Source organism: Corylus avellana, chromosome 4, assembly GCF_965113065.1.
Source record: "Corylus avellana chromosome 4, dhCorAvel1.hap1.2, whole genome shotgun sequence".
Classification (NCBI taxonomy): Eukaryota; Viridiplantae; Streptophyta; class Magnoliopsida; order Fagales; family Betulaceae; genus Corylus; species Corylus avellana.
Genome location: NC_142493.1, coordinates 21,306,809 through 21,367,756, shown reverse-complemented (window position 1 = coordinate 21,367,756; position 60,948 = coordinate 21,306,809). Strand labels below are relative to the sequence as shown.

Sequence of the window (60,948 nt, the reverse complement as noted above, 5' to 3'; positions counted from 1 at the left end):
AGATTTCTCAATAAGACAAAAGTACCCCTATAAATTTTTTTAAAATTTTATTTTAAAAATAATAATTTTAATTTTATTATATTTATAAACGAAATTTTTAATTTTTTTTTTAAAAAAATTCCATATTTTTAAATTTTGTTTTAAAAAACCAAAAAAATTATTTTTTTAAACGAAATTTTTATTTTTTTAAAAAAATTATTAAACAAAAATTTCAATTTTTATAAAAAAAAAAATAAAAAAAAAATCTTTTTAATTTCTTTCTTATAAAAAGGATTTTTTTTTTTTAAAAAAAAAATTTTGGCCACGGCTTGGATCTTTATTTTTGTTAGTTTTAGAATTTTGTTAGAAGTTTTAATATTTTTGTTTTTATTTTACTAAGGGTAATTTCTTCATTCGGAAGTATACAAACAAAATTTATGTTTAACAATGCCAATTTCAACGTTTGGGTATGCTTTCTATTTATAGGAAAAATTACAAAGATAAGATAGATACAATTTGAATTTGAAACAATTTAAATGAAACAACTTCTTTATATTTAAAATTTAAGCTAAGCGGAATAGTATCACAACAAATACAGTTGTTGAGAGAATCACGGTGTTTCAAACTAGTTGAAAATATCATGGTGGATTTAAAACTCTTTGATAATCCTTATCAGAAATCTTATCCACCTCCTTATCTTCTGCTTCAATACCGGGAATATTGACAATTTTTTTGTAGTTTGGAAGGGGTCATTGTCACAATTAAAAGTTTGAAAGAAACATTGTCAAATTGGATAATAATTTGAGGGGTATATATATATATATTTTTTTTTTGAGAAAAAAAAAAAAACTTATATACTTTTTAGCGAAATGCTACTTGCACTTATAAATGCTTATTCCTAAGTACTTGCTCCGTGACGATGGAAATCACGTCGAATTTTAAATTTAATGGTAATTTTATAGAGTGGGTAACATTTAACTATTTTTTATCTCCCAAAACTAATTTCTTTAATAAAGTTAGTATTTTTATATTAAATGCCTCCTAAGTCCTAACAACTCCTTTCAAGTTTTAACACCTACACAAAATCTTAAAATATGTTTGGTTCACATTCTCTTGGTTCTTTCAAGACCCATTTAAGACACTTATATCAGCTCCAACCTTCCCCATCAACCTGTTCAAACCTATTTATCCAAAAAATAAAATAAATAAATAAATCCTGTTCAAACCAACCCAATCAAATCAGACCCTTAATTTCGTAGGGTTCATATATATATATATATATATATATATATATATAATAATTTTTTTTTAAAATTTTTAATTTTTATTATTATTATTTGGTTCGATCTAATTGGAAGGCGACTTGTGTCTCTAAAATATAGTCGCGACTGGAGGAGGCAGCCAGCCGCGTGGCGTCAAACTAGAAGATCATCAATATGTCATGTGAGAAAGCGGAAATATATGATGGCGAGGGGAAAGTCAATATCCTTTATTGTTGAATAAACCAAAATAAATAAAAAATAAATAAATAAATAAAAGGGAGAAGAAGGCAAACGCAATGCTGACGTGTGATGGATGTCATTTGGATAGGCACCATGGGTTCCCACTATAAAATCCAAAATAGATCTCTCACCTGCGTATTAATAATATTCACTAACGAAAGCAAACAAAATAGCTGCCCACGAGCATACAGTTGGCAATGCCATGGCCCACTCAATCGGCAATTGTCCAAACTCATAAAATCTTAAGAAGGACCAAATCAAATAAATCTAAAAATATTTTTCTCATTGATGATGCGGAAAATGGCACAATATCCGTAAATAAAAAAAGAGTTTGAATATGACAGACGTCAGCTGACAATAGGATAGAACCCTAATTTGGTGTGGCATTGAGTACTGTCCTCTAGTAAGGTATGATCCTTTGTTAGGTGTCACCCTTTAATGCGGTACAACCTTAACAAAGTAATGATATTAAATTATTTTGTCTTCTATGATTGTTATTGGGTGTCGGATTGTGCTATGTATCTATGCCTGATTCTTTGTCGCAAATATGATGTGGCAGAAAGGTCGATTTCCTACTTTGTGCCCTACCTTGTGCCCCAACTAGCCAAATGGCCCTAACTTGCCCGTCCCATGAGGGTTATGATTTTAGGCCGAGTAACCGAGTTGTCCGGCCCCAATAAACTTCATTGATTTGGGTTAATAACATGCTAAATTAAGTTTGTGTGATATCTCAAAAATATAAAATGAAATAATTATGTTATAATATTTTTTTTTTTATTTTATTTTTTTAGAAAAAAAGGAAATAATAATGGGGAAGGGGGAAACCAAAGCTAAAGGTGTGGATGACGAGGAGAGGATGTAGTCCCATATATGTAGATTGACCAGAGAGATTTTTAGAACAAGGGGCGAGGCCTAATCATGATGACAGGAGCTTGACGTCATCAGCATGATTGGTCCAAGGATGGAAAAGTGGGGCCCCGGCCGATGTTTTCCCACGCCTCCAACTTCCCTGTGTCTGAACCCAACTAACCCAAGCCCGTTCCATTTTCCGTCTTCTGCTTCTTCTCTCCCACATTCTACATATTCGTTAGATATAAATACATGAGCAAAGCTCAAGTTTTAGAAAGGCATAGAATCGAAAGGCAAGCACAAAGGTGTTTATGAGAGCTATAAAACACAAGCTACTTTTCAATCCAAAGCCAGCAACAATCAGAGCCAACGATATCAGAGCCCCTGCCTTCATCAGAAATATCATGTCTGAATCAGATCAAGCCCCTGCTTTTAACAGACCAAGATTGGTGACCAAGAAGGTTCCAGCCAAACTTCAACATGAAGGTGATGGTGCTGTTGTTAGGAGAGGCATTGGGAGGTATTCTTGCATTTATTAATCAATTTTGATTCATGGGTTCTTTCTTTCTTGAATTTTTCACTTCTGGGTATTCATTATTGGGAGCATATTTTCAATCTTGCTTCATTTTTATCATCTGGGTATTGATTCTTTTTTGTTGGGCCATTTGATTCTCAGGAGTGAATTGAAGTCTTTGGATCCTTTTCTGATGTTAGATGATTTTTCAGGTATATGTGATTCCAATCGTAGATTTTATCTTTGATTGATGATTTTGGTATTGAGATTGTGGGCTTTTTTGATCTTGCAGTGGCTCCTCCTGCTGGATTTCCTGATCATCCACACAGAGGTTCTGCATTCATCGTTGCTGGTTTTATTGTATATCTCCTATGTGTGTGCTTATTTCCTTATATTCTGATGTAAATTCTCTTTTACAGGTTTTGAGACTGTCACATACATGTTACAGGTATACTTTGACTCAAAGCTATTCAATAACTTGACTATTAGGAGGTTGAATAGTTAAGAAACTGAAGTTTCTCTTTTTGGATTGTAGGGAGGCATGACTCATCAAGATTTTGCAGGCCATAAGGGTACAATTCGCCCGGGTGATGTGCAGGTAAAGGCATATCAGTTGCTGTCAATTATCTTTTGAATAATTTGATCAATAGAAACATGAAAATATATGGCTGAACTTTTATAGTATGACATTCTTGATTGATCTTTGTTTCATGTGATTCTTGTGCAGTGGATGACAGCAGGCAGAGGAATAATCCACTCTGAAATGCCTGCAGGAGATGGAACAACTTCAAAGGGTTTACAGCTTTGGATCAATTTATCCTCCAAAGACAAAATGTAAGGTTTTCTTCTTTCTACCTCATTAGCCTCACTGCCTCCCCTGCTTCTTCACAGTTGTCTGTAAAATACTACACACCCATGAGTCCATGACCCTATTTTCTGAAGTCTTTGAATTTCTGAATTAAGAAAAGGATTTCCATCACTTCATGCTACTCAAAGTAAAGCAGAAATTACTCTTTTATTCCGCCTTACTCATGATCAGCAAAGTGAGATAAAAGTATGGTGTATAGTATTTCTCGTTGAGAAAATATCGCCAGTTTATCTTTAGATTCTTTCTAGGCATCCCACAATTTTGATTATAAATTCCCATGTTTTGAATTGTTCTTGGCGCCAATAGCAAGTTAATACTACTGACTATTTCCTTAAACAAAATTCAAAAACATCATTTTCAGGATTGAACCAAGGTACCAAGAGCTTTTAAAGGAGGACATAAAAAGGGCAGAGAGTGATGGGGTGGAGGTCCGAGTTATAGCAGGAGAATCAATGGGAGTCCGATCCCCAGTTTTCACCAGAACTCCAGCAATGTATCTAGACTTCACTCTAAAACCCAGAGCTCAACTGCACCAGAATATCCCAGAAGCATGGAATTCCTTTGTGTATGTAATTGAAGGGGAAGGGGTGTTTGGCTCCCCCAACTCATCATCTGCAGCAGCCCACCATGTCCTGGTTCTGAGTCCTGGAGATGGTCTGAGTGTGTGGAACAGGTCCTCGAAGACTTTGAGGTTTGTGCTGGCTGCAGGGCAGCCGATTAATGAGCCAGTGGTTCAGTATGGGCCTTTTGTGATGAACACCCAAGCTGAAATCGATAGAACTATTGAGGACTACCAACATTGCAGAAATGGGTTTGAAATGGCCAAGAATTGGAGATCTCAATGAGTTCAAAAGAGTTAAGAGGGGGGAAAAAAATAAATAAAAAAGGTGGTGTCTTTATCACTTGTCTCTATCTCCATACAATCAAGCAGGGGAAAGAAAGATTTTTCCTGCTTTTATTGGAGCTAGAGGTTCTAGAAACATGAATATGGTTGTGACTCAGACTGAAGTCATGATGATGGGTCAGCTTATCCTTGTTAATCTCTCTTCCGAGAACATATATTTGTATTATTTTTATTTATTAAACATTGGTGGCTGTTGATGATTTGGATTTGATTTTTCTTTCTTATGAGATTGTTTGGATGAGATCTTTTGTATTGGGTGTTGGTGAAAATGGTGGTGAGGTTGGCTTTTCTTGTGAGTTGGGGTCTCAATCATGTCAACACCCACAGGTGACCCTCCCACCTACAATTTAATTGTGGAAACCACTTGGAGAGGTTTAAATAATCTTCCAAAAATTGATTTGGTTGAGTGAGGATCTCAGACTCATGCCACTATCGGTATCATGGGATTTGGCTTAGATGCGGTAAAAAATTAGAAAGAACTTCAAAAAATTCCTTTGAACTTTCAAGCGTTTTAAAATGACTCTTTCGAAGTTTAAAAATTCTTGATTAAAGATATTGAACTTTAAATTTTTCCTATTCGGTTAGGATTTTCATTAAATCTTGTTAAAATTCTCAAAATAATCATGTTTTTTATTATAAAAAATAGTAAAGATTCAGGCATTTATTTTTTTTATTAAAAAAAAAATTTACAATATTTTTTTATTTTTTATATAAAAACATGGGTATTTTTGAGAATTTTGGCGAGATATAACGAAAAGTCCTAAAGAAATGAGATAATTGAAAAAAAAAAAAAAAAAAAAAAAATTGAAAGTTCGATACTCTCAATCGAAAGTTTTTAAACTTTAGGGGTAGTATCAAGTGAAAGTTTATAAGAGTTTCGTGAAATTTTTCTAAAAAACTATAGTACATAAACATGTAATATAGTTTTTTCAACTGTTAGGATATAATTTCCAGTTTATTTTTTTATTTTTAGAAATAAGAGAATAAAGTCAAATATGAACCATTTCAAAAATTACACTTCATACTGTGCTTTTTTTTGTTTTTTTTTGTTTTTTTTTTTAATAGTTCTTAAAGTCAAATTCATATGCACGTGGTCACATCATATGGGAGAGTGATAGGTTGGTTGGCTGGTGTATAGGAAAGCAACAAATGGAGTGCCTCGTTGATATTTTGTGGTCTATCACAATCCCTCATCGCAAAACCACAGCCTGTATTTTAATTTCTAGAACCTACCAAAGAGGAAAATAATTAATTGGACTTCATGAACCATGGTTTTCATTGGGGTGTGACCCTCTCCTTATTTTGGTTTTGTTCATGTTGAGTGTACTACTTGGGTCCAAATTTGTTGCCAGCTCGGTCCGAAAATTTAAAAGATTAATGGTATATACTAAATTTTCATTGTAATAGGCTGATTTGGTAATGTCCATCAATCTTGAGTTGCTGAGCGTATTTGGGTAATGCTATATAGTACACTCCTGCCACATCAGTTTAGTGAAATAGGGGTGTAGTATGTAGTATTACTCAAATACGCAAAATCACAAGGCATGAGATGGTTCTTTTTAGGCAAGATACTTCAAAGATGTAAGCCTAGTTTGATAACCTTTTTTTGGATAAGACTTGTTTTTTAACAAAATGGTAAAAGCATTAACAAATAATTTCAAACAGGCCCTTAAGACACATATGCTATAATAGGTGTTGTAAAACAAACTACAGCACATATGCTGTAATAGGTTATTCTATAATGTTTTCAATGGTCTTACAGATATAGCAATCATAGTAGCCACTCGAAAACCTAGTCCATGACACCAAGTGTTACAACTAAAACACCCATTAAAGGAAGCCACACAAGGCACAAACTTACTGTCCTTCCATAAAATCAGCAGATAACCGCAGTCAAATATGGAAAATGTTGGCAAATCTAGCAGCTAAATTAACATTCCCACGATGAATAACACAATCTTACAGAGGATAAAAGAATATGGCTGTCCACTTTATTTTGTGCAGTTACATTCTCCTTGTATTCAAAAGATATATATGAAAGAAAAGAAAAGAAAAGGCCTTCTTGTTTTACTTGGACTAAAGATGACAATTTCATTTCTATAATGCACTCTTATTTGATGAACAAAAAAGAAACAAACAAGCAATACAACCAACCAACCAACCAACCAAAATGAATTAAGAAACCAACCAAAAGCCCTCAACTAACACACTTTATGGAGACGATAACAGCGATCACCTGGAACAGCAGTTTGGGTTTTGCTTTGATCCATCAGTCCCATTATCGACGAGGCTTACCCTGTTGACAGATAATTCCGCTTTGTAAGTATCTGAGTTCAGCACCTTTCTGCTGACATTGTTGTATATTTCTCGAATAACAATCTCAAAAGCCTTCTTAACATTTGTTGAATCTAGGGCAGATGTCTCCATGAAGAACAATCCTTCTGCTTCTGCAAGGCTTTTGCCTTCCTCAACGCTTACAGCCCTGATATTCTCCAAATCACATTTGTTCCCCACCAGCATCCTTGCCACAGTTGTATCAGAATGAGCTGCATGATTGTTTCAATTAAACCTAAACCTTGAGATCTCCAAACATGAGCACATACAAAAAGAGTCTAGCAGAATAACTGGAAGTGGAAGAAATGATTATTGTGCAGTCAAGCAAATATATGTGCAAGTTGGATATTCAAGTGATTCTAATAATTATGATTCTTAGGAGTTATATATAATCCAAGAAACAAGTATAGATGAAAGATAACTTCATATTTCACTATTTCCAAAAATTTCCCAACCTAGAAGTTGACTCAAAAGAAATTAAGAAGAGTAATGCTACACGGACGCCCGCTTTTGCACACCCATAGGTGGCTTTTAAAACCACCAATGGATTAAAATTCAATAAAAATTCATTACAAATCCAATGGTAGTTGTAAAAGCCACTTATGGGTGTGGAAATGTGGGAGTGTGTATAACATTACTCAATTAAGAATAGTAAGTTAAAACCACACAAGAGAAAGAGAGAGACAGAGAGATATGGCTATAATGAAACATATATATAGTACCCTCAGCAAGCAACTATGCACAATAGGATGGGTAAAACTCGGTTATATTGAGGTTGTAAGGAATCAAGGATACATTTAATGTACCACAATTGTTTAATTAAAGAGCATTTGAACTGTGCTCCTGATGACAATGCCCCATGAGGCCATTAGACACTAGAGCAACCCCATAAGACCCCAAACAATGGGGACAGTTTTCCCACAGAACTTCATTGTGTACCTCCATCTTGAGTGCAGGACAAACCCCTAGCTGCTTTATCTACTTCTCACTAATCCAGACTTGCTTCAGCAAAACGCCCCACAATACTTTGCGTTCTTGTGAATAGCCGCTCATGCTCAAAATAAAAATATGTGTTGGTAGGATAAGGCTAAGGTTTACCCTCACACTTTGCATTTTGGGAAGAAAAGATCTTACATGATACCGAGGATTTCAAAGAGATTCTAAGCATTGGTTTCTCAAACAATGTGCATGACCAATGACTGGTCGGCACCAGATCATACGTGTTTTTGTTTGTTTTACAGAACCATAATTGATGCATATGGATGTATAATTGCTGTAGACCCCAATAGCTATCTTGCACATTGTTCCAGATACTAACATTGCAGAGTCGACACATTATTCTGAAACTGATTCATAGGAATTGTAGTTCCAGTGAAACCAAAGAACCATAAGATCACATTCAGGACATTAAGAGTAATTTAAATGTAAAAGCAAGCATGTAATGCTCTGCCTGTTACTCAAGTGATCCAATCAGCAATCCCTCCCCTCCCCTTTTCAAAAAAGAAAAGGCACTTTGTATACTTACTAACCCAAATTTAGATGGCTGAATACATTGGATCAAATAAGTGAAAAAATTTTGATCATCAGCTCCACTGGTTAATAGACTTTCAAACATGTGAAGGTAAAACCAACTAAGTACACAGTGGCAAGGCTTTATTGAATTACTTATCCAAAAAAAAAAAAAAAAGAGGCTTAATTGAATAATAACTTGTTTCTAATTTGGACAGTCATGTTTGGATTTTTTTGGGGGCCTTTTCAATTACCTGCACCGAACCCCCCCCCCCCCCCCCCCCTCTCTCTCTCTCTCTCTCTCTCTCTCTCTCTCTGTGGTTAGACAGATCCAAACCCACATAGCCCACAGTGACTACAATGTCAAAGTCACCACTTCATCAACCACCTACTGACTCTCACCTCATCTTCAAAATGATCAGCAAGATTGCAAGCTTGGAAAGGAAAACGGGAAAATCACATGGCCAACAATGATGCCACTGCACAATCAACAACAACGATGCCATCGCCATCATGGAACCCCTATGAGAGCAGGTTGGCTCAGAAGATTAGTGTTAAGTGGATATACATGTCAGATTAGTGCAATCTCTAAATTTTAGGAAAGGGGGCAGCTGAGTTAGAAAATATGGAACTTTTTCCAAACATGTCTGGCAAATCCAAGTGTCTACTTTTGAATTAAAAAAGAAAAGGAAAAGAAAAGCATGTCAGGAGATAGGAATTTCTCACATTGAGATATCCCGGTATCAAAGAAAGTAGATTAGAAAGTATCCAAGAGTGACCTTGTGATCAAGTAGGCCTCTGTTGGACACTTGCTTGGCAAGTATCTGAAAATCGGTGAACAGACACCTATTTACACCCAAACTTATGTTGTGCACGACACAATCACAAATTTGACGGGTCCATGTGAACAGGGCACAGGCAATACTGGTTTTTATGGCACTGTGGATAGTGAATATAATTGGAAACATGAAGCTGGATCTGTTAAGCCAACTCTAATTGTGGGTTGATATACATCCATCTATTTTCTTTGGGACGTCAAGACAGAAAATGTAGGTACCTATCATCAAATTTTCTGGTGAACCAGTCATTTTAGAAAATTATGCTTTGCTTATGCCTTTAAAAAGCTGTTTCAAATCATTGAATCCAAAAATCAACCAATAGCACCTTCCTTCTAACTTCAAGATTGATCAACAGATTTTTGCTCCCCCTCACCCAAAAAAAAATTCCCAGAAAAGCCTATCAAAGCATAGGCAGTAGAAACTAGGACAACTCATACCGAAAAGTAACATACACCTTGATTCATTAGCTGTAGAATTTATTTGTAGAATCTTAAATGATATTAATTTAAGGGTCACTTGTTAGCCAAAAAGGAGAAAAGCTGGGCTCAAAAGTCTAAATCCATATCCGTGGCAGTGATTCAAAATCCCACAACCAAAACGACCCAAAAATAGAGATTTTTTTTTTTTCTCTCTCTCAAGTCTCATCAGTCGTGCTTAAAGTCCAAAGAAATTTTGGACTTAGATAAACCAAGCTTGGACTTCAATCAGAAAAGACTCTAACCCCACTTTCCACAGGCATCTAATGCAAGCTAATCACATACATGAATTCCAGAATGCTCGAGGCTGATTCTGGGGTCTGTTGTCTTCGCACGTACCACTCGAATTATAGGATATTCTTACAGGAATACATAGGGATGTTTCAGCCAATGCTATTATAGAATTCCTTTTCTTGGGGAGGTTGAAGTGTGTGACATGTCATAGTTGTCAATTTAAGCAAAGAATTTTGGGAGCAACCAAAATAGGTAATTTCAGTGAACCACACAGGACCCTTTATGCAAAAACTCGAAACAGGTTGAGAAACGTCACCGGATCTATCTTCGCAAGACCCAACTAACACCAGACAATGACTTTTTTTTTTTTTTTTTTTTTTTCTCTATAGGCACTGAATCGAATCGATTTGATAAGCATAAATAAATGGGTCATCAAGTAGGTAACTAATTAAGCATATAGAAATGGAGCGACCAAGCTTGACTCCAAATCAAAAGACTACGATTCACTCAACAAACTTTACTTTATTTCCGCTTTTTAGGTAGCTTAGCTTGCAAATGAAGTAGCCCACAAAGCCATGATAACAAAAGGTCAGATCCACGAGTCAAAAAGCATGAGAAACCAGGCAGATCAAACGAAATCAAAGAAGAAAAGGTGTATTAGAAAGAGAAGCTCACTCTTGAGCTCGTCGAGCCAGCGGGAGATGCTGTCGAAGGTGGTGCGGCGACTGATGTCGTAGACGACGAGGGCGCCGACAGCTCCACGGTAGTAGGCGGAGGTGACGGCGCGGAAGCGTTCCTGGCCAGCGGTGTCCCAAATCTGGGCCTTGACCTCCTTGCCGTCGATGTCCATGACCTGCGTCTGGAACTCCACGCCAATGGTGGCCTTGGAGTGCATGTTGAACTCGTTGCGAGCGTAGCGGGAGAGCAGGTTCGATTTGCCCACCGCCGAGTCCCCAATAATGACTACCTTGAACAGGTACTCTTCTCCTCCCGACTCGTCGTCCGACGACATTTTTGTCTCCTTCTCTTCTCTGCTGCTCTTGGGTCTCTCACTCTTCTGAATTTGCACCGAATGAAATCAAATGGCGATGAAATCAAATGAAGCCACCTCCTCCTCCTGCTACTGCTCAGCTCCTGTTTCTCATTCTCGATGAAAGTAGAGAGAGAGATAGAGAGAGAAAAGGCTTTAATTTTGGACGAGAAATGATGACGTGTATTCAAGCTGGCAGAAACATACTGCGCATGTAGTGGCTTTAATTATAGATTTATGTCTCCCCCCGATAAAAAAAAAAAAATCATTTAATTTTTACAATTGCTTTTCTTTTTCTTTCTTATTAACTCGGGTTAAACAAATTAAGATCCTTTCCGTTTCAAATTAATTGATTAATATCCGGTTAGTTATAGTTGAAAGATATTTTTGTTTCCTCAAAAAGTAAAAATATAAAAATATCCCTCTACTATAACTAACTGGATATTATCTAGTTCATTTGAAATGGAGAAGATCTGTTCCGGGTTAAACACTTCTTTCTTATATGCTATTCTCTTAATTTTTAAAAGTGACCGAAGTCCTTAGGTTTTCACGGTTTAGTGTTTTACTCATGTTCATATTTAGTTTAAAAGTTAACAGACTGTTCGCCACATGTTTAAATCGCCATGTAAAACTAATAAAACATGAGATATGAATTATGATAGGGGTTTAACTACTCCATCTAATATCCAACTTTTATTTACATGGCACAAATCTACATAAGAGTAAATTGAAATTTCAAAAAAGAGATAAAAAATCAAAACATAAATCCACAAAAGTTGAATCTTAAATGGAGCTCAGTTGAACCGCTATCATATCTTATAAAATATTGCCATATGTATGTTATTGCTACATCAACATATTATTTTAAAAAAAAAAATGATATAAATCAACGCCTTTGTGAGTGATGGTGGGTTCTTGACGACCTATCCCCACTCATGGAAAAAAGTGGTTAGCAGCTTTTGGCTTTGGAATTTCAAACCTTCTACGACTAGTTTGGGGTGGTCCAACTACCCCCAGAAGGCTAAAAAAAAAAATGATAAGAGTACGGATTTTTGGGAAGGCTGGAGATGACACTCATATGCCTTACGGGTGGTTCGACCACCCCTAAATTGGCCACGGGACCCCTTGGCTAAAATGGGGCGGTTAGCCACCCAATTTTTTCTACCCCTTTGATTTCGTTTTTAAAGCTTTTTTTTTTTTTTTTTAATTATTTTAATATTATTAGTTATTATATATATATATATATATATATATATATATATATATATATATATATATATATATATATTTTTTTTTCCTAAAGAGTTTTTTTTTTTGAATTTTAAATTTTTTTAATTGCCACATGTCAACTTTTTTTTGGGTTGATGTTGACTTCCGTCAATTTTTTAGATTGAAGTTGGACAGGTGTACTACCTCCATTTTAATCAATAAGCGATGTACCATATGTGATACAAAATGAAACATAGATAGAAAAAAATAAAATAAAATAATTTTTACTTTACACTATGCATTGTAAAGGTTCTTTGCTAATTTGCATAACACTTTTATCAAACCCACACAAATTGCCCTATTTAGTAAGGGTGATAATTCATATTCGCGTGTCAAATCATGCATATAAAACTATATAAGTCAATCCTAACTCAACCCATTTAATTATACGGGTCAAACTCTTTAACATTAATCCACTAATTTCGTTTCGGATTCGTGAGCTATGTTAAAAATGATCAGCTCTAAATGTTGTGTATGATGTTCAAATCATATCGAGAAATGAGTATAAGATTGTATAGGTTGACCCTAAATCGACTAATTTAATTAAACACGCCATACCCTTAAACCCAAACTCGATAATTTCTTGTTGGATTCGTATAGAACTCATAAATCATGTTAAAAATTGTTAGCAGCCCAATATGATAAGGAAGTCAAGATAAGACAGTCCTGCACATGAAGGTAATGGGGTGGGTTGACGTATCTAAGGTATACCCAACAATCTTGTTAATGGGTGAAAGATTGGGTTTCTTTCTAGGGTCCTTTACCAAAAACACAGCCTTTCTTTCCATTGCTTTTGGAAAAGCAGGAGAAGATATAATTCATTCTCATCATATTAGCTAGAGATGTAGCAAGACAATTATAAAATCTCGATGATGGACCTATCTTTCTTTTGCTTACCTCCAAAATAATTTTATATATATCTTGTAAATATTCAGCTATCTCATGTAACAGTTTCAGCTATATATATATATATATATATATATATATATACAGGCTTAACACAAGTGCCTACTCATCCACCTGCATTCCAACATCATATAATTATACAAATTGCGCAAAAGTTAATCTGTGTCTTGAACAAGCATTGACATCTCTTCAGATTGTAAAAATGTAAATGTGTCACTCAGCTCAGTTTGAAATAGAAGCTCAATAAACATAACCAATGGTACATTTTAATGAGGCTGTTGCATTTAACATGCACCAACCAACCAATCCCTCATTTAGAGATTTCATGTGCTCTTGAACCTTCTAAATTAAAGCATATACCAAATGGATGTACAAAAAGATCAAGGATAAGGAAATTGAACTACATTCTATACAATTTTCCTTTACTGAAAGAGATATACCCATCTTTTTCTGATGGAGTAGGAGACAAATAGTTTTACTGCATTATATACATATGATTTCACTGCTGCAACACTAGATCGAACTTGGTAAGGTATTAAAAGTGAATCTAGCTTGGGTCGCCCTACAATCTGTCGCGATATGACTCCAATGGAAAAACCTCTATCATATATTTTCTGTTAGCAAACATTATGTGGTTTGTTTGCATCCACAGTTGCAATTCTGAAGTTCTTTCTGGAGTTTCTGGAAGAAGGGTAGAAAATAATGTTAACGAAAGACCATATGAGGGGTTAAGTACTCAGATGTCAATGTCTTAAGCATTGAATTAGTCTGTTATTTCTCACTAATGGTACTTTACAAACCTGAACTTGATTTTGAAGGCCTTTGATGTGTTGAACTGCCAAGTCCAACATGTCTGAGTAACTAGTTTGCTGCAATAACATTTTGAAGAGAAATTTGCAATATTATAGAATATATTCAGAAGGAAGACAATTTGAAAGATAAAGATCAACAACAGTGTAGCAGGTTCAAGTCCCAAATATTTCGAGTTTTAAAAGTCTAATGTAAGCATATCCAATGTCAAATCCTCAGCAATCATGTTGTTGCTCGCTCTTTCCACCAACGTCACTTTTGGTCTCCCTTATTCATAAGATTTTTTTAGCGAATAAAAATTGGGCTCCCTTTATCCATTTTTGCTCCCTCAGCTAAAATCATCTCACTCCACCCCGTGGACATTTCTAGGTTTTCATTGTACATGATCAAACCATCTCAGATGGCTTTCTCTTGTCCTGTCCTTCCTTGGTGTTGTTAACCCCACCTGTTTTACAATTTTGAAAAATTTTGTATTTAATCTTTTCTTGTGATTCCACTTTTCCATTCTAGCATCCTATAGAATCATTATGATGCATCTGATACATCCTTAAGTGCGACGTATCCTCTAAATCATATATCTCTCTTTGGTGCCTCTTGACTATTACTTCTTTATTCCTTCATCTTTAATTTTAGCTTGACAAGAAGTGCATTCCACATATGATCAAATCTTAGTTGTACTTAGCCTAAAATCTGAGACTCTAAAATATCTTCTCCATGGCTTAGGAAAATAAAAAAAACTCCCGTGGTCCAATTCAAATTAATCCTTAATTGGCTTTCATCATCCAACATGATCTCAACCACACACAATATGCACTAGGGACATTGTTTTAATTGATTTAGTAAGCCAAGAAAGTAATGCCAAATATCATTTTCATAACATTGAAACAACAACATATATTGAGAAGTCAAATTGCTTAAAAACAATCTTCTAAGTTTCTTGCACTTGATGATGTTAAATCGAGAGTTATCCTAAAAACTTAAGTTGATAGAAAATTGTGAATTTAATTATTTAAATTATTATTCTAACACTCTTCCTCATGTGTGGACTCAAAACTCCCATTGAATAAGTAAAGCCCAACACGTGAAATATTTAACTGAAAAAATGGGTTAACTATGGAGTAAAGGTTCAAACTTAAAACCTTTGCTCTTATACAATGTTAAATCACCAGTTATCCTACAAACATAAGTTGATAAGAAATGATGGATTTAATCATTTAAATTAATATTCTAATAGATGAGTCGACATTTGTTGCTGGTCCAGAATAAAAGAGTTTCATGTTATTTACCTTATCCATGTTAGGGACAAGGTCTTGTAGTTTCTTCAATTTCCCACTTATTCTGGTTCTTCTCTCCTGTGTATATAAACAAAACAGAAATCCAAGTCAGTATAAGACACACTCACACTAAAAAATAGGTGCACTTGAGTTTATCCCATTTCTCAATGAGCAAATCGGTAGCAACTAACAATATTTCTCCCTTTCAGAGATGAAAGAGTAAATGCACTCAGTATCACAGTTAAGTCCATAGCTGGCGTTGACAGCAGTCCCAAAGAACTTTTTCATAACATCGTAAGGTCCATTATAATGTTAATATAATCTACGAGATACCATCCTACTGCTACCATAGAACTAGAAATTGCTAATATAAACCAATCAATTGATGAATAAATTAAATGATTTAGATTCTAAACCCCTTTAAATGTTAGTATTCTTTCTCTATAAAAGCAATGGAGAATACCTCTCAACTGCGTATATAGCTAAAGGTCCTATTTATGGAACCACAAAAATCTTGTATATATTGTAATGAAGATATTTAAAGTATGTTCATAAGTATATTTTAAAAACTACACCAAGAACATCTTTTGGTTATGGAACCGCCACATCTTCCTCTCAGCACCATCCACAGACCTCCCTCACTTGTGATCTTGACAGTATTTATCCCAGGTGAACTATTTCATTCAAATAATGGCTTTATTATACGTTTCTGTTGATTTTTTATTTTATTATTTTTATTTAACTTGTTAGAACCTCATGCACATATGTTACCGTCTAAATTGTTTATCACCATTAAAAGTTGTGCATAAAGAAAATTATTCATAAATTGATGGTTGAGAAAATTCAACCATCAAAATTTCATTTCTCCTAAATTTTCATTGCATAGGTTACTGCAGTTCTTCCCAAATGCGCCTTCTCACAGCATAGAAGCTCTTAAAACAAAAGTCTGTCTCATAAATCACCACCCAACTGCAGTTCTCAGTGCAAATCCCATTTGAAGTTTCTTTTTTCTTTTATTTCTTATGTATCAACATCTTTCACGCTCTAGTGTACCTGCTATACATGAATTCAATAAATAGCTCTATATCTCTTTCTGGACTGTTCCATATTAACAGCAAAAGTGAATCCTCAAACTGGGTGCAGTACCAAGTGATCTTTGTTGGAAATATTGTTTATTTAAAGCAACATACAGTGTGCAACCACATCACCCAATGCGCTCAATAAAGGCCAAGCTAACCTATTCACCAACTCCTCCTATCAGGCTGACTATACCACCAGCTATCATGACATCAATCTTATCCACGATCCATTACACCTCCCATGACCATCTGATTCTTTTGACCATCTTTGAATTAATGTGTCCAGTCCTCTTGCTTCAAAACTCTTTTGTTCCCATGATTACTCAATGAGTGTGAAGCCTAAGGATCTGGCTATTACCAAACATCCATAACCACTGTTTCAATGCTGTTCTAACTTCTATCAAGAAATTAAACCCTAGCTCACATGTTGAAGTGTGTAAAATGGTCTTTGTCTAGAAAATTCGTTGGACCATTTTATAGAACTAATTATGGGTCTCAACTCATCCTCTTTCATCTTGGGGCATCTAATAATAATTCACTAAGCCTCCATGGCCTGTGGCTAAAGAATTTAATTCAACAATCTGTGCTTGCCATTGTAAAAAATCTTGCTGCTGTGCACATAGATAAATCTCTTCCTGAAATTTGTTCCCCAAACCCCTTCACAACCTGATGACCACTGTGCCATTCTTACACAAACAACCACAAAACTATATGCATCAACCTCTGAGTTTGTTGGACAAAGGTAGTCATCATGTCTGCTTAATTCAACTAAATAATATCCAGGCCAGAACAAGTATGCCCAACACCTACATCTTAATTTAAGAGCATGATTTCAGCAGAAACACCTCTTTTCATTAAACACAGCTGAAGTGGGAGTATTTCACAATGATATAATCACCACTGACATTACGCTGATGGCATTACTAATCCCATATTACACTTTGATCTTGCTCCAAGTTCAGACATCTTTGATTGCACACTTTTCTTTGGCATGGAACTGTGACAAAACTCTGACTTCTTCGATTTAAAAAATGTAATGAGATAGTTCCTGTCTATACTGCTTGTGTACTTAGGAGTGCCTTGCGCTTTTTTAATAAATTGTCCACTACTTTTCAACTTATTTTGATTGCTTTCAAATATTCACAAGATTTAAACACAACACCTAAGTATTACTTCATCCTTGCTGTGGTTGGTTGACAGATTTGTTAGCAGTTGACCATAGAACTCAGTATAAAAGTTTAAAATTCTCTCAAGAACTATGTAAAAGAAAGAATGTTATATCTCCAAATGATTGGCAGCCTAAAAATGAATTATTTTCATACAGTATAAAGTTTCCCTACATATTTATAAGGATCAATACGAAATAAATTAAATTATATTCCACCAAAAGAAGCATAAAATGTCGTGAACTTGAAACAAAACCAGGAAATCTCATGATGAAATGCCAAAACATAACACAGCCGGATATCTCATGATAATCAATTAAGCCAAAATGTATTAGCATTTATGTGACCATTGAAGAATCAATCGTAGACCAAATAAGGAATTCACACTACTTACTAACTGGCATAGAATCATTTCTAGGATTTTATGCTGGAAGAAAAGCTCTACTTGAACACATCTTCCTAACTACTACCTTAGCTCTTTGTAAATCACAAGTTGCTTCCTCCATAGATGGTACAGAAGAACAATTATACTCGGGAAAAAGGAGAGAAGAAAGTTAGCTGAACAGTTGACCTTGCAGAGACAATAACAGCTCCTTCAGTACCCGTAATTTTAACTAAATGATTTGTCCACCTTACTTTCTGTCTTTATATTATTCACAATCCAAGTGATCATGGGTGAGTGACCAGTGTACTATCATCAATCCAATTAGTCATGGGACCTGTTTATATAACCTCTTTGTATACAAACATAGCAAAGTTCCACCATTCTTGACAAATAGATAAAGACCAAAGGTCCATGAGTTGAAGTAGTTGGGCAGGACTTAGCACTTAAAGGTCTAATAGAGAACACAGCTTTAGAATAGGACTGAGAGGAAAAAACGTACACATGTAACGGATGACCTTCATTACTTTTAGAAAATGACTCATTCAGCCAACCCAATCTTTGGGGATAAAGGCTTTTTCAGTATAGTAGTTTCCAAAAGCAAGATAGTAGAAGGCAACTCCAACAAAATATTTGTTAGCTCTTTTTAACCAACAGCACCAATCTGTAGGGACTAGAGCGAAGGTTTTTTTGGTCATGAAATGCAAATCGCATCAAATGAGAGAAAGTTAACTTTAATCGGCATGTTGTATATCTCATCAATGTCATAAAGTTTCGCCACATTAAATTTGTTGGGTGCATGTCTTGGTAGATATGCCTTCAACTATGAAATTAGGGGGAGAGAGAGATAGAGAGCATGGATTAGAGAAGAGGTAAAAACCTATTAGTAGCATTACTTTTTTCTTTTTGTTTGGATAAGCTCTAGCTAAACTCTTTAATCAAAAGCAAAATCTTTTCCTTCCACACACACTAAAAAAGGAAAAAAAAAAAACTTTTTAATATGAGACAGTAAAATGAAATCATAAAACCTTTAAAGGTGCTATGCACTTCAATCTTTCTGTAAATTGTGTTTCCACCAACATTCTGAGTAATGGCCCCATTAACAATGACAGATTTGTATGATTATTATGCATTCACAATAATAGATCTGCATGATTCATGATACATAAACCAAAACAGAGTAATTTGATCTTACTGTGAGTATTATAGATAATATGAATAAATAATTTACTCCAGAATTTTACTAACCCTTTCAGCAATGCTTCGGGGGTGAGTCGCACAGCCACGTTTAGCGCGGATTTTACATGGAACGGAGTCTTCAGGGATATGAATTAGCTTCTCCACTGCGGCCATCTCAAGAGTCGTCTGTGGCATGCTAAACTGAAATGAAGATGGATAGAAAACATCAACCAGCAGAACTGTGAATGTTCAAAGGTCTAGGAAAAAAAGAACTTATTTAACTCCATTGCAAAATGACACATCACCTACAAAATCGTGCTCTAATTATTAAGCGCAAAGAAATTTTTTCGAGAATTAAACTTTTCCTTGAAGAATAATTTCTAGACACAATCCAGCAGAAAATATATCCAACTGGGGAAAAAAAGAAAAAAAGAAAAAAAAGAAGCCTAGAAAGTGGTAATAGTTTGCACTAAAATTACTACAATCTGGGGTTACTTCTTGTCTTCTTGTCTCATTCTTTTTATTTCCTGTATCAAGAAATTAAAGTCAACATCCTTAGCCTCTTTTCTGATCAAAGATGAAAACTGCAACTACTATAACTTCTAAGAGAAGTTAAAGCAAGCCACTCTATTGATATATCATCCCAGTATGCCTATAGACGGAAGTATTAAACTAAAGATGTATATTGGGTCAGCACGAAACAAAAGTTGTTTGAATTTTAAGGGCTCCATTCATTTGAAGTAGCAAACAAAGCTCAGAAACTATTATGCAAGTATAATATGGCAAATGGGATCTTAGATTCGGCAGCAAATATACCAGATGCTGACTTGCAAAAAGAGTTTTAGCAGAAGCCACCTCATGTGATACATCATTATATCAATTTATATGGGACCTTCAAGGGTATAAACAAGCAAGTCACTAAGGAGCTATTATCCACAATGAAAAGGGTGATGAGCTGGCAAGGAAAACAAGGGGGGTTTCGCTAATCCACCAAAAATTGTGGATGCCATGGCAACAAGAGAAAACATCATTTTCAGGATCAGTTTGGATCCAAGAGCTATGACTTTGGAGGAGATGCGTTATGGATAATACAAAGCCTGAAGAATAGATATCAATGTATGAGTTCAGGTTGATTAATTGAGATTGTTTTAGTTCTTTTCTGGGAAACAATTGTCACACATGTCCGTTTCATATCCAGAGATGGCAATGAGGCTGCAAATGCTTTAGCTAGGATGGCTCTTAATCGGGAAGATTTTCAAGGTTGGTTACAAGGAACTGTTGGTACTGATATAAGGCCATTTGCCGTTAATTTCATTTTCATTGCAGTCATGTTATCCCTCTGGGCAAAAAAATTAAAGTCAACATTCCTTAGCCCTGAATTTCCTTTCCTTTTGTTACTCATACACATGTACTTTTTAGTTATCAAGAAACATAAGGGCCGTAAATTATAAATGATTAGAAGTCACATGTTATATATTGCTTGAAAGATCCATAAATAGTTTTAATACCTGAGTTTCTAAGGAATGCATACAGTGGAAAATCTCTCCGTCAAGATTTTTAGCTCGTTTGCTATGTGGGGCTGAAAATATTATAGAATTTGTGTTGTCCCAGGAGTCCATTCCAAAGCTAGTAGTGGCATAAGAATGTGTAGCATTCTGGTGGCCATTGTCAGAGCTAAGGCCATCAACGACATCCTCACTTACCTCTGAGATCTGAGAAAGAGAATCTTGCCTTGTGAAGCTTAATTGAGAGTTCAACCTAGATACTCCGTGGCCACCATTAGAGCCACCCTTTGGTATGTAGCCTGCAGATCCCCTTGTAACTTGAAAGCCTGCCATTTGGTTGTCATTAGTTACAGATTTCAATTCAAAACCTATAAAACCAAGTTGAACTTGCCAAAAAGAATTTATAATAACAGCAAGAATCATCATGAATTAATAATATTACTATTAATATAAATAGTATTTAATTTGTTGTTTACATATGTGGAAGTACACATTTATCACAATCAGAATTTCAACATTGCTAGTTGAACCCAACCCTACTGTGGTAAGTTTACTGTGCTTATAAGCACAAGCTTTTAAGGCTAGCACATAAAGGCCTCAAAAACTGAGGGTGGGGTAGTATCACAAGTTGGGAATGTTCTGATCTTCAAGCCGAACCCAAACTTATATATACAGATTACACCAGATATTCCTCAGCCCCTTTTGGGACATCTGATAAAATCATTAGATAGGTCAGGTTGGAACAAAATAAGGGCCAAGTTACATGCCCAACTTGAGTTGATGCTTATAATTATAGGAGCCGTTTTACTCATGCATTGACTTCGAAAAATTATCATGATTTTTGATACACAAACTAGAGGCAAGTTTTAAGCCCTCCATCTGGCTTACAAATTATTAATGTGGCCACTATACCACAGACAATTTTTTCTTCTTCTTTTTTAACAAAAAAGACAAATCTATTTTTAATCTTGTAAATATTCAAGCTGAAATTTCTGAACCACTTCTTGAATCACTTTAAAATTTTAATTCTACTTCCTAATACTGTCCTTCTCTATTTTTACCAAATTTTGCAACTTATAGTTGATTTTATTCTTATTTCAACAAAGCTTTCAAAACCTAGGAAGAGAATAATTTCTAAGTTAACAGCTTGTGTAAATTTTTATATGCAGCCTAGTAGATGAAGCAGTCTCCAAATTTATATGCAGCTTTAAGAGAGGTAAAGAAAACAAGAATGGATTAAAGGGGCAAGTGGAAGATGAAAGAGAAAGAAATAAATAGAACAAAAGAAGAAAAAGAATCAATAGAAAAAGATGGATAGGAACTGAAACACAAGCTCTAAGTCCAGCCCTACATTAAATCCCTAACAAAATTACCTAAAGGAAATAATCTACTACATAACAGCCAACTACCATGGACACTTACTGGACCAAAAAGATTTCCTAAATTGAGGGCCCATAGGCTTGGTTTTTGACTTCCACAAAATGGATTGTTCAGCAGAATGCTACAGCATCAAAAACTCAGATCTTCATACCCACCTGGGGCATGTTAGTATTTGATAGTTCATTAAAGGGACTTCCTATTACAACAGTATCCTGGCTAGTTTGCTTAAGTTTGAACACCAAATGACCTAGATAGCCAAATCCAGAAGGTGCTGCTGTTGGATGCATTGGGAAAGATATCAAAATGGACATCAACGGAGTCTCATACCAGAGGAGCAGCTGCAAAGTCCTAAAATGACACTGGTGAAGCAACTTCGTGATGCTACCCACCGATTGCAGCTCATAATGAATTTCTTCACAGAATTTCCCAACCTTCTACGGTGATATAGACCCACAAAAGGGAAAACTCCAAGGTTAAAATACTCATGTCATCATTCAATTTAACAAAAGTTGCAAATTCTTGTAACCATCTCCTTCCACTCTCTCCCCCTATCAATAGAAAATACCAATAGCTTTTAATTTAATTTAATTTATAAAAAAAAAAAAAAATCAATAATTGCTTCTTTCTTTTTCCCCTAGTTTTAGAAAAGAAACATTTAAATTCTTGGTAATGCATATCCATCACAGGTCTCAACTTGTCACAAGCTGTGAAGATGATGCTGAGCTGGATGATGATGTGCTGAGATGGCAGGGTGTGAAGATAATTCCACGTGCAGTAACTTCCAGAGAAGAGTAGTAGTTAAGTCTGTTAGATGTTAGAAGGAAGTTGTAAGACAGTTAGGAGGTTGTAAGCTTGTAAGAGAATTATAAGTAGTTCTCTCTTCATTTTGTAAAGTTAGCTTTTTGATGGTTGTAAGTTCATTCTGAACTTGGAGGTAGAGCATCCTTGAAATGTTCATGGAGGTTAAGCAATCCTCGAAATTGCTTGTTCAATAAAGATCTTCCCAATTCTTTCTCTTTTCCATTCTTTCCATTCTTTTACTTTCTTTCTCTCTTATTACAAGGTCAATTACAGTGCACTCATCATCAGCACTGTAACACAACTCTACTACAAAACAAACCTCTTGGCATCATTAATTTAGAGAGCTTTGACATTGAATAGAAAATTAAGAATTTTGATGAAAATCTCAATATATCATTGCACTATTAAGTTACAAAATATTAAATTAGCATATTGTATTTCTTAATTAACCGACCCCTCCTTCTCTACTCTCTTTAGATGAAGACAGATCCTTATCCCTTAACATTATCAACAAGGCCTTTTTCAATGTACCCGAAAGAGAAGAAAGAAAGAAACAAAAAAGAAGTTGTACCTTGATTGGATGCTTTCTTGTTAATATAAAATAATCTTCAGAAGATCCCTTTGTCCCAAAAGAAGGTTGAAAATTAAATAGATATAATAATCCATTTATAATGATATTTTTATGTCGGCCCTTTTTGCCTTTTCACATTGTCTAACACTTTTTTGATATGCTTTGATGATAAGTTAGCGCATTGGCGTGGCCTTTTGTGTCAAACTATATTATAAAGAGACAAAAGATAAAAAGAAAAAGGTTGTGAGTGATAACAAAACCACCCTCCTAATGAAAGTGTCTACATTTTCTCTAACAAAAGAATCTGGGCAACCATTATTTGATGCCATGTGAGGTCCCTGTAAACCCCAAGTGAAGTTCACATTGATGCATGAATAATCTTAATTATTGTATAGATTATATTTTTGCTGCTGATGATTGCCAAAATGATGTTAAAAAACCCCACTTTCCCTACTTTTTTTTTTATCTTTCTTTCCCTCCTTTCCACAACAGGGACCACTTTGCCTTAAATGCTTATCTATAGTGCTGCACAGTTAAAAAAATATTAACATCAATTAATGATAATCTGACACGCATCATCATCTTCAAAGGTGACCTGTCCTCCATGTCTGATTAAAATAAATAAACCCAAAAACCATGCTTACATGTGATTTTAAGAAGGTAAAAACTGTAAAATTCCACAGCTAATAAAAATTCAGTTACTTGGGAATTTCTCCCATCACTAAATACTCATTAAAATTTGAATAATTCTATTTAGTATATAATAACTAAAAATCATTCAAAATGCAACGCTAAACTACGTGTCTTTTACTTCAAAAAAGTCAACGTTAATCCTGGACGCATAAATAGGCCCTCCCCAAGTCCCACCCTATTTTTATAAGGGTAGTCAAAGGTCATTTAACTTCCCCTAATCGGCATTTATGATTTAACCACAGCACTAATCAACGAGGACAAAACCGTCATTGAATCCACTGGCAAGTGAAGGAAAAAACCCAAAGAAGAACATAAGGCTAATTTCGTCAATTCATCCAGGTCTGAGACACTGAATACTTGTGCTGCGCTGTACTCAGATCCCGACCAATCAAAGAGTCTGCCTCTTAGTAAAGTTAAAAAACCACTCCGTACCAAATTTCTAGCACACCATCTCACCCCAACGAAAAAATCGTGTCATTTTAAGGTAAAAAAAAAGAAAAAAAAGAAAAGCAAATTCAATAAAAATGTAAAAGGTAAAAAGTAAAGGTAAAGCACAGGGGCGTACCGTTATCGGAAGCAGAAGCGAGCTGATGGCTAAGAAACCCGGCAGGGGAGCTTCTCTGGCGGACCAAAGCCGAGGAAGCAGAAGATCCACCGCCACCGCTACTTCTGAAATTACTAGCCGTTGCGAAATCCCCAACGGCCATCTCATTCAGGCCGTACGATCTCTGTAACCCTTTGGGCGGCGGGTGCTGCTGCTGCTGCTGCTGCTGTTGTTGTTTGGGATCGTCGGAGGAATTGACCCTGCAGGTTGACTCGGAGGTGATGGAAGACGAGTCGGCGGAGAAGTACTGGGGGTGGCCCATAAAGGAGGACGGCGATCGAAGGGCCGAGAATTCGCGATTGGGTCCGATGACGGAATCGACGGCCGTGGTTAGGAGGGAGCCTGGGGCGGAACCGTACCGGGTGAGGCCGGTGGGGCCCATGGGCTTTTGGGACGACATGGATGAGGAAGACGGGTACATGTCTGCGGAATCGTAGGAATTGTGGGAGTGAAAGAGTTTGTGAGAAAGCAAATCTTGGAGAGAGAGAGAGAGAGAGAGAGAGAGAGAGACAGAGAGAGCTGAAATGGGAAAGAAAATTCGTGAAGGCGGGGATGCTTTTGCCTTGTTGAGGAAAAGTCTAAGAGAGACGATTGCATGACCCGCAGGTGATGATTACTTTAGCTCACGGGTTTCCCATTTTCAAATGCATCGGTGAGTTTAAGATAATAAAAAAAAAAGTAATTCAACACTTGACGTCAATTTTACTTGATGACACAATAGATTTTTAAGCGACTTTCTATATCAATTATTTTAAAAAATTTTTTTTACTAAAAATATGTTATGTTAGTCAATATAAAATAAATATAATAAAACAAAATGTTTTGTTCATCTTTTATTCATTCCTTATAAATCTTATAGATTTCATAGTAGATTTATAAAAAAAAAAAAAACAAAAGATTAATAAGAGATAAATGTGTAGTAACACTCGTCTATGATAAATAAATGATAGAAATTTCTTGCCAACATAACCTCTAGAAAGTGACACATACTATTAAAAATTATATATTTCTCATATATTAAGAGACACATCACATTTTTAATAAGTTCAAAGGAGGCTTTTTGAAGTTTCTCCTAAATAAATTATAGGAATTTCTTGTCGACATAGCCTCTAGAAAGTGACACGTGTTTTTTTTTTTTTTTTTTTTTCAGTATTCAAGAAGATATGCTCTATTATTAATGCTATTATAAAAGTATGAGATAATCACATACTATTAAAAAATATGTATTTCTCACATGCTAAGAGACACATATCATATTTTTAAAAGCTACAATTCAATTTATGAGAAATTTATGCCCTTAAAGAATAATCCTATGCTACACCCGTATGTTAAGATTAATACATTATTACATGACTTTATATAGTTAAAATAATATGACAGTAAATTTTTTTATTTTTTATTTAGAGTTGATTTGAAAATTAAATTTTACTATTACATTATTAAATTATATGATAATTATATAATAGTTTATTAAATTTTAAGGATAATAAGAACATGTTCCTAATTATCTATTGGCCGAGTATTTAGATAGATTCCAAGCGTATTGATGAAATTACTCAATCGTGGCCTCAACCCATGAAACGTGATTGGTGGATAGCGACAAGCATTGGTGGGCAACCATAATTGGGTTACCGCCTGTGAGGCTGTGACTCCCCGGCCCGGCGCCTGAAATATTTTAAAACAATTTTTTTTTTTAATATATATATTTTGTTGAGTAATCCACGTGAGCATCATCTATCACTGTCGTCTGTCGCCCAAAGCAAGATCAGCAAAGGTTACAAGATTTTTAAGATTTCTTTGTTGAAAAAGAAAAGCATGTGATTCATCAATTCAAGGTGAAATGAACTTTGCTGCTTCCAAATTTACCAATCAGATTCAATGTATCTTCAATCGTCTACTTTACTCTCGGTTTGACCCCGCGTTGACCCACCGCCACCGGAGACAACCACGCGGTTTCACGCTTTTTTGTCCGTCACGTTCTCGCGTGTCACAGCATGCGCCAAAGAATTTAGTCTCCGTCTCCCTCACACACCACAGAAAAAGCACAGAAAATCCCTTGACACTTGACAGTGCCAACAATAGACGCGGCGGAATATCAGCTACTACTTTTTCTCTTTTTTGAAAAATAAAGTCTACATTATTTTTTAAAGGATAAGTATCAAAATTAAAATCTTTCTAAGATTTTTTTTTCTTTCAAAAATTTATTCTATGGGCCAATGAAAATGCCAATAAAATTTTTACCGTTAAAATTTTTTAACCGCCGATAGTCCCAATCAAAACACACCATTTTATTACATCAGTATTTTAATTTTTTTTATTAATTTAATTTAAAAATTAATTATAAAAATAAGAAAAATAAAATTTTGAAGGGGTGACCTATGGTGGGGCTGCCACCCCTGGTCACCCCCCAACCCCTTTGGGGTGGGGAAAATATATTTATATTTTCCATTCCCATCTCTGGATCTCGTACTCTCTTTGTTTTTCTATTTACTTGATTTGTTCGCATTAGAATTGTGTTTTCCTTTCCCTTCTGCTTCTTTTCTGCTGTTCGTTCCTGTTTGGTTCCCGAGAAAGTTGATAAACGATTGGAAAATAAATGGTTCGTCAAATGATTTGAGCGTAATGGCTGAATTGAGGTTTTGCTTTTCTCTGGCGCCAAACGATGGGAATTTAGTGACTTGGAAATTGCTGTTTTTGTTTGTTTGGTTGTCTGTGTTGAAGATAATGATGAAGGACAACCGAATTCGTAAAGGTGGACAGCAGAATTCGTAAAGTTTTTTTTTTTTTTTTTTTTGGACATGTCCGCTCAAGAGGGAGAGGGGGGATTCGAACTAGTAACCTCCGCTTCATGAGGCGTGGTCCCTAGCCGATTAAGCTACCCCTTGTGACTTTAATTCTTAGTTATTTAAGAATAGTGTTATGTTTGTAAAGGTTGTAACTTATGTAACGTCCGTAAAGCTTTTAAAGCTTGTTTAATTTTTGTAAAGTCTATTCATTCCTATATAAACGTATGAACCCCTGAAGGTTAGTAAGGGAGAAAAACTAAACTTTTAAAGTCTTCATGGTATCAGAGCCCTAAGACTTAATGTCGTATACTTCTTTTCTTCTTCATTTTTTTAGCCCTTTTGTCAAACACGTAATCTGCTAATGGCATTTTCTTCAACTTCACCCACTGCCAATCCCATCTCATCCTCCCCTGCATCCATAGTAAACATCAATCACACAATTCATGTCAAGTTGAATTGTGATAACTTTCTTGTTTGGAAAACTCAACTTCTTCCTTTCTTAATAGGACATCATCTCCTTGGTTATGTAGATGGTAGCCAACAGTCTCCTCCTACTTCCATTTCAGTCCTAGTAGAAGATGGGACTAAATCATTTGCTTCCAATCCCGCTTATCAGACATGGGTTCAACATGATCAACTTTTTCTCTCCACCATCATCTCCACCTTGTTTGAATCACTGATTTCTCAGGTAGTTGGCTTGCCCACTTCTCAAGCTGTGTGGGAAACTCTTACCCGCATATTCTCCTCTCAATCCCAAGCTCGGATTATGCAAATTCGTTACCAACTCTCCACAATCAAGAAGGGGAACCTCTCGGTCAGTGACTACTTCCAAAAAGTTAAGCAACTAGTAGACACTCTTGTTGCTATTCATCAACCTCTTCAGGATTGTGAAACTGTCTCTTATTTACCCGGTGGCTTGAGCACTGAATTTGATTCCTTGGTGACTTCAGTGACAACTCAACTTGACCCAATGACACTTGATGAATTGTATGGGCATATATTGAGTCACGAGCAACGTTTGAAACATCTTCACTCATCTATTGATTCATTGGGTCCTTTAGCAAATATGGCCACACATCAACAATTTTTCAGAGGAAGAGGTAATCTCAATGAGTTTTCTGTTTCTAACAATCGTGGTTCCATGAATTCCGGTGGTGGGTCTCGTGGCAGGGGGCATGGTGGTCACGGTGTGCTCGGTGCCGGTATTTCCTTTGGTGCATGGCTCATGACTCACATGTCAACTTTGCTATAAATCTGGCCACACAGTGCTCCATTGCTATCGTCGCTTTAATGTTTCTTTTCAAGGACCCCCTACCTCTCCCGCACAAGCTTATATAGCTTCTTCTCATCCAGTTTCAGATCCATCTTGGTATCAGGATACCAGTGCAAACACTCATATAACATTTGATCCTGGAAATTTGACTCTAGGTGCTGAAGAGTACACTGGGACTGATACGGTGCAAGTAGGCAGTGGTCAAGGTTTGTCCATTCACCATATTGGCTCTTCTATATTTCCCTCTCCTAAACATAATTTTTCTCTTTCTAATATTCTTCATGTTCCTTTGATTCAAAAACATTTAATTTCTGTTCATAAATTCACCAATGATGATCAAGTCTCTGTTGATTTTCATCCCTCCTATTTTTATGTCAAGGATCTGGTAACACGTCGTGTCCTCCTCACAGGACCGAGTAAGAATGGTCTCTATCCCATGCTTGGAGCTGTCACATCTTCCTCCTCTCCTCAAGTCTTCTTTGGTGAACGAGCTAGCCTCCATTAGTGGCATCGTCAGTTTGGACATCCTGCTTTTCAAGTGATTCGTCCGGTCCTTTCTTAATTTGGTCTTCCTTTTATATCAAATAAAGCTCCAGCTGTGTGTTTTGCATGCCAACATGCCCTCAGTCATAATTTACCTTTTTCTTCTTCTCATTATGAGTCAAATAATCCATTAGATCTGGTTTTTAGTGATGTATGGGGGCATGCACCCGTGCTTTCCTTTAATGGAAGTCGTTATTATGTTTATTTTTTGGATAATTTTAGTAAATTTTGTTGGCTTTATCCCATTGCTTCAAAATCTGATGGTCATTCTGTTTTTCTTCGTTTTCAAAATAATGTTGAACGGCAATTTGACCGTAAAATTAAAATTCTCCATACTGATGGCGGTGGTGAATTTCGTGCTCTCACTTTGCATTTACAGAAGTGTGGTATCACTCATTGTCTTTCTTGCCCATATACACATCAACAAAACAGTGCAATCGAAAAAAAGCATCTTCATATTGTTGAAGTTGGATTGTCTCTTTTTGCACATGCTTCTATGCCTCAATCATTTTGGGTTGAAGCATTTCAAATTGCCACTTTTCTAATAAATTGCTTACCCACACCGATGCTTAACCAAAAATCACCATTCGAAGTTTTCTTTCATACCCCACCTGACTATTGTTTTTTAAAGATTTTTGGATGCCTATGTTGGCCATGCATTAGACCCTATAATAGACACAAGCTAGACTATCGTTCTGTACCATGTCTTTTTCTTGGCTATAATGCTTCTCATAAGGGCTATATTTGTCGTGTTATTCATTCTTCTCGAATCTACATCTCTCGTCATGTCGCGTTCGATGAAACTAATTTTCCTTATGCTCATTTATCTCCTTGTGCTACCTCTGAAAAACTTAGTTCTTCTTCATGTCTTTCTTCTCCTTCTTTCGCACTTGCTTCGACTATATCGACCTGCACCAAGGCTCCATCTTTCCCACCAACTCCTTGAAGTCCACCTCCTACCATGTCTCCCACTAAGCCCGAATCTTCAGATTCTCCAGATTTGTCATCCTCCAATTATTTAGACACCTCACCATCTCACTCTCCAGAAAATACCTTGGCTGAGGCTTCTTCATCGATATGTACCCATGTGATGCGTACTTGTGCTCAGAATCAAATTTTTAAGCTCCAAACAATTTTTGGATGGCACCATCAAATATCCTATTTCTCAGGCACTGTTGACAACAATTACTTCTCAGGAGGATGTTGAATCCACATGTTATTCATCAGCCTCCAAAATTGCCGCTTGGTGTGAGGCTATGAATCCTGAATTACTTCTCAGGAGGATGTTGAATCCACATGCTATTCATCAGCCTCCAAAATTGCCGCTTGGCGTGAGGCTATGAATTTTGAATTTGATGCTCTTCTTCGCAATGGCACTTGGTAGCTCGTGCCTTATACTTCTCACGTGAATGTGGTAGGTTGCAAATGGGTGTTTAAACTCAAAAGAAAAGCCGATGGTGGTATTGATCGCTATAAGGCTCGTTTGGTAGCCAAAGGCTATCACCAACAACCTGGTGTGGACTTTGAGGATACTTTTAGCCTTGTGGTTAAACAAACCACGATTCGGGTGCTTCTTTCATTGGCTATTTCGTCCGGTTGGTGTCTTAAACAAATTGATATTCAAAATGCTTTCTTACATGGTTTTTTGAAAGAGCAAGTATTTATGCAACAACCCCCTGGATTTACTCATCCACAATTTCCTGATCATGTATGTCACCTCCTGAAGGCCATCTATGGATTGAAGCAAGCTCCGAGAGCTTGGTTTTCTCGTTTGGGCAATAAACTCCTTCAACTTGGTTGTGTGGCTTTTAAAGCAGATTCATCATTGTTTATTATTCGGCGCCATGATTATTGTGTGTTCATTTTAATTTATGTTGATGACATAATATTGACTGGCTCTTCGACTGCTGCAGTTGAATCTTTACTTGTCCAACTCCAACTGGAGTTTGCTGTTAAGGATCTTGGATCTTTGCATTATTTTCTAGGTGTTGAAGTCATCCCAGTTAACGGTGGTATTATACTTTCCCAACAGCGTTACATTATCTCTTTGTTGCAGCATGCTAATATGGTGAAAAAACTAAAAAACTAAAAATAAAATAAAATTAAATTAAACAAAACTTTAAAAGCTTTACAGACGTTACATAAGTTATAACCTTTACAAACATAACACCATTCTTAAATGACTAAGAATTAAAGTCTCTACAATGTAACCTAAGACCCTTGATTATAACACATGTTACAACTTTACGAATTCTGCTGTCCACCTTTACGAATTATGTTGTCCTTCATCCTTATCTTCAATGGTCTATATTTTCTTTGTAACCAAACGGGGGGTCGGTGATGGGTCTTTGGTGAATTTGGTTGATCTGTGATCAAATCGGAGTCCTTCACTGCGGAAATTAATTTTTATATCATTGCCTTTAAAATATGTTAGAAATAAGTCTTGGGCTTAACTCAACCCAAAAGCTAGCTCTAGAGTTGAGGTTTCCCATCAACCTTATAAATGGTCCATCTCCTTAATACCCGTTAGAATATATTATTTCTTTTGTTAGAATATTTTATATTTCCGCTATTTAATTTGTAATGTAGGGTTTATTTATTTCCTTATGTATTTTAGGGTTTAATTTAGGTTTCTTGGTCACTACTCATTGTCTCTCTATAAATAGAGAGTTATGTGATATTGATTGATATGGTGAATATACAAGATGTAGCCCATACGTCTCTCTCCGCTTCCGCTCTCTTTTCTTTCTCTTTTATATTTTAGTATTTTATATTCTATATATATTTTAACATAATATCAAAGCCACGTTTCCGTTTCTGTGGCTTTCAATAAAAGTCTTATGACGTTTTTATGGTGTTTTCTAGCATTCTCTTATGATGATCTCTTAATTTTGTTGTGATCCACGGCTTTATTCATTAGTGAATCTTGGCACAATGCGGTTTTGGCCCTTCACGGGAATTTTAACGGCTAGTTTTCGTTTTCCGGCCTCATTGTCAGTTGCGGCTTGGCCCTTCACCGGATTCTTTTAGTGGCTTGTCTCTGTTCTCTGGTATTTCTCCAACCGTCACTTTCAGCCTTTCTTGTCTTTGTTATTGGCGAACCCTGGCACAATGTGGTTTGGCCCTTCAAGGGATTTAATGACTAGTTTTCGTTCTTCGACCGTCATTGTCAGTTGCGGCATGGCCCTTAACTGGATTCTTTTAGCAGCTTGTCTCTGGTCTCCGGTATTTCTCTGGCCGTCACTTTTAGCCTTTCTCGTCGGCATTGTATTGATCCAACCATCGACTTCAGATGCCTTCAATTTATTCTCTTTTCCAAACTCAAGCTTACACCTTGAGCTTAAGGGGATGTTAGAATATAGGGTTAAATACTTAAAAACTCCCTAGGGTTTGGACACTTTATTTTTTCCCCCTTAGGGTTTGATTTGTATCACAGGAAGTACTTGTGGTTTTCATAAAGACAAAATTAGTACCTCCATCCATCTGCTGTTAAAAAACTTAACGAAAATCCTCCCTTGTAACCTTTTCCCGCATTTGATTAAAAAAAAAAAAAAAAAAAAAAAAAAAAAAAAAGTCATCACTGTTGACTAGATATTGCCCATGCCACCTAATTTAAAAAAATAAAACTGACATAAGTGTCAAGTCATCACTGATGACTAGATATTGCCCATGCCACCTAATTTTAAAAAATAAAACCTGATAACGAATTAAAAATACTGTTAAATAAATATTAAAACAAAAACAAATACTGGAATTAAAACATAAAAACTATTGGAATTAAAACACAAACAAATAAACCCACATTTCTTCAAACAGTGATTCTAATTCCTTGGAGACCCACGATATTCCAACCCAACCCCCTGCTCCGGCGAATCCCAACCCAACCCAACCCCCTGCTCCAGCGACGACCCAACCCATCCCAACCCAACCCCAGACTCCGGCGACGACCCAACCCAACCCCAGTCGCTGGCGAGGAACTCCACTCTCCGGCGACGAAGCTTCTTCCTCAACCCACTTTTCGAACCCAACCCAACCCAACCCCCTGCTCCAGCGACGACCACTGTTTGAAGAAATGTGGGTCTATTTGTTTGTGTTTTAATTCCAATAGTTTTTATGTTTTAATTCTAGTATTTGTTTTTGTTTTAATATTTATTTAACAGTATTTTTAATTTGTTATCAGGTTTTATTTTTTTTAAATTAGGTGGCATGGGTAATATCTAGTCATCAGTGATGACTTGGCACCTATGCCAGGTGTCGACTTTTAATTGATTCACGTGTCAGTGATGTGGATTTCCGTTAAGTTTTTTAACGGCAGATGGATGGAGGTACTAATTTTGTCTTTATGAAAACCATAAGTACCTCTTGTGATACAAATCAAACCCTAAGGGGGAAAAAATAAAGTGTCCAAACCCTAGGGAGTTTTTAAGTATTTAACCCTAGAATATATTATTTCTTTTGTTAGAATATTTTATATTTCCGTTATTTAATTTGTAATGTAGGGTTTATTTCTTTCCTTATGTATTTTAGGGTTTAATTTGGGTTTCTTGGTCACTACTCATTGTCTCTCTATAAATAGAGAGTTATGTAATATTGATTGATATGGTGAATATACAAGATGTAGCCCATACGTCTCTCTCCACTTTCATTCTCTTTTCTTTCTCTTTTATATTTTAGTATTTTATATTCTATATATATTTCAACAAAATATAAATTTGTTGTGATTTATGATGCTTTCTTCAGAGATTGAGTGGGCAAAATTTTCCCCATACAAACAAAAATCTAAACCAAAAACAATTTTTTTTTTTTATTGACATTTATTGACCAACATCCGTGATACCTTCAGAATCATCCTCCAAATGGGTGCCATCTTAATGTTCAGATGTCAAATGCCCGTTATCAAGGTCTAAGCTTTTGTGTTTGGTTCTTTCGAACCCGAGATCGGATCCGTTTGAGGAGAAAAACGGTGTGAAGCTGCCGAGTTACAAAGGGGACAATGTGAATGGAGATGCTTTTTCAATTTTTCTTTTTTTTTTTAAAAAAAAAATTTAGAATTAATTTTTAAATTAAATTAATAAAAAATTAATATGCTGACATGGCAAAACGGTACGTTTTGATTGAGACTAATGTCGGTTAGAAAATTTTGACGGTAGAGATTTTATTGGCATTTCGATTGACTAAGGGAGTAAATTTTTAGAAAAAAAAAAAAAAAAAACTTAGGGAGATTTTAGTTTTGGCGGGTTGACTCAGGGACTTATAATATATTTACCATTTTTTAAATTACTATGTAAGAATTGTGATATAAGGAGGACTAGAGTCCTTCAGACTCTTTCTAGAGTCATCTTAAATGTGGTGTAACCTTTAAAATCACCAATAGATCGAAATTCAATTGTAACCATCTCAAATTTAATGGTAATTCTAAAAGTAACATCATATTTGAGAGGACTCTAGGAGCTCGTATCAAATTGACAATATCTCTCAAACTTTCAATTGAGACAATCTCTCCTTCAAACTACTAAAAATTGTCAATATCCCTCAATGACGAAATACTATTAATAAAAAAAAAAAAAAAAATCAAAAAACTGAAACTAAAACTAATTTAAAAAATAATAATAATCAGGGTGTGGAATTTTTTTTTCTTAAAGAAAAATAATTAATTTTTGTTTTTGTTTTTTTGAAATTATTTGAGTATTTTTGTCTTATTGAATACAATTTAAGGTTATTTTTGTATTTTTGCTAGCCTTCAAAAATATTGTCAATTTTTTATTATTTTAGGAGGACATTGTCGCAATTAAAAGTTTGAGAGGGACATTGTTAATTAAGTAGTAATTTTAGAGGTACATGAACTTTTCCCTTTTATTTTTCTTGTCTTAATAAAAATGTTATTTTTTTACTCATTTATTATACTTATTTTATACTAATCGGCGTTGCATTACTCCGCATTTCTCTCTCTCTCTCTCTCTCTCTCTCTCTCTTTTTTTTTTTTTTTCTTTTAAAGACTGAAATCAAAACAATAGTTGTTACCAAGGGGTAACTTAATCGGTTGAGGATTATACCTCATGAAGTGGAGGCCGGTAGTTCGAATCTCCCTCCCTCATTTTATGTGAAAATGTTAAAAAAAAACAAAAAACAAAAATCAAAACCGCAGTTGGTTGCCATGGTATCACTCACTCTCTTTGTCTTTGAGATAGTAATATTCATTCAACAAGATTTAAATATCATTCTGTTGGATAAAAATAGATGGCCAAGATTTTTTTTTTAAAAAAAATTGATAGGCAATTTTCCCCTATTGCCGAGATCCCAATCCCAACCCTAGAACTAGAAGTAAAAGGCCCCACCCTAGAAAAAAGGTCGGAATAAAAAGCAACCAATAATGATTTGGGAATAATTTCAGCTGCTCATGTTTCTTTCCTAAATGATTTACTCACATATACCAAAAAAATAAAATATAAGAATAAGAATAACGTAATGAGAAAAGTTTGGGAACAAATTTGAGGTGTAATATTTAAAGTTTTGATCCAAGCCCAAACAGGCCCAAACTCAAGTCCGTTGGGCTTTTGAGTGTTGTCCAATACCTATGTATGAACATTAATCAAGCCATTTTCCTTCAATTATCCTCAAATTTAGTACGTTTCCTTAAGAACATGATATGGGGTAGAAGGGTCAAACCTTAATTCACTAGCTGAACAACAAAATCAGGAGAGCCCTCTTCTTTTTCTTTTTTATCTTATCCCTTCATAAATATTGAACTTTTAGGGCACATTTGGTACGTGGAAATAGACTCTTGGAATGAAAGTTTGGAGGAAATATTTTTGTCTTTTTATTAGCCTTAGGAGTTACTCAAGTTAGGGGGGACGTGGACAATTTGTGGTAATTCGGGGTGACATTTTATCAGTTTAAAGCTTGGAGGGAACATTGTCAATTAATTAATAGTTTGAGGAGGGTATATGAATGTTTTGCATGCACCTAATTTTTTTATTTTTTTATTTTTTTTAAAAAAAAAACAAAAACACTTAAAAAAAAAAAAAATTAAAAAATAAAGAAGGTTTTTTATTTATTTATTTATTTTTTATGAAAGAAAGACATTTAATTAAAATGGGCTTCTTTTTAAATTAAAAGACAAAAGAAACTTTTTAGGCCCAAATCTCATTTCATTTAAAGTCTAACTATAATGGCCGATCTTCTAGACCCGACTCGAGTCTAGCGGCCCATTGTCTAAAAGTAGGAAGTTCCCAAACTTGAAGCTTTAAAATTGAGACCTAACTTGCCCAGAAAAGAAACTTTTCTCCCGGTGACAAACTACAAACCAAATGGGATATGACAGCATGGAAGCCTGATTCGTTTATGATATGTGTAACGTATTAAATCACCAATATTTATTTTAAAAGTTTAAATTAATAAAAATAAATAAATTTAATTATTTAATAAATACTTTAACATTACACAGCGTATTGATTTTCTGAATGGCAATTGGCAACCCGCAAGTGGCAGTGACCGCAACAACTCACACTAAAGGAAAATATGTCATTTAAATGGAACATTTTGTTGTTATTTAAATGAGCGTTTCGGTCACACTAAAGTCAACGGAAACAGATCCTCTTAATCTCACTTGAAATGGAGAGTATCCATTTAATGCAATTAGGAGGGCATACTTGTCCAAATTTTTTTGCCAAAAAAACAAATGGACAATATGAAAGTCAACATCGTATATAGGGAATAGGGTATCTCCAAGGATGCCTATGGAAGCAAATGCATATCAGTGATCAAGACATTAATTTGATTAACTCATACATTGTCTTGAGCAAAAAGCCATCCAGGATGTTCTCGGAGACAAGTAGACAACCACTTAGCTTAAAAAAAGAACAAAAAAAAAAAAAATTACTTTTTTTTTTTTTTTTAATGTATAATAACATAGAATGATGGATTTTCATTTTTCACGATCTTTAATTTTCAATTCATTCGTAGTATGTTTCCTAAACCAAACCATATATTAGGAGATTTGATTATCTGATGTACGTTATCGCTATATTTGTATTATTCTTATTTATAAATAGGAGACTGTTATATATTATAAATATCACACAAGAAATAAGAGTAAAATGTAGGCCTTTTCGTGAAAGTAAATGATAGACTAAACCACGTAATTCTTTTTGTTTATATTATTACTTTCTTTCATTATATGGTTTCTACTTTCTAATATAAAAAAACTAGGCAGGTTAGAAAGGAATAAGGAGAATTTTTGATACGTGAAAATGAAAAACATGCAAGGGAATTGTATATAATAATTAAAGTGAACACGCGCACAAGGTAGCCGCAGCTCGGTTGTAATTGACCAAATTTATCCAAATTAATGTTACTCACCTAACTATTAATTAATATAAACTAATCTTCATTCTTAAGTGGTAAGATTCTCTTGGTAATATTTCAGATATCTTAGTCATATAAAGCTGCGGAATTTTTACAAAGGAGAAAAAAAGTTTTTAACCTATGACCTGAAAAGACATTCCATGCATGTGTTTCTTGCCCTACTTACTATTATATGGGTTCTCTTTATAGACCTTAAAGAAAGCTTCTTAACAAGGACACCTTCCCTCTAATGATTTTTTTTTTGGGTGGAGGGGGGTTGAGGGTTTAAAACAGGCTTCCTCTTCTTTCACCTTTTGCTTAGACTTTAAGAGGCAAAGCTGATCGACCTAGGGATATTAAAGCCTAACCTTATAATAAAATAAACATGTTATTTTAGTCCCTGATTAATTAAATGGTCCATTAATTTATGGTTAAGTATCCCTTTGGAGGGGAACATACCCACCCTGCGCCCTATTAGTTAGAAGTAGTGTGAAGGAGTCATGAGTGGAGGAACTTCACAAAGTAGTATATATATAGTATATATGAAGAATTGTATTGATCAGCCAAACTTCTTCCGATGTGATGGCGGTTAAAGGTTAATTAATTGCAATTGATGTAGGGATAGACAACTTAATCAAAAAATGTGATGGGTGTGGGGTCAATTGTTCGAGACCATGATCGAGGAGAATGCATTAGCGTTAATGTGTTCCTCAAAGTCTTAACCGACATTAGTTAAAGCCTTTGCGGCTTGAAATTAATTTGGCCGGTGGAATTATGAAAAGACTTAAAGCATTGATCAATGTAATATAGTTGAAAGATCGAGATGTTTTAAAAATAGTACGTACTTTGCAAAAGGAAAGTCGTTGTTGGAGTTTGTACTATTGAACATGCGAAGATCATGCTTAATAACCTTCACTCATGGCATGTAAATCCAAAGACAAACTATGCAGTTCACCGTTTCGCGAAGGTGTGGCCATTATTAATCAATCTTTGAAATAAGTTTGGATGAAAGATTATTATCATGTACTCATTCAAGACATTGTAAATATTGCTGAGTAATTTGTCTCATTAGATTTTAATGAAAGGCAAAAAGTTTTTTTTTTTAAAAAAACAACAACAACAACAACAAAAAAAATTAATAAAATATTGTACTTTGCTTACTTGTATCCCTGCAATTGAAGGAGAACGGTTATAAATTAATTAGTACTATATATTGCATAAGAAAAGATAAATCAGCATCGATCATCATATATATTAATGAAATATTGTTAATTCCTATCAAAATGAATAGAAAATCTCAACGTTCATTAATCAGAAGTGTCGCATTCGTAGGATACGATTATGCTGAAATACGAGCGACACTGGTTTGCAAAAGTCCAACCGTTGGACCCAGAGATCAACGTCAGAGTTTCCCATTGATTTATTTATATTATAAGTTGCAATATCTTATTATCTTGCTTATTGGGGAAGCCAAAAAAATATATATCTAAGATTTTAATCATGTTTGAATATATTTGTCTGACTTTAATATGTAGAGAGCCTCCACATAAACAGTGGTTGACCAACAATTAGATTTGTTGAGCTCTCCCAAATTGTGGAAAAACTCACTTCGATTCTCTCACAATTTCTCCATTCATGCATGTCAAGTCAAGCAAAAGATCATCCGCATCACTTGTAGCATATCTTTGATAATATCATTATAACAATGACATGCATATCCATATTAATTGATTTCATTTATGATGCCCCGTTATTATTATATATATACAAATAGGGAATTATTAGCGGCTGTTGATACAGTTAATTGTGTGCCAAGTTAGCGATTGAGAATGCTGGCAGAGAAAAGAAGAATTAGCGAAAATCTTGTTAGGTAGGTATGCCCGCATGATAACTCCGATGTTTAAGTTACCCTAAAGTACGAGAGAAGAGAAAAATGAAGAAGTGGAGACTAGCTAAATTATCGAAGAAGAAGAGACCTCTCTCTCCTTAGCTGAAGTTGCAGCTCATTTTCATGGAAAATGTTTCTCTAACTGTTTATCCATGTGTCACGAGCCTATTGGTGGCGTTCTCAAAGGAATACGCCATGCCTTCCGCCCTCGCCTATGAGGTGACCAACCTCACGTACGCTAGGAATAAAGGAAAGTTGATACAAACATGGCATTAATTTGTGGATTGTGTGTGTCAAATTTTTCTTTTGGGCCTATCAGATCATGGAGTATATATGTTAAACTACCATTTATCATAACAAATTTAATCATTTAAATTTGACAAGGTCTTGTGTTCTAATATAGCGGATTGGATTCAATGAACCCTTATCTGACGGTCTACCACAATGATAGTTCAAAGTGGATCATTTGTTCCCAAAGGATAGCTCAATCGGCTATGAACTACGCCTTATAAAGCGGAAGTTATTAGTTCGAACCCCCCATCCCCTTCTCTTGTGTGGACATGTTAAAAAAAAAAAAAAAAAAAGTGGATCATTTTTGAGAGGAGAGGACAACGCTGCATCAACTTTGGTAGATAAAATGAGCTATATATATATATATATATATATATATATATATATAATTTATGGTTGGAGAGTTTTTATTGTGCTAACGGAAGTTTTGATAGGATTTTGTTATCAAAAATTAAGATTTTAATTAAATGGTAAACAAGTCTAGAACTAAAAAAAGAAAAAGGCAAAGTAAATTTATTACCTATAAGAGACTGAACTCCTACGCACTTGGCTTGAAGCCACCAAACTCCATACCTAATATCTCTACATAAGAGTTGAACTACAATTAATACCCATTAAAGATGAGTACTGAAAGATGCAATCAAAAATGATTTTTATTATTTTTCTTATTATTTTATTGGAAAAAGCCCACGTACACCCCCCTCAAACTACATTTAATTGACAATATTTTTCAAACTACTAAAAAACTGACAATGTCTCCCACTTTTTTTTTTTTTTTTTCCTTTTCCGGCCGGTTGGAAGAACAAATAAAAACAAAACAGGATTAGTTTCTGGTTGATAATTAATTCACTTATAAGGTATTGAGTCAATATTATAAACCCAAGACTTATTTTTCTACTTTCTTAATTTTATAATTCCACATGCACCATTTTGTATCCCGATTTGAACACAAAATCAATTTCATCTCTGAGTTTGTTATACTTTTGTCTGGTCGATCGATGCCTTTCACGTTTATAAGTTAATCAGAAATTCTTTTATAAGTTTGACATTTAAACGTTGAAAAAAAAAAAAAAAAAGAAGAAGACAATCTTTCTTGTTGTTCAGATTGAAAGATCGATCCCAAAACTTCTTATATAAAGTTGGAAAATTATTCTATTTGAATATTGAGCATAAAGTTGCCGCCAGAAGTACATGATCTTATTAAAATCCCTTTAGACTTTATAAGATTTTTATTTTATATATTCATACACGGAAGCATGTATCATACATGTTATAAAATATGTGAACTTGTCCCACATTTTTAATATATGATAGTTTCTCTTCCTTTAGCTTCTATATATTGAAGCGGCCTCTATGTACTATCAAATCATTCAATAAAAGTAAGATGTAGTCTATAAAATTTTAGCGTGTAAATGTAAGTATATTACATAACCACTTTATTTTTGTCTCTTTCACTCTTGTTTATATTTCTGCTTTATGTTTCCGCATTCTAAAGTCTTTAAATAGATACCTCCCATCGTACGTAACATGCCAAGTCAAAACGTTCATACTTTCTCATTCAAATAGTACTGAAAGACCATGGTTGTTAGTGTCCTAGACTCCTGTGGGGCAATCAATTGCACATGGTTTGGCATGGTTCATAAAATTAACGTCTCTTCAAAATATATATATAATTTTCCCATACTTTAACATACTGCCCATACACTATTTTTGTTGTATTTTGTACTTGTGAGATTTGTGGTTACTATATATAAATAAGAAATGCTAGGTACTAACTCTTTTACTAACAGAGATTTACTAAACTGATGTGTAACTCATTCATTAAAGAAAAATAAAACAATTAATTAAAAAAAATGCAACCAATACCAATTAATGAGCTACACATTAGTTTAGTAAGCCTCTGTTAGAAAAAAAGTTAGTACTCTTAGTATTTCTCTATATAAATTGACCTAATTAAGCCTATTAGTTTAAGCTATAAGTACTATTGTATGTCTTAATATGTATATTAACTTACTATTGTTTGACTCCCAACTTGATGCCTTTTTTCCAACAATTGGTATCAGAATCTATAGTTAGCTTCCACTGCCGTTGACACGAGTGTCGCCTGACAGTATTGTGTGTGAGAGATATTTGTTGCGTACGTAGTCACTTGTGACCTGTGAGGTTTGTGTCCCACATTGAATAAATATAAAAAAAAAAGTGGTTAATATACATAAGTAGACCCAAATAAATTTTCTTACATTTTTTTTTTGACTAAAAGTGGTGTCCTAGGTGGTGTTAGGCAAACAACACCAAACACCACTACACTATTCATCTCATTTTTCAAAAAAATCAACATCAAAACATTCTCACTTTTTATATCACATCATTTATTTTTTACTACAATTTAAATAAAAAAATACTACAAAATAAAAAATTTTCAATTTTTAATACTACTTTTTCACTTTTCTATACTAATTTATTACACTCATTTTTTTCCTCACCAAACATGAACAGTGCCTTGTAAAGTTCATGTTGTTTACCAAACAAGGCCTAATATGTTTATTAATTTACTTTTGTTTGACTCGATCCTTTACTCTTCCCAACAACTTTAATTTCTACCTATTGCAGTTGTATAAATCAGAAATAAACATACAATATTACAAATAAATATAAACGAGGTGATTATTTATCAGTTATTAAATTAAATATTTAATCACCTTTGTTAATCTTGTAATTAAAGGCAATAGAAAGATTTTAGGGTGTGTTTGGCAATGGTCAAACCAAAGTCATTTACTGTTTTATCATATAATTAAACTTTTAATATTTTTATTTTTTATATCATATCAATCATATTTACTACTATTCAAATAAAATAATCACTATAAAATAAAAAAAAAATTACTTTTTTATACCAAACATTCTTATTTATTATTATGATTTTTTTCACATCTACACTTCTAAGTTCCAACTATAATAACAGGCCATTGCTTCAGTAACAACCACTGCCAAACATAGCCTTAGATAAGCATTTTTTACGTTGTTATTATTATGTCTGACTTTGCTAGTCTGTTGTATGAAATCCGACACCTATGACTTGAGAGCGAGAATTGACTTGCACGTGTTTCATTGTTCATGATTTTTGGTCGGTTATAATAATTTGTTGCTTTTTATAAATATTGGAGGCCACGTGCCTGTTTGCCGAAGGACTAAAAAAAGAGCTTATTACCGTTCTCAAAATTAACTTATAATATTTTTACTTTTTACATCACATAAATAATTTTTTATTAATATTTAAATAAAAAAATTACTACAAAGTAAAATATTTTTACTTTTTCATACAGAACATTCTAATTATTATTATTATTATTTTTTTTTTATTTTTTTTTTCACATCAATCAAATCATAATAAAACTCCACCGCCTTTTTAACTTTGCAAACAACATGTTTTATATATACTAAAAAAAAAAAAAAAAAAACATGTTTTATGTATGTTTTCTATTTTCATGGATCATTTTCCTGCTGAAATAAATGGGCCGAAATATTTGGTGGATGTCAATGTCAAAATCTTAACACAGAGACAAGAAGTGGCCACAAGAATTAAAAATAAAAAAAAAATAAAAATAATTGACCACGAGACTTAATTTACATGACATGCACGACATATGCCACTTTGACATATATACATGAAAACTGCATATGAAGTTATGTTACAAGTCCATGCATCTACATGCATGTTTCTCTTGAATTCAGAGGCGGAGCTAGGTTTTATTGTGTGTGGAAATGCAGTGGCAGAGCAAAAAATTTACTAATATAAGGGTCAAGTTAAAAGTATGATAAACAAAATTAAAAAAAAAAAAAAAATTGAATGTTTTTAAGCTGCAACGCTTAGGTTTCCACAACTAGAATTTTAGAATGATGTTCTTTAACTTCATTCTTTAGAGATTTAAGAGGGCACTCTTTGAGATTTGAAGTTTCGTCATTAAAATTTAACGGTGTATTATTTTTTTGGAATGTCAATTTTTTTTTTTTTTTTTTTGAGTAGATAGTTTCTTAATTTTGGCATTGTGATTCATGAACCTAAATTTTTAAAGTAAAATTACAATTACACAAAAGATAACTAGATTGATAAACAACAAATAAACAATCATAGAGTAGAAACAATATATATATATAAAATCATGGATTAAATTATATACAGCTGATGTGTTTACTTTTTTACTTTGATAATGAACACTTCCCAATTATTTATTTTTGTTTTATTTTTTTATTATTATTATTTAAAAAACGTATTTCTCTCAAATTTTTCTACGACCTAACTTTATATGAATCTTATAATATTCTCTAAGTAGCAAATAGTGCTTGATGGCTAATGCATTCAAAACAAAAATCTTTTTGCCTTATTTACTCACTAGATAAAAGAATATGGTTACCAATAATTCAATAAAAAGCTTTAGAGTGATTAAAAAAAAAAAAAAAAAAAAGACATTGATTTTCATAAGAACAAACGAGCCTCTCTTAATTTTTTTTTTTTTAAATGACAAATATATCCATTTTTTAAATTTTCCTTTTATATATACAAGGCTTGTAGGGTGGCCCCACAGGCCCTTATGTGATTCCGCCACTGGAGAGACGGTACTATGATCTTAACAGAGAGAGAATGAGGTACAAACGGCTGACATTTCGATTTCACTTGTGCAATGGCTTTTAAAGGAGTAGTTCAAGTTGGTTTGGATGGGAACAACCGCGCGCATAGGTTGAGGATGTGTTCGCAAGTCATCTGTTAGTGTGTGAGGTGCATGGTGAACCACTGTTCATTGTTCTCTCTCATGGTTTTTCTTGCTCGTTTGGTTTTTTGTGATTGAGACTTTGAGAGATTTTGAGATGGGTTCCGACCGAGAGTTTAAGATTTGAAAAGTAAAAAGGGAAAATTGGAAAAGAAAGGTCGCAACTATCAATTTACTACTTGCCCCTTCTGGGTCTGTGTGAAGAATAAAAGTAAAAAAATGAGGCATGGAATCCCAAATAAAATAAAATTAGGGAAAAGTACACTTTACCCCTCCCAAAGTTTGTGATAATTTTCAATTCAACCTCTAATATTTTATTTTTTGCAATGCACCCCCTCAAACTTTTAAATTTTTACAATTCGACAAATTTTATCCTAAAATTTCTATACTGCCTCTAATTTTTTTTTTTTTTTTTTTTTTAAATTTCGAGGTGGCTGTAGCCACCCCTTTGGCCATCTGGTTAGTTTTGCACTTCCAATTTTTTTTTTTTTTTTTTTTTTTTTTTTTTAAAAAAAAAAAAATAAATTAGGGGCAATATGAAAATTTTGGAATAAAATTGGTCATTGTAAAAATTGGGGGTGCATTGTAAAAATTTGGGGGTGCATTGTAAGTTTGGGGGTACATTGTAAAAATTGAAACATTGGAGGTCAAATTGAAAATTGCCCCAAACTTAGAGATAAAATGTAATTTTTCCATAAAATTACAAGTCCCACCTAGGGCTGTTAAGTGAGCGAAGCGTTTCGCGAGCAAGCTCGGGCTCGGCTCGTGCTCGACTCGAATATTAAATGAAGCACTTCATGAACACAAATCATAGCTCGAATATTAAACGAAGCAAGCTCGGCTCGACTCGGTTAACCTCGTGAACAGCTCGTATAAGCTCGAGTGTGTGTATATATATATATATAAACTAAGTAATACATAATTAATTATAAATCTCATAATTATTAAAACCTTAAAATTGCATTTATATTTAAGCGTTAGAGAATGGAAAATTCTACACCCTTCGTGATCAAAGAGAGAGAGAGCAATCATTAAAAAAACCTCGATTCGATTAGAGCATATCCAAACGAAAGGAAAAAGAATCAAGCAGAAACTATTGAGAGAGATTGCGAAAGGCATAAACTATTGAAGAATCAAACAGACCCAAACACTATCACTACCTGTTTGGTGAGTGAGAGTGAGAGAGTGGGAAATGAGAGTTTAGGTGAAAGATCCGTTGTGACTGGTGAGGGGGATTGAGAGAGAAACGTTAAAAAAATATTTTTTTATAGGGGGCGTTGTCCCAATGCAGTTTGAATGCAACATGTTAACCCACATTGTTAAGAAAACATCAATCTCCAACTTTGCTTATCTATAAAAGGATGCATATCCTCTCTCTTTGAAACCAAATGCCTTGCTGTATTGACTCAGGCTTCATACTCGACTAGTCAGGCTAAGCAAATGTTCATATGCAAACTAACTTCTTAAGCCGTTTAAGAGTACTTGAAGTTAAAAAAAAAAATTTAAAACAAAAAATTAAATATAAGAGCCAGCTCGCGAGCTGGCTCGGCTCGACTTATTATTAGCTTTTAGGTGAAAGATCCGTTGTGACTGGTGAGGGGGATTGAGAAAGAAACGTTAAAAAAATATTTTTTTATAGGGGGCGTTGTCCCAATGCAGTTTGAATGCAACATGTTAACTTGTCCCACATTGTTAAGAAAACATCAATCTCCAACTTTGCTTATCTATAAAAGGATGCATATCCTCTCTCTTTGAAACCAAATGCCTTGCTGTATTGACTCAGACTCCATACTCGACTAGTCAGGCTAAGCAAATGCTCATATGCAAACTAACTTTTTAAGCCGTTTAAGAGTACTTGAAGTTAAAAAAAAAAATTTAAAACAAAAAATTAAATATAAGAGCCAGCTCGCGAGCTGGCTCGGCTCGGCTTATTATTAGTCGAGCTCCAAAAAAGTTTCATACTATTCTTTTCAAAATCAAACCCCAACTTTTTTATCTTTTATATCACGTCAATAACTTTTTATTATTATTTAAATAAAAAAAAAATCACTACAAATCAATTTTTTTTTTTTTTTTTTTACTTTTTTATACAAAACATTCTTATTTTATTTTATTTTTTTCTCACATCAGTCAAATCTAAGTAATGCTATAAGTCTTTTTAGAGTTCTTCTAGAGTCATCCCAAATGCGATATGATTTTTAAAATCACCAATATATCAAAAGTCAATAAATCACATCTCAAATTCAACAGTAATTTTAAAAGCTACATCACATTTGAGATGACTCTAAAATGATTTTAAGAAAACTTATAGCATTACTTAATCAAATCTACTACAATTCTAAGCCATTTTCAAGTTCAATAAAAGTACAACCCTCCCACTTGCATAATTGTATCTAAACTTACAATTCTTTTTAGCTATTTAACACTGGCTAAAAGAATCAACCAAGCCCACGTTTTAAGCTTAAAATGAATAAGAATATGGAGCATTTTTTTTTTTCTTTCAAATGTTTGCCTGTCAAGATGTGAAGGGTAGGGACGAACCGACGAAGATAGAAATCTCCGGCCCCCTCCCCACCCTACAACCTAGGTGCCCTTGTACAGTGCACAATTTCATGAAATATAATGTAGGTAATGATTATGATTGATTCGATAGAAAAGACGGAATATTGTGTATTTTTCGTTGGGAATTTCTTGAAAAAAATCGTCGCGATTGACTCATATAGCCAGAGCGGGTGATGAGTCCAATAAGCTGGATAGTTGGAGCAATCGAGGATGATAGAATTAATGTTGGAAAAAAAAGTCTTAGGTTGGTTGGGTATGGATTTATATATTAATAGATCATGGGGTACATGCAAGAACATATCTATAGTTGCTGAAATTCGTTCTTTTTTTATTTTATTTTAATTTTTGACTCCAAATTCACTGGATTAAATGAAGTGATTAACAAAAATACTAATTAAACATCACAAGATGTAGGCTGATTTCTGTGTGGGTCAAGTTATAACTAATTATTAACGTTCATTTCCGAGAGAGAGAGAGAGAGAGAGAGAGAGAGAGAGAAGAAAGAAAGTAATAATGATCCAAGAGAGAGCCACCATGATCTGTCTGGTGATTAAGTTGTTTTATGACTATATATAGAAAATGATCAGATTTGTTTGAGAAAACCTTTTAGAGGTTGATTTTTTGCTTTTTTATTATTTTTAGTATTTTTTATTGGGATGCGACATACAAGTAACAATAATTTTAACTGATGGATTGTGATTGTTTTATGCTTTAAGTTGTTTATTATGGTCCATTTAGGCCTACGATTTTAAAAAATGTAATTTGAAAACGTGATTTTAAAAGGGAAACGTTAGGTGAGAGAAATAAGAGTCAATTTCTTCTTTACTTTTTTAGAAAACAATATCCAACTAGGACTACGAGAGAACACATAGCATTCTCATTTTTAAAAATATAGTTAAACGTTTGGCGAAATTGTAGTTTAACCTTTAAAATCATAGTTTAACCTTTAAGATGATGCGATTTCAAAAAAGCACCTCCTTACCTGCTATTTGAAAACTCATATTTTCTATTTTTTTAAATCACAATTTCTTAAAAGCGTAATTTCAAACAATCTATTTTCTGTGATTTGGTTTAGAATCTCACTTTTTGTTTATAAAATCGCAATACCAATTACACCCATAATACTTTTGTCAAAGGAGCTTATGTGATACCAAATAGTAATTGCTGTTTAAAAAAAATCCTAATACTAAAGATAAGTGTTTGTCTTTGTCACTCAAAACAATATTTGCTTTTATGTCATCAAGCAAATTTTTATTTATTTATTTTTGTTGAAAAGAAGTACCTTTTAAAAAGTTTTATCAAACCACCACCGTTTGTTTTGTAAAGTCATGTACACAAACATTGTAGACATGATTTAGCTCAATAACAAGACAAAGAAAAATTATAGAAACTAAGAAAGTGGTAATGGAATGACGGAAAGCTATCTATGATCATGATATATCTCATGATTGTGAGAAGCATCTTCATTAGGAGAATTAAATGCACCTGTTACACGTGGGCTCATTTAATTTATGAATTATGATTAAAGTTTTGATAAACAAGAAAGTACGCATTTTTAATATAATTCTAAATTACAGTTGAAGTTGATTGAACTCAAGAAGAAGTGACAATATTCCTTGATGGCCGTAGGAATGTGATAATTAAAGAAAGTGATATAAAAAACAGTATATAATATCTCTAACTTAATTAGTTAAAATCATGTAATAAATTCATCAGAAAATGCTAATTATTAATCAAGTCAAGCATAGACTTGAAGAGTCCTTTCTTAAAACTTTATTGTTCTGCTATATATATATAAGAACTACCTTCACTCTTTCTAAGCTAGAACACATAAATTAAGTGTTAATAATCTAAGCAAAAATCACGATATTTCTCATGATAAAAGTTAGTTTAATATTACTATAGAAAATGACATTGTGGCACAAGATTTACCTTTACATACAAGATTTGAATCTTGTAACGATAGATAATTATAAACCTTGGAAATTAACAATTTTTATGCATAAACTAAGATTGTGCAAAACATTAATCGTTACTGCAGCAAAGTTAATCCGTGGATTAAAAGCTTAGTAATCTTAATTAGTTTGTGGTCGTCAACATTATCCAACCCAATATTTTATGTTGTTAGGAGAGATATAATTAAATTGATAATACTGTACAACTCTCTCTCTCTCTCTCTCTCTCTTTTGATATATATGCTATTAACTAACTAGGTGTATCTGCGTCATCTAATGATAGAGCACTACATTATTAATGCTGAGCACTTTTGAATTAAAGTGGAAAAGTAGTGATCACCTATATACACAGAAAAAGGAAGCAGCAGGGACAAAACACATCGTGCAACCTATTATATTAGTATTATAATTAAGGAACAACACATACACATGAGGGTCATGAAAAATATGAAGTAAACGGCAAAGTTGAGTCAACACTGTATCTATATATGTGGATGCACTTAGTTTGACCCTTCGGAAATTTTTTCCTAATTAAGCATAATTCCACAGCCGTGCACAAATTGATAACATGGTTTTTAATTTGTTTGCCAACATCTTGGAAAACATGAAATAGGAGTGAGTATTAAGAGGAATACAAGAAACACTACAAAAATTTTCACATTTAATGATATTTGAATAGTGACATTTTTAGAAAATGTTACTAAAATGTGACTTTTTAACTATTCAAATGTCACTATTTATAAATTAGTGACGTTTGAATAATATTACTATTCACGCGCAAATAATGACTTGTGAATAATAACTTACTATTCACGCTCGAATAGCGACGTGTGAATTCACACGTCACTATGAATAATGACGTGTAAATAGTAAAACTATATAGTGATTGTAGCCATCATATGACGTATAATTGGGTGTACGTGGCCATGATTAGTGTCGATGCATCATCGAGGGAGTACTCCGGCCCAATATGGTTTTTGAGACTATTTTTTTTAGAATTATTTTATTCCTTAAGCAATGGCTAAGTCTTTTAAGATATATATATATATATTAATTGAATTCTATCACGATCGACCGCATCTCATTTTCCATGAACACATCAATCATCAAAAGACAAAATTTGCCAAAAGTGAGGCGACATCTAGAAGAGAATAAGCAAGTTCATAGGATCCATTAGAAAAAGAATGGCAAGAATCATAAAAAGTCACTCTTTTACAGGATTACTAATTCGGCTTGCACATGCAAGGTAACTGTTAATTGATTATGATATCACCTTAATTAAGACTTAAGAGCTTCTCAAAAAAAGAAAAGAAAACAGACTTAAGAGAGTTACTTACTATATTATTTAAATGATTAAATTTATTATTTGTTATTAGTTAAAACTTTAAAAACAATTGACGATTTAACATAATATATATGAGATGAACCATAACTTTACCTATAATTATTCGAGTTAAATATTTCATGTGTTAGATACCATTTACTGAATTAGAATTAAAATATTAATTTAATCTTTCATACTAATTTAAACTTTAGAGATAATGGTTGATTAAACACTTAGTAATAGCAATATTTTAAATTGATATATATGATCATCAGGTTAATTAATTAGTTCTGTTTTCGTCTTATATGCATGTTAGCAAGTACATATAAAAAGTTACCTAGGTCATTTGTCATCATATGAGTGAACATTAATGTTATCTCATTCATTTAATCATTACTATTTACCATTATTAACCTCATCTATAGCCATCTTTATATATATATATATATATATATATATATATATAGCATTTCCCCGTGAAAAACGTTCTTCAATCTTTTTTAATTTTTTATTTTTTATAGTATAATCAACAATCAAACATAGGAAGAGGAGGTCTTTCCCACTATGAATACGGGAAGAGAAGGAGATAAGAATGCCGTCAGAGCTAGATCTAATGGTGGCTCAATAAGTCACATGGCCATAAGCACAAAAATTTGCACCTCAGTTAATTTTCTTAGCTTCTCAAGAGAAAGAAGGAATAGTAGAGAGTGTGTCCTAGATGATAGAAGAAATTCTTCAGCCCTAGGTGATATTTGGCTGCTAGAGAGCCATAATGACCACTAATGAATCACTTTCAAGAGAGAAGGTTTGGAGCTCTTAGAATCGGGCCAGTTAATCAGCTACTAGAAGAGCGGCAAGAGCTTCACCATAATTAAGATCACATTGAGAGCTGATTTGAGAAACAACTTTTATAATATGTCCAAAATAGCAGTTGCGGTACACAATTAGCAGCTTAATTAGCAGAGAAAGAGGTTCTATAATAGTATTTAATAACAATGTCAAAATTTATCTTGAAAGGAGGCCATCGGAGATGGAACCCATTTTTCTACGGTGGTAGTTAGCTTCCAGGCTGAGAAATGTATTAAAATTTATTCAAATCTACAATCAAGCATGGTAGCAGTTTTTTCATGGAATTAAAGCCAAACAAGCAGATCTTTGTGATCAGCCATGCCTTTGACAATCTCGCCTGTAATTGCGTGGAAGTCTACATAGTCAATGCGAAATAGCTAGCATAGTCAACTTTTGTCGGACCTCTCTACTGTATGGCATTTGTCAGGGAACTAATTAACCATCATGTCATATCATGTCCGCATCAATATTCCATCATACTGTGAAATATGAAGCTGGCTCTCCTCTTACTCTTTACTTACTCTCTTTGAACAACGTGAAAGGTTGAATCATGTTACAAAGGGTTTTGTTTTGATTTGTTTTTTTTTGATAAATGAGCATCATTTCATTAACAACCAGAAACAAATTAATTAATACAACCAACATCAGCAGCAAAGCTGAAAAGTATCATGTTCCCAAGGGTTGTTTGTCTAATTTTTTCTTCTTTTCTTTCTCTTGTTATATATGCTATGAAGAAGGGAAATTATATTTTATCAACTACAAAAATTCCCAATTGAGATGGACTTTGTGAATCCGTTCATGCATGCTTCATATATATATATATATATATATATATATCTTCCAGACTAAAGAAAATTAAGGTGAAGCTTCACTTAGTTTTCTAACGTTTCTGGAAAAAAAAAGAAAAATCGGAAACAAAAACACCAAAGATATTTGCTAATAATACAGAAACAATAAGTCTCATATATTCTTCCACAACAAGAGTTTACATATATATTCTTTTCTGAGGTTAATTATCAAAGAATTTCTTTATATATATATACAACACCGGCCACTAACTAAAATTCTATTTCAACCACCCAAAAAAAAAATAAAAAAATTATGTCTTTTGTGAGTGAACCAATCTTTCCATATTGCTGGCAGCAGTACTTCTCCACGGCAACATGTTAAACTGTTGTGCACTCACGAGCATCTCTCTGGCTCTGTTGATCAGGATATCTACGTTATCCCTTTGGAAAGGCAGTCGTTTCGGGCATTTCAGTAAGCTGATGTACGTCTCCAAATCATGAACACACGAAAGATTCTGCACGTTGAAGAAGTCAAGCACTAATTCAACGCCCACATGAGCATAACAGGAGCAGCTCCATGGCAGCTCATATCTTCCCCCCAAAACCCTAAAATTCTCATTGAATACAACCCCCGGCATCTTCGTGATGGGGTCGTTGACGTTCACTATTCTCAACACTTTTACACCCAATTCCTCGCACCGTTTTTTGAAGCCAGAATTTCCGACTCTCGGGCCACCGAATGAGAATACGGTGATCGGAGTTGAACTCTCTTTGTTCAGTCCGAGCTCGGCGATGTCGTAAGCAAGAAGAAGAGCTAGCGAGCTCCCCATGCTATGCCCGGCGAGTGTTATGCTCAGCTCCTCGCCTTTGTATTTTGTTAAGAGTCGAGATATTTCGGAGAGAAGCTGCTCACGGCAACTTCCGAGCCCGAATTTGCTCTCGCTCTCGTCGGAAGTGTAAAGGCTGAGGAATCCAGCCTCCACTTTGACGTCCGGACGGGTGTTATGCGGGTCGAGACGTGCCGGAGTGAGTGAGCTCATTAGGTTTGCTATCCATTCGGGATTAGTAACTGTTCCTCTGAAAGTAACGACTATATCTCTTCTTCCAAGCTTTCTAACGGAGTCGTCGGATGAAACCGCAACATATCCGATCCAACGGCCGCAAGAGGCGACGGTTTGGATCGGAAAATTGATGTCCGGGGTGGCGTAGATGTACTTGGTGACTTGGTAGCCGGAGCTCTCCATCCCGACTTCCCGGAGCATGTTCTTCTTGCCGTACTTACAATTCAGGTAGCGTTTGGAGGTGGGGTCGAGGTCGAAAGCCTTGTAACATGCGTTGACGAACTCCCCGTACCGGACAATCTCTCGCCGGAGAAGAGGGTGCAATGGTTGAACGAGATCCTCCCAGTCGTTGGAGCCGTGAATCTCTCTCCAAAGACGCGACAAACTGGAGCCGACGGCTTTCGTGGTCGGCTTGGCTGTCGCTGCTACAAGAGAAGCAACAACCGACACTCTGGCCGAGTAATTAGTAGCTTGATCGGTTTTTTTCTTCGGCAGCGGAACCTGCCCAAATGAATGCGAACGTGTTGTTCTAATGTTTTCCGAAAATGTAACATGTTTCATATTTGGGTTCGGCACAATATTTGCGGAAGCCATTGAGATTGAGAAAGAGAAGAAAGACACAGAGAAAAGATTATGTGATGGACGGTGGAGGAAGTAGGGCTGATATATAGGAGAAGTTGCAAAGGAAAAGTGAACAGATCGATGGTCAGATCTAGGCATGTTTGGCGAGGTTTTGACTGAGACCTTCAAAATTCCAAGGTTTTAATTTATGTGGTCGGTCGTGGGTAATATATTGTGTTCTCTCTCTCTCTCTGTGTCCTCTCTGGTGTCACTGTGTTGAAAAAAGAGCGGGAAATAATATGCACCAATTAACACCTTTCTATAGAGATGATGGATGAAGGCATGTTTGTTTGGCCATTATTTTATTTCCTCCCAGCAGGTTGACTTTTATTTTTCAAAATATATGAATATTCAAGTTAGTTGGATATGATGGGGCCTACTCTTTGAAACGCAACTCCCCTCTCCCACCCCCGTAGAAGTAAAATTTGATTATGTATCTCTTAATTATTTAACTATATATATCCAAATTAAATTCTTCCTCTTTTCCAATTTCGTATATGGTATATATATAGGAGAACAGTCGTAAAGATTGTTCGTTGTAATATTATTCTTACGCAACTTGTGCATAGCCATTCCTTGAAAGTGACGCGGCTAACGTGAAATGTCTAGCTACGATTTGTCACGGCAAACGTGTTGCTTACGTGGCATGGCATCCGCAACAATGGCAAATATTGCTCGATCACTGTCACTGCTGACTCATAACGAAAAAAATACTATTTCTTTTCTTCTTTTTTTTTTTTTTAAGAAAAAAAATACTATTTCTAATTAAAATAGTTTTTACTCTTAACCTAGCTATAATATTTAAAAAAATTTGTAAAGATTATTAAAAACAAAAGTTAAAAAAAAAATCATAAAATATATATGCTCAGCAATTATATATTTATTTTTCTTTTGGTTTTTGTGGTGCGAAAAGATTTGAAATTAAAGCTCTGTTTGTTCGGACTTTTTTTTTTTTTTTTTTTTTTTTTTTTTTTTAAATTAATTTTCAAATTTGAGCTTTTCGTTTTGAAAAATGCTAGGCTTACAAAAAAAAAAAAAAAAAAAACTTTTGCAACATGACCTGACAATATGATTGGGTATCTCAAAAGTTAAATTTATCTCATTTTTCATCATGTGCCACATCATATTATAAAAGTTTTTTTTAATATAATTTGTTTGTAAATCTAGTTTTCCTCTTTCGTTCTTCACCCATATAGAACCCAACATTTTCCTAACACGCACTTTGATCTCTCGCATTTGCATTTTCCCACCTGCCGGCGTCATTGATTTTTTATACAAGTCAAACGTGAAAAAAGTTGAAACAAACTAAAGCATAAAATTCACTTGGATTAATGTACCCTACTTGGTCGTAGAGTGGAGAGGTGGTCACCCAAGAGTACGCCCTTTATATATATATATATATATATGTGTAGTATGTACATGAGTCGTTCTTCCTCATTCCTCTCTGGCTTAGGTGTTAAAGGTATAATAATAACGAAGTCAAGAAGAAACTAAAAATATTAAAAATATCACTGCGCCGACAATTTCTCTCCAGTCCCCCAATTTTCTGAGAATTGCATGCATGCCCCCACACCCGCATAATCCAGGACAGGTGGGCGTATATTAAATTGAACGCACGCTTTGTGTGCTTTAGATATATTTTTAGTTTTAGTTTGGGGGGTGTTTTGAGAACGAAGCAAAAGTTTCCCGGAAAAAGATAAATTCAACGCGGCGAGTTGATGATGGGTCTTCGGCCGTCAGGAGGCCATAATGGGAGAATCTCCGACCCTTTTTGGTCACTGCCTTTTTAAAGCTTGAGATGCACTTAATTAATACGTGTGCTTTTGCCTGAAAGGCGTGGAATCATCAGATCTTGTGGCCATCCACACTGTGTTGTTGTTCTCTTTTGACTGCCATGTCATCGGTGTGATAGGACTTGTCGGGAGTGAAAGAAGCATTCCAGACAGTTCATGCGACATTTTCATCTTTATATTGTCATTTATGTCTCACACCACTAATCCCATTTGTTTAAGTGGAAGACACAATTGGCGACTCACTTTCATATCTTTTTTGATTCAATTCTGTTCAAACATCGAAGATGTTCGTTAATTTAAAGAGAATTCACACTTGGTAGACAGTAAAAAACATTACAAAGTTTGTGGTGTATATATATATATATATATATATATATATATATATATATATATATATATATATATATATGTGTGTGTGTGTGTGTGTGTGTGTGTGTAGGCACGTACATATATAACTCAGTTAATTGAATGTAGAAATGTTTGGTCGAAATCTTGATGCCAATGATAATGATGTTTCATAATTGTGTGATTGTACTTATTTAAGATAAAGAAAATAGTTTCATGACCATCTTATGTACTTATCTCTCTTAACTCCACTACATTCCGACTTCTTATTTTATACTCGCAACCTGAAAATAAAATACACGAATAAGATTAATTAAATTTATTTTCTTTAAAACAATATCTTTAAAACCAAGTTAAATAACACTCTTTTTCCTTAGAACATATAAACATTTACTTATAAGTAACATTGAAATTTGAAAGGTTCATGTACATGGATATGGGTCATGTACTCGGGTTGCACGGTCCTTGTGACCATGGCATGCTTGTGACCGCATGCGTGCCGACTTGCTGATTAACCAATTAATGTGCACTCAACTCAACGTGGTTACAAAAGATAGTGATTATTACTATTAAGCAAGATTCCTTTAGTGGTTGTGCTTCCATCCCATCAATGGTACTAAACTCACACATCTTTAACATCCATGAGGCCAAAACCACCACCTCGTACACACGTGCCCTCATTATAATAAATTCTTATTCATACCTTCACTTCTAATGAAACATCTTAGGGCTACATGTCGGAAGAATTTACCTCTACTTTCCTTATTTAAATATATGTGAAAGTAAACTTTACTTTCAATAAGACTTTTCCCAATTTAGGAACTTCTCGAAAAAATAAACTTTTTAAAAATGGAATCTCTTTCGTTTAGAGACTTCATAAAAGTTTCACATTGTACCCATAAATGATTGAGTGACATTGAAATTATTTTTCAAGTTTGAAAACCTTTAAGGACATAAATTTCATGTAATGGAAAAACATTTCATGTAAAGCTAGAGAGTAATAATATGTAAACATTTTATATGAAGCATTTAATTCAAAGCATGCAATGGAAGTAAATGAGAAGTGGTAAATAATCAAACTTACCTCTTAACTACAACTAAAATAAACTCTCGCCTACTAGTTACATGAATTAAACGTTTAATTATATTAATTAGGGGTGAAAATACGGATGCAGATAATAGCAATATCTGCATCCGCATCTACAAAATGCGGATAATGGTTTTTGATATCCGCATCCACATCATGCGATTATTATCCGCATTTGCACTATTAATGTGGATATTATCCACTATCCATATTCGAGGTAATGAGCGTTTTAGACCTTGAAATTTTAATTAACTAATTATTGCTTCTAGTAAATACAAAAAAAGAAGACACAATTTATAGTTGAACACTATTATTCATATCACACTTGCTAATCATTTTGCCAATAAATTTTCGTCACATATATTATTTAATATTTAGCTTCCAGTAAATCTATGGTTGGTGACAAGAAAATCATTTAAAAAATAATAATAATAAAGGAAGAACATATAAGGCAATTAATTAGATCAAATCAAAAGAGTTTTCTAAAAATGAAATCCAACAGCATTACAAATCCAGCAAATACAAGAAACATAAATTACAAATTCGACAAACATAAATTAAAAAATATTAAATATAATATATATGTATATATATATAAAATATAATGTATATTAAATATATAAAGGAATGCGGATGCAGATATTATTCGCATCAACATACCCTAAAACCGCTATCCGCATCCGTATTTGCGGATATTAGTTTTTACTAACCACATCCACATCCGCATCCGCATCCGCATCCCCATATGCGGATAGTGGATTGCGGATAAGTGCAGATAGCAACTGCGGGCGGTTATTATCTGTCCACATTTTCATCTCTAATATTAATGTATGCATGCTTCACCCCTTCTGGACTAAACCCCTTATTAAAGACAAGGATTTTTCTGGTTTTGTTTTCATTTGACAAACCAAGCTCACGCTTGTCGCCATAAGGATTTAAAAAATGAGGGATTTTGTTAAGTTTAGAAGTTGAAGACTTAACAAGGAGGTCAACTTTAGAGGTTTCCTTAGGTTTCTCTAGAACACCCACTCTTTCTAACAAGTAGGAGTTTTCAACCTTCAATTTATCCATCACACAATCAAGCTCAATCACTCTAATGTTCAAAGAATCTCTCTTAGTTCTCAAGGAAGTCTCATTCTTGTTGGCCACATCTAAAACATCATGAAATCATATGTTTTCTACTTCAGCTATGGTTAATCTTTTAAGAAGGCTCTTTCACTCCTTGGCAGCCACACACTCCTTGTAGAATTGGTTATAGGCCACTTAAAGACTTTAGTATCATCAGACTTTCCTTGTGAACTATCATCACAAGTTTCTCCATCCTTCAAGGTACTAGAACTAGAAGCATCATCAACATTGTTCAAGGTGATTGGGAAAGCCATGTAAACAACCTTCGTACTTTTTGAGTCCCGGAAGTTGTCAAAATCAGACTCATAACTAACAGATGCATTCATGGCATTGTCTTTGGATTTCTTCATATTGCCACAGTCAACCCTCACATGCACATACTTGGAGCATTCATAAAATTGAACGCCATTATTTTTTTTCTCTCTCTCCAATCCCTAGTATTCTTATTATGGGAGTCACTACGAGAATCTCCCTTGGAGGGAACGGTAAAAGAGGTCATACTTGACCTCTTAGAGGTAAGGGTGGGCGCGGGTTGGGGCGGGGTAGATTTCACCCTTTTCCCATACTCGACCAGCACCTTGCGGGTTTGGAAAATTCAACCCGCTACCCGGACAAAGTGAATACTATCTGTTTGGGTTCGGGTTATGAGGGGCAGGTTGAACGGGGCGGATATTGTGGGTTGGGCGAGTTGACCCGCACCCTATATGGGCTTTTTTTTTTTTTTTTCAACCTAAAAGAGAAAAAGAGAAACAACACTAAATGAAAAGAACCCTGTTGAACCTTTGTTCCAAAAAAAAAAACTAAAAGAGAAAGAATCAAAAAAAGGAAACAGAAGAAAAAAAAAAAAAAAACAGGAAAAGAAAAGATGGGCTTTTTTATTGTTGAGAATGCGTCGAATACGAGCCTCTAGAAGAGGATGACACCACCTGCAAAACCCTTCAGACAAGACCGCCAAAATCTCCTCGTGCCCCAGAGTCTTCAGCCAACCCATGCAGCCCTCTTCGGCTGCAGAGTCGGGAAAGTTCTTCGTCAACTCCCCGATCATCGTTCAAAATTTAAGAATCTTTCAAAGCGCAAGAAGATTGGTCTTAGAATTTTTGCTCAAGATCTGTCTTCAGTCCTCCGGGACTGAAGAGAAGCGGCGCCGGCGAGAGAGGAGTGGCGAGGGTGAGAGTGAGAAGAGAAGAGGAGTGGCGACTGGCGAGAGAGGAGCGAGAGTCTGCTAACCGCTAGGTTAGAAATTTAGGAGGATTAGGATTTAGGGTTTTTTTTTTTTTCTTTTCTTTTCTTTTAAGTGTGTATCAGTGGGGCTGGGCGGGTACCCGCGGGGAAAAAAAAATATACCCACAACACGCCCTGCCTGGCATGGGTTGGATAAAATCCAACCAGAATCCACAAAAAAACTCTCAAAATCAGGTTGGGGCGGGGCAAATCCGGGCGGGTTCTTGCCCAGCCCTACTTAGAGGACTTCAGAAACTTGTGGAAGTTCCTAATCAACATAGACATCACTTCAGAGTTAGAAGATTTCTCATCAAAGGACTCAACAACAACCTTCTTATCCTTCTTGGAGGATCTCAAAGTGAATCACTTATTTTTCTTAGGCTAAAACCTTATATTTTCAGATGTTATTAGAGATACTACAATATCATCCACTTTTAGGGTATTGAGATCTTTACTTTCCTCAATGACAAATCATTTTAGAATTAAATCATTGAGGAAGAGATATCAAAATTTTCTCAATAACCTTGATCTTGGAGATTTTTTTCATGAAGACCATAGCTTGAGTTGACAATGTCACACAATTGAGTATAAAACTCATTTCCTGAAATCTAGAAGGAAATATTTGTAGTGTTGACCTCTTCACACCTTTTGTACCCTCATGAGTAGTCTCAAGAGTATCTTAAGCCTTATTGGAATTTTCGTAAGTAGATATTCTACGAAACTTACCATTGGAAACATAGTTAAATCCAATACTAAGACCCATATTGTTCAAGTTACTCTTACTCGCTTCATCCTTGTGCCATTTTTCCCAATCACCTTCCGGTCTAGTCCAACACCTCTCATAGATAATCCACACATTCCAATGTGTGTAATCATTCCATCAAAGATAGGGGGTGTACTTGGAGAAGATGATGTTTGTTCCATGACAACAACGATCGTTGAACACACTTAAGACGAGTAAAAAAAAAAGAAAAAAGAACAGCTAAACCATTTTGATACCAATTGTTAGAACACGAGTCCGAGTTCAACCCTCTATACAAACACAAGAGAAATAAAAGCATAATAAACAAAATACAATAATCAACAAAATCACATCACAACCACTCTAGAAATTGTTTTTTGACAAAGTGTAAAACCCTTTGAACACATTAAAGGTAAAAACAACTTTGGGACAATCAAACCCGAGAAATAATTATCAAGAAGAAGATAAAGAATACAAGCATAGAAACTTACAAAGCCCTCTTTATAAAGCTAAGATTCTGTATGACAACAAGCCTCCCGTTTACCTCTGAGCTAGCCAATCTTCTTTGAATTCCTTTCCTTACCAATTCTTTGATAGATTCTTTGGTGGATGAAGGTTATCTATGATGTGATTTGAACTGAATTAAGAACAAAGCCCCAAGGAGTAAAAAGATTCAACATTTTTAGGAAAACATCACTTGAGTTAACAATGGTGAAAGGAAAGTAACATCTAAAGTGATTTTAGATTCATGGAAGGCAAAAACTTCTTCACCAAAGTGGGGCGACATTCTTCTCTCTTAAGAGTTAGAGGAAGAAGTGAATGAGTGAAAGAAAATAGTGGATTTTTATCATCTAAAATTTTATGCGGCATTGTGACGATGGAATTTCATCATGACGATAGCTAAGGTTTAATCGTTAACTTCCTG

The 60,948-nt window shown here is 34.6% G+C and overlaps 4 protein-coding genes across 4 annotated transcripts; 1 reads left to right on the top strand and 3 right to left on the bottom strand.

Annotated features, from left to right (window-relative positions):
* The first annotated feature begins 2,504 nt into the window (after positions 1 to 2,504).
* LOC132177573 (RmlC-like cupins superfamily protein) lies at positions 2,505 to 4,868 on the top strand. Its single transcript, XM_059589947.2, has 7 exons — positions 2,505 to 2,850; positions 3,007 to 3,056; positions 3,137 to 3,175; positions 3,264 to 3,292; positions 3,380 to 3,442; positions 3,572 to 3,678; positions 4,074 to 4,868. The coding sequence occupies exons 1-7, from the start codon at positions 2,642 to 2,644 to the stop codon at positions 4,555 to 4,557; spliced, it is 981 nt and encodes a 326-aa protein (XP_059445930.1). The 5' UTR covers positions 2,505 to 2,641; the 3' UTR covers positions 4,558 to 4,868.
* Positions 4,869 to 6,531: 1,663 nt separating this feature from the next.
* LOC132177551 (ras-related protein RABA5c) lies at positions 6,532 to 11,251 on the bottom strand. Its single transcript, XM_059589920.2, has 2 exons — positions 10,684 to 11,251; positions 6,532 to 7,162 (listed from the first exon to the last, which is right to left on the bottom strand). The coding sequence occupies exons 1-2, from the start codon at positions 11,018 to 11,020 to the stop codon at positions 6,849 to 6,851; spliced, it is 651 nt and encodes a 216-aa protein (XP_059445903.1). The 5' UTR covers positions 11,021 to 11,251; the 3' UTR covers positions 6,532 to 6,848.
* A 2,112-nt stretch (positions 11,252 to 13,363) lies between these two features.
* Positions 13,364 to 25,236, bottom strand: LOC132178436 (transcription factor bHLH128). The gene is made up of 6 exons (XM_059590874.2): positions 24,619 to 25,236; positions 20,612 to 20,934; positions 19,173 to 19,304; positions 15,310 to 15,375; positions 14,014 to 14,082; positions 13,364 to 13,894 (listed from the first exon to the last, which is right to left on the bottom strand). The coding sequence occupies exons 1-6, from the start codon at positions 25,076 to 25,078 to the stop codon at positions 13,841 to 13,843; spliced, it is 1,104 nt and encodes a 367-aa protein (XP_059446857.2). The 5' UTR covers positions 25,079 to 25,236; the 3' UTR covers positions 13,364 to 13,840.
* Positions 25,237 to 33,036: 7,800 nt separating this feature from the next.
* On the bottom strand, positions 33,037 to 53,680 carry DGL (alpha/beta-Hydrolases superfamily protein). The gene is given in 3 exon segments (XM_088515637.1): positions 33,037 to 33,319; positions 52,358 to 52,386; positions 52,388 to 53,680. Coding segments are annotated over 3 exon segments (1,605 nt in total).
* Positions 53,681 to 60,948: the final 7,268 nt, after the last annotated feature.

What these genes read in the sequence shown, in the direction of transcription:
- LOC132177573 (XM_059589947.2), top strand. Translation starts at nt 2,642, where the DNA reads ATGAGAGCTATAAAACACAAGCTACTTTTCAATCCAAAGCCAGCAACA. An exon ending in CTGTCACATACATGTTACAG is followed by an intron (nt 3,293 to 3,379) that starts GTATACTTTGAC and finishes TTTGGATTGTAG; the next exon opens with GGAGGCATGACTCATCAAGA. An exon ending in TTCGCCCGGGTGATGTGCAG is followed by an intron (nt 3,443 to 3,571) that starts GTAAAGGCATAT and finishes ATTCTTGTGCAG; the next exon opens with TGGATGACAGCAGGCAGAGG.
- LOC132177551 (XM_059589920.2), bottom strand. Translation starts at nt 11,020, where the DNA reads ATGTCGTCGGACGACGAGTCGGGAGGAGAAGAGTACCTGTTCAAGGTA. An exon ending in CTGGCTCGACGAGCTCAAGA is followed by an intron (nt 7,163 to 10,683) that starts GTGAGCTTCTCT and finishes ACAATCATGCAG; the next exon opens with CTCATTCTGATACAACTGTG.
- LOC132178436 (XM_059590874.2), bottom strand. Translation starts at nt 25,078, where the DNA reads ATGTACCCGTCTTCCTCATCCATGTCGTCCCAAAAGCCCATGGGCCCC. An exon ending in CGCTTCTGCTTCCGATAACG is followed by an intron (nt 20,935 to 24,618) that starts GTACGCCCCTGT and finishes ACCAAATGGCAG; the next exon opens with GCTTTCAAGTTACAAGGGGA. An exon ending in TTGTCCCTAACATGGATAAG is followed by an intron (nt 14,083 to 15,309) that starts GTAAATAACATG and finishes ATGTTATTGCAG; the next exon opens with CAAACTAGTTACTCAGACAT.